The sequence below is a fragment of the Callithrix jacchus genome, chromosome 4 (genome assembly GCF_049354715.1).
Source record: "Callithrix jacchus isolate 240 chromosome 4, calJac240_pri, whole genome shotgun sequence".
Lineage (NCBI taxonomy): Eukaryota > Metazoa > Chordata > Mammalia > Primates > Cebidae > Callithrix > Callithrix jacchus.
In genome coordinates this window covers 20,014,370-20,085,542 of record NC_133505.1, presented here as the reverse complement: position 1 = coordinate 20,085,542, position 71,173 = coordinate 20,014,370, and the positions used below count along the sequence as shown (strand labels likewise).

Here is a 71,173-nt window from a genome sequence, read left to right as displayed (position 1 = left end):
TGAAGCGACTCAGGTCACCTCCATTCCATCTCTTTGGCCAGAATTGGCCACAGGGCCCCTCCAACTGCAAGGGAGCTGAGAAGTACAATCCTACTGTGTGCTCGAATAGTAGGAGAGCTGAAGTGTTTGATGCACAGACCTAAAATCACCAGTTGGCCCAAGACTGATCCTAAGCTTGTCCAGTCTGACCCAAGAGGATGTGTGGCCCTGGGCCCATACAGACTGGAAAGGATCCCTTCAATCACAATCAGAATCTGAGCAGTACCAGGTCAGGCTCTAGGCCAGAGGGAGTTGGGAACTGGAATATAAAGGAAATACCTAGGCTGGGTGTGGTGGCTCATGCCTGTAATACCAGCACTTTAGGAGGCCGAAGCAGGAGGATCACCTGAGGTCACGAGTTTGAGATCAGCCTGGACAATATGATGAAACCCCATCTCTACAAAAATACAAAAATTAGCTGGGTGTGGTGGCGCATGCCTATAGTCCCAGCTACTTGGGAGGCTGAGGCAAAAGAATCATTTGAACGAATCAGGAGATGAACTATCACCCAGGCTGGAGTGCAACGGCGTGATCTCAGCTCACTGTGCCATTCCTGGCCAATGGACAGATCTATGCCCCTCTGTCTCAAAAAAAAAAAAAAAAAAAAAGTAAATACCTACACCTTCTATCAAAAAAAAAGGATTTTCCACTCATCATCATTTTACTTACTAAACTTACTAGGCATTTGTGCTTTTAAAAGTTTTGAGGGCCAGGCGCAGTGGCTCACACCTATAATCCCTGCACTTTGGGAGGCCAAGGTGGGCAGATCATCTGAGGTCAGGAGTTCAAGACCAGCCTGGCCAACATAGTGAAACCCCATCTCTACTAAAATATACAAAAATTAGCCAGGCGTGGTGGCATGCACCTATAATCCCAGCTAATCAGGAGGCTGAGGCAGGAGGTAGAGGTTGCAGTAAGCCACGATCATGCCACAGCATTCCAGCCTGGATGACAGAGCAAGACTCCATTTCTAAATAAATAAATTTGAGAAAGAGAGCCTTGGCCTCCCATTTTTGCCAAGTTAGTCCCTGTTATATAAAACCATCCCCCCAAAACTGAAAACTGTGGTTTTACTACTTCCCTTTTCAAGTAACAACAGTCTCACTGATCTAGACTCAAGCAACCTTGAACAAATATCACCACTGTCAAAATCAACCAGTGACCCATTCCAGGACCATGCAAATTAGCCAGCGCATATGCAGGGGCATCACTGAACTGCTTCTCTAGCTGTCCTCTCTGACAACCAAATCACTATACTCTGCATGAACATACACCTGGGGCCTCCCGCTCCATTCACCCCAGGGGCATAGATGTCTCCAATGGCCAGGAATAGCACAGTGCTTGATATTATAGGCTGGACACTGGGCTTTTTCATTCAGCGAACTTCTGCCATACAGACCCTTCTGTGCACTTCAAGCATATGCACAAACATATGCAGCATGATGACCCACCAAAAGTACTGAATGGCTCAACACAGTACTTATTAGATAGGCACCTCTGCAAAGAAGTTCATTTTAACCAAGGGACAGCCAGTGGTGAGTAACCTTCATGTATTCTGAGTCTGATGCTGTTTAGGGCATTACTTCTCGCTTTCTGGGTTACACAGTGTGTGGATTCAAACAGAACCCCCAATGTGTCCCCTGAGCCGAGGGTCACTGCAGCAATCTATCTACAGCTGCTGCTTCCCGGTGACCAGGCCCTGTGTCCAGTCTGTGCTTCCCAGAATCACTTCCTCAGCCCACTTGGGGGTGACCCACTTTGCTGGTGAAGTGGCAGCTGCGGAACAATCTTGTGGCTGTTCATATGGCGAATAGAAAATGCCGGGTCAAAGGCACTTCCAAAAGCAAACATGACGCTCTGTCTCCCAGAAAAACTCAGGCTATCATGATGCACAATTTTGTATTATCTCCACACCTCAGATTAGCTAAAATAAGACCCAAAAAAAAGTTTAACCAAAAATAGAATGGGAACTAACATTTCTGAAGCCTTAACCCAGGCTAGGGAATTTGCTAAGTACTTAAAATGCATTAGCTCATTTGATCCTCTCAGCAACCCTGGAGGGGAATTACTATTATCTCATTTTACATGTGAAAAGATTGATATTTTGGCAAATGAAGTCACTTGTCTAAAGCGATACAGCTAGGATGTATGGAAATCAGGACTGAGATGCAGGATCCAAACACAATCCCCAACCCTGGTTCTCCAGAGAAACAAACAGAACCAATAGAAAATAGATATTAGATGTATTTTAAGAAATTGGCTCACACCATTGTAGAGGCTGACAAATCTGAAATTTGTAGGACAGTTCCCCAAGCTAGAAATTCAGGCAGAAGTTGATGCTATAGTCCCCTCCCTCCCTCCCTTCCTTCCTTCCAGTTAGAAATTCAGTCAGAAGTTGATGCTACAGTTCCCTTCCTCCCTCTCCCCCTCCCTCCCCTCCTTCCTTCCTTCCTTCCATCTTGCTGTGTCTCCCAGGCTGGAGTGCAGTGGTGCGATCACAACTCATAGTAGCCTCTAACTCCTGGGCTCAAGCAATCCTCCTGCCTCAGCCTCCTGTAGTCCCCTCCTGGGACTACAGGTGCATGCCACCATGCCAGGCTAATTTTTTTTTGTTTTTTTTTTGTAGAGACGAGGTCTTGCTATGTTGCCCAGGCTCAGAAGTTCTTCTTCCCCAGGAATCCTCAGTTTCTGCTCTTAAGGCCTTCAAATGAGTGGGTGAGGCCCACCCACAGGATGGAGGATAATCTGCTTTACTTAAAGTCAACAGATGCAGATGTTAAACATATCTATAAAAATATCTTCACAACAACATCTAAACTAGTGTTTACATAGCTGGGTACTATGATCTCACCAAGTCGACCCATAAAATTAACCATTGGCCGGGCGCGGTGGCTCACGCCTGTAATCCCAGCACTTTGGGAGGCCGAGGTGGGTGGATCACGAGGTCAAGAGATCGAGACCATCCTGGTCAACATGGTGAAACCCCGTCTCTACTAAAGATACAAAAGATTAGCTGGGCATGGTGGCATGTGCCTGTAATCCCAGCTACTCAGGAGGCTGAGGCAGGAGAATTGCCTGAACCGAGGTTGCGGTGAGCCGAGATCGCGCCATTGCACTCCAGCCTGGGTAACAAGAGCGAAACTCCGTCTCCAAAAAAAAAAAAAAAAAACTAACCATTACACCTGGTCACTGGATTAAGAAGCTGCATTCTTAACCCCTGTCCTACGCTGCCTAGCAATGGTACTAGTCTTCAAGATTTTAAGATTTACTCTGGTTTCTGCATCTGGAGGAAATGCAAAGGACTGGTTGCTTCACACACTGGATATTTTTGTCAGTCTTCTGTCACTAGCAACATATCTTGAAACTTTCAAAACTCAGTTCAGGTGTCATCTCCTTTTCCAGCCCCAGAAATAAGACGGGCTCAAAAAGAGAATCCAGAAATAAAGGAAGGATGTTCTCCCTTAAGCCATGGCAGTACTTTACTAATACTCCTAGTGAAGCATTGAAATTATCCGCCTTTCAAACAAGAAGGATCGTGCCTCAAGGAAAAGGACTCTAATGATTCTTGTCTTTCCATGATTCAGCAAAATGCTTGAAGTAGCAGGTGATCAGTAAATGTATGTTGGCCAGGTGTGGTGGCTCATGCCTGTAATCCAAACACTTTGGGAGGCAGAGATGGGAGGATCACTTGCACCCAGGAGTTCAAGACCAGCCTAGATAGCACAGGGAAATCTTGTCATCTCTACAAAATAAAAATAAATAAAAACATTAGCTTGGCCAGGAGTGGTGTCTCACGCCTGTAATCCTAGCACCTTGGGAGGCTTAGGCAGGCGGATCACGAAGTTAGGAGATCGAGACCATCCTGGCCAACATGGTGAAACGCCATCTCTACTCAAAATACAAAAATTAGCTGGGTGTGGTGGCACACCTGTAATCCCAGCTACTCATGAGGCTGAGGCAGGAGAATCGCTTGAACCTGGGAGGCGGAGGTTGCAGTGAGCTGACATCACGCTACTGCACTCCAGCCTGGTGACAAAGCGAGACTTTGCCTCAAAAAAAAAAAAATTAGCTTGAGAGCGTGAGGCAGGAGGATCACTTGAACCCAGCAAGTGAGCTACGACCACATCACTGTACTCCGGCCTGGGCGACAGAGTAAGACTGTGTCTCAATAAATGAATGAATGAATGTATGCTGAGTCATGGAAAGGATGAACAGAAGTTTTGGAGTGGTTTTGTTGTTGTTGCTGTTTCTTTTTTGAGACGGGTTCTTGTTTTGTCGCTCAGCTGCAGTGCGGAAGTGCTATCATGGCTCACTGCAGCCTCAGCCTCCAGGCTCAAGCAATCCTTCTTCCTCAGCCTCCTCAGTATCTGGGACTGCAGATACACACCACCACACGCAGCCATTTTTTTTTTTTTAATTTTTTGTAGAGACAAAGTCTTGCTTATGTTGCCTAGGCTAAAATGCTTACCAACAGCAAGATTTCTAGCACAAAGTAAATTACAGAATTTTCAAATCAGGGATTTTTAGGCTTTGGTTCTTCTCTCCAGGCCAACTGGATTCCTTCGTTGGTTTCAGGAGATCTCTATGAAACCTCAAAGGTTATATGCACAATTTCGTGAGCAAATGCATCTGTGAGTTGTTATTTAGAGAAGGTTCAGAGCTTTCAAATGTACTTCCTGGGATAGTCCCAGCTTTCTCCTATTGTAGGTCAATTAATTTTTTTAATTGTTTTTAGTATATCTTTTCACTCTCAAAAGGATTCTGGTTTGTACAAGATTAAAACCCACTGTATAAAACTTTATCCACAGCCAGGCACGGTGGCTCATGCCTATAATCCCAGCACTTTGGGAGGCTGAAGCAGGTGGATCATGAGGTCAAAAGATCAAGACCATCCTGGCCAACATGGTGAATCCCCTGTCTCTACTAAAAATACAAAAATTAGCTGGCCATGGTGGTATGTGCCTGTAATTCTAGCTACTCTGGAGGCTGAGGCAGGCGAATCTCTTGAACCCAGGAGGCGGAGGTTGCAGTAAGCTGAGATAGCACCACTGCACTCCAGCCTGGCAACAGGGTGAGACTCCATCTCAAAAACAAAACAAGGGCCGGGCGCAGTGGCTCACGCCTATAATCCCAGCACTTTGGGAGGCCAAGGCAGGTGGATCACGATCAAGACCCTGCTGGTCAACAAGGTGAAACCCTGTCTCTACTAAAAATACAAAAATTAGCTGGGTATGGTGGTGCATGCCTGTAGTCCCAGCTACTCGGGAGGCTGAGGCAGGAGAATTGCTTGAACCCAGGAGGCAGAGGTTGTGGTGAGCCGAGATTGTGCCATTGCACTCCAGTCTGGGTAACAACAGCGAAATTCTGTCTCAAAACAAAACAAAACTTTATCCACATGTCTACCTTCACAGCCAGGTGGATTCAAGACATTTGAACCAAGAAGAAATGCTTTCCTGGTCTATTCCTGCATTCTCTTGTGCAGTCAACAATAGCCTCTGCTTTATACAAAGGTCTGTGCAAATTAGATCAAAGTTTCAGTTGAGTAGTAGCAGCCTCATCCTAAGCTGGGGTCACCCAAAGTTCCAGACCCCAGACTCTGGCTGCATCCTTGCCATTCAAGAGTCATTGATCATAAGTTAAACCAGATCAGCAAAAAAAAAATCAACTGAATTTTTTTTTTTTGCTGATTCCTGGGAACAACTGAAAATGCGTGTCCTGCTGATGGACAGAAACCAACACAGTAGCACATTCTTTTAAGGGAGGTGACCTCAGGCTTTTCTCATTAGAAACTAATTATCATGGTACTCACCTTGTTAGATGATGATGATAATACAACTTGCTGAGGAGGAGGGCAAGGGTCAGTGTGGACCACAGTGTTTGCCTCTCCTGTAAGAGGGAAGCTATTGGCCATTAAAACTCAATGGAAATTGTTCAGCAATCAACCCTCTGATAAAAATCGATATATTGGAGAATTGTCATGATGAGGTACCATGATCATGTTTTCTGAATCAAAAATTGAGACTTGGCTGGACACAGTGACTCACGTCTGTAATCCCAGCACTTTGGGATGCCAAGAAGAAAGGATCACTTGAGACCAGGAGTTTGAGACCAGCCTGGCCAACATAGTGAAACCCTGTCTCCACTAAAAATACAAAAAAATTAGCCAGGTGTGATGGCACATGCCTGTAATCCCAGCTACTCAGGAGGCTGAGGCACAAGAATTGCTTAAACCCAGGAGGCGGAGGTTGCAGTGAGCGGAGATGGCACCACTGCACTCCAGCCTGGGTGATAGAGCAAGACTCTGTCTCAAAACAAAACAAAACTCGGACATGAGTTTTGTTTTAACAGAATCTCAAAGAAGCATTCAAGGGAAGAAGTTGCAACTGTCTGTCTCAGATCATCAAGAAACTCGAATTTCCAAGGGTGACATATAGAACAATTGAGCATGTATTAATTCTTTAACACACTTGTCCTATGAGAAAGGCCCTAAAAGGAAAACCTAACAAGCAAAAACTAAATTCAAATATAGTTACTACCAGTAGAAACTGCAAACTGGCTAGAAAAGATGGGGCACACAGATGATAAAACAGATAGCCATGGTGAAGGGTACCATGATAATTAGTTCTAGAAATCAAACTAGGGAAAGATCAGTAGATGCTGGAATATTCGTGGACAAGGTTATGGATTGAAAGGAATCTTTTAAAATGAGCACAGTTTGCACAAGCAAAGAGAAAAGGAAAAGGCACACCAAAGACGCTGTCAGGGTTTGCCATGCTTCCGCCACATGGAAGCCCCCGTGTAGAACAACAGCTAAAGGTGCTGTTATTTGACCCCATCACTGAGAAGCAGATGAGGAGGGGAGACTTTTCCTCATTGTCAGCACAAGTTGAAACAACCCCACTGCCCTCTGCCAGAGGTGGGGAAATTGGGCTCATCATCGTCTATCTATGTTTCCCAAGGCTCTGAGTAGTTCATCTGTCATGATCCCAAACTCCCCCAACAGGTCTTGGTGATGTGATTCATGTCATTTCTGATTCATCCAGGGATGATGTCTATTGTTTCTATTTCTCCCATGGTACTCTCCTATAACAATACACTTGGGAAGTTTTCTTCTTTGTGTTACCAAAACCCCTGTTGTTTGCTGCACAGAAAGCCAATAGCAGAAACAACAGTACTGCCCAGGAAAAAGGCTTTATTGGATGCTGCAGCCAAGGAGATGGGAGATCAGTCTCCAATCTCTTTCCTTGACCAACTAAAACTCGGGAAGAAATGTTACAATGTGTAAGGAAACAAGAACTAGGGAGGGAGAAGGAAGCAATCATGATAAATAAAGTCTGACATCTCATTGTGGTGATCTGATGAGTTTCAGTTCTTTGATACTTTTTATTTGAGAGGCCTGGGGAGCCATTCCTGAGAAAGGAAGTGAGATAAAACAAATTGTTTCAAGCTTTAGGACAAGAAGGATCAATTCCTGTGTTTATCAAAAAAAAAAGAAAGAAAAGAAAGAAAGAAGGAAGGAAGGAAGGAAGGAAGGAAGGAAGGAAGGAAGGAAGGAAGAAAGAAAGAAAGAAAGAAAGAAAGAAAGAAAGAAAGAAAGAAAGAAAAGAAAAGAAAAATCTATGGGACTATTGGGTGCCTACAAGAGTGTGACACGTTCCACCAGTCAAGGTTCAAGTGCAGAACGAAGCCTTCACTGATAGCTTGTCTTTCAAGGCAGGAAGCTACTTCAAGGACTAGTCTTCAGGGGTTCAGGCTTTTCGGTTACCTTCTGCAAAGACTTTACATCTTTTAGAACATGAAGAGACAAAGCCAGAAAATATCTGGTGTTTCAGTGAGACATTGAAAGTTCATATTCACACTGAAAGAATCTGGTCCATTTTACTGGTTCCTTGATCTCATTTTTCTAGTGATTTTTAGATCAAGGCTCTTGACCTTTAAGGTAATGATTTACTGGCAGATCCTAAGCCGCCCCCCCAATCTCGTGTTTTGTTGTTTTTTTCACAGCAAAGACAACTGAACATTATTTGTGTGCCTTTCTTCCTACATGTATTTCGAGTCTTTTCATAACAGGCCCCAGAAATCTCCAGATTCAATTATGTCCCTGCGTCTGGTCCATTGCTACCGGAGTCTTAAGGAGCCTTGTACAAATGCTTGAGTTACTCATTTACCAACATTAAACCCTAGGATAGAAGATGCAACAAAGCAGGACTTTTTCCTGCTTCGAATAACCTACTGTCTTTTCTTTGAACCCTCCTTCCCGTTTCTTTTTTGAGGGGGTGGTTGGAAGCTGGAAGTTGATTTTTAACGATAAAGTACAATGGAGGGAAGGCAGAGGGACTAAGCCAAGCTGTCCAGGGTGCTGTGATGGTGGTGGGCTGGCTACCCAAGGTGCTGCTGCTTCTTGGCGGCCGCCTTGCTGCTGAGGTCCTTGGCCTTCTTGGCTTCCTGGGCCGTCTCTACAAGTGTTGTGGAAGGGGCTTCGCCTTGCAGCTTCGCCAAGATCTGTTCAAAACCCTTCATGGTCTTGGTCACACTGCTTTTGGACAGGGCAAGACCAAATTCCTGGACAGCCTTGGAGACACCAAATAAGCTAGAGAAGACCCAGGCTTCCCGGCGGATTTCGGTCCAGCCCGTTGTCAAAGTTCACACAGTAAACACAGCGTTCCTCCACCACCATCAGCCAGGTGTGGGTGATGTTTCAGGTGAAGGTGGTCACGGTCTGATTCTGTGGGTCTACAGTAGAGTCCTCCAGGATGTACACGGGTGAACAACACTGCCGGGAAACAGTCGCTCGGCCCACCGGGGCCTCCGGTTGGTCTTGATCAGGAGTCGCTGGGACAGCAGTTTCCAGTCACGTGTCACCTCCCAGTGTACTGCGTCTTCCGGCCGGATATGTCTGCTATAGAAACTAGGCAGGCATGGTGGCATGCGCCTGTAATCCCAGCTACTGGGGAGGCTGAGGCAGAGAAATGCTTAAACCCGGGAGGTGGAGGTTGCAGTGAGCCAAGATCCTGCCGCTGCACTCCAGCCTGTGCAACAGAGTGAGACTCTGTCTCAAAAAAAAAAAAAAAAAAAGCCAAGGAATGTTTATCTGACAATTCCAAGGCATGAGGTTTCACTTCTAGTCAAGGTGAGATGCACCTTGTCACGTTTCTGCCCCCAGGAATCATGTAGGAATGATGGTTCCAGTGGCTTAAACCTGAGTGCTTTTCCTTTCCTCTGCTCTTTCTTTGCCAAAAAGTGCCTGATTTGCCTGAGTGGCTTTGAGGGCTTGATAAGCCTTCCTCTTTTTCAGGAGATTTTCTGGAACCAAAGGGATTTTTTTTCTCTTGCTCCACCATCTTTCTAGTGTATCTGGTGGTTTTTCAAAGAAGTTACTGCCGTCATACCCCAAAGAGTGACAGTTGTGGTCAAAAGTATTCTTTACGAGGAAAACACTGAGATCTGTTTTGTGGCTTAAAGAAGTCAGTTATAATGATGAAACAATAAGGCGGGCGGACGCAGTGGCTCACGCCTGTAATCCCAGCACTTTGGGAGGCCGAGGCAGGTGGATCACGAGGTCAAGAGATGGAGACCATCCTGGTCAACATGGTGAAACCCCGTCTCTACTAAAAATACAAAAAATTAGCTGGGCATGGTGGTGCGTGCCTGTAATCCCAGCTACTCAGAAGGCTGAGGCAGGAGAATTGCCTGAACCCAGGAGGCGGAGGTTGCGGTGAGCTGAGATCGCGTCATTGCACTCCAGCCTGGGTAACAAGAGCGAAACTCCGTCTCAAAAAAAAAAAAAAGAAAAAAGAAAGAAAGAAACAATAAGGCAACAAATTTCCATCAGAAGGTCAAGTGGTAACCTTTGAGGATTACTGCAAATTACGTGAGATTCTGGAAGCTCAAATCAAATACAGTTTGGGTTTTTACCAAAGTTGACATTCTGAACATTTTAGATCAGCCCATTTGACGTCATTTATTGGCAAAATAAATTTTTTTCTTTTTTTTTGGAGATGGAGTTTTGCTCTTGTTGCCCACGCTGGAGTACAAAGGTGCAATCTCAGCTCACCACAACTTCTGCCTCCTGGGTTCAAGTGATTCTCCTGTCTCGGCCTCCTGAGTAGCTGGGATTACAGCCATGCACCACCACGCATTTTGTATTCTTAGTAGAGATGGGGGTTTCTCCACGTTGGTCAGGCTGGTATCGAACTCCCAACCCCAGGTGATCCGCCCACCTTGGCCTCCCAAAGTGCTGGGATTACAGGTGTGATCCACCACTCCCGGCCATCATTGGCAAAATTTTAGAAGAGTCAACACAGGATGAAAAGAAACCCTGGGGACAGAGGGAAAAGAAAATGACATTGTAACTCAGTAAGGGCCCACAAAGAACACCTAAGAGAGGACTACATTCACTTCCTTTTTACAAAGGATTACCAGCCTAAAGAATGTTTTCATAGCAATATATTGACTTTTTAAAACCTTTTTAATAAAATCAGTTTTATTCCTATGGCATTGGTGAAGAATTACAAGCTGGATGATAATGTAGTTCTAGGTGAGTCAAACCTCAATGAAGAACTTCCCCAGGAATACTTACTTCCTATAGGTAGATTGTCCTTGGAAGTACACGAGAGCCCCTCAGCCTTCACCAGTTGGCTAAGGGTTGCTGCCAGCCTCAATTTCTTCTTGATTCAACATTATTGACCAAGAGGAGGCTCAACATTCGTATTCAGAAAGGCTCAACATTTATATAGGTTGTCTCTGCTATCCCATTCAGAGATGCTCTCATCTCATAAGATGAATTTGACATAAAAATGCCTCCATTTCTCCGCAACTTAGATCCTAGATAACTATGACCTTGAATGGGACAGAAGCATGCTACACTGACAACATGAAACAATGATCCGTATAAGTGTATGCTCATTTTAACAATATTTGATTTGATTTGATTTTTTTGAGGCAGAGTTTCGTTCTTGTTGCCCAGGCTGTGCATGCAATGGCTCGATCTTAACTCACAGCAACCTCCACCTCCCGGGTTCAAGCTATTCTCCTGCCTCAGCCTCCAGAGCAGCTGGGATTACAGGCATGCACCACCACACCCAGTTAATTTTGTACGCTTATAAGAGACGGAGGTTTCTCCATGTTGTTCAGGCTGGTCTTGAACTCCCGACCTCAGGTGATCCGCCCACCTCAGCCTCCCAAAGTGCTGGGATTACAGCCGTGAGCCACCATGCCTGGCCAACAATATATTATTTCAATACATTCTATTTATCAGAGATGCCAGTAGCTTTTTCTTCATATAGTTGTCATTGTTGAGAAGCCTGGCACATACTAGATACTCTGCAAACAGTTGTTGGAGGAACAGACAAATGGAACGTTCTAGAGTTCTTTGCTCAAGTTGATTTTTGCAAATATCTGAATTTAGAGGAGGGCTCTTGTCCTAACAGATCCAAGGAGAACTGTGGGTAAGAATTTTTGAGCGGTTCTACTCCAGTCACATTTAGCTTTAACAGGAATTGTGCACGGAAACCCTGGGAGATGCTTTGAAAATCTCTAAGAATACATATTACGAATTCAACAGCTCTCCAGTCATTTTGCTGATATATTAAAAGGCAACATTTTTATTAATTTATAAGTGCTGTCTTACCAGTTCTAGGCAATAAGGAAGTTTACAAGGGCAGTCAGGATCTGAACAAAGAATAAATAGAAAGATAGTCTGAAATTGGCAATGCTGTCAGGAAATTGGTGCGTACTAAATGAATTGGGGGTGATGGCCCAGTGTGGAGCATTGAGGATCAAGTGACCCAGCATAATGTAGATGCCAAGGCTGCAAAAATTGACACACGATCCTGACAGAAAATAATTGGTACTTATTTGCATATAATTTCTTATATGTTTTATAAGTTAATTGAGGTCAAAATGAACATAAATTCCCCTTGGCCCATGTATTTTCATCTTATGCAACCGCAGTTCCCACCAGCCTCTGCTGAAGGAGGTCAGGCTAACCCATTCAGAAAAACAAGAAAAAAAAAATCCCTGCTTAGCCCAACCTAAGGCAGTGGCTCTCTTAAGTTCATCCTGCAGCACTGCTAAAGGTCTCAATCCATCATCTCCGGCCTCACCTTCCTCTTCTCATCACCATCTTAACATTAAAGTGCCAGACAGGCTGTTCACACTCAAGCAAATGGTTTCCTTCACTCCTCATCACAATCCTCGTTCTGCGGATGATGAATCTGAAATACAGAGAGGTTTAGTACCAAGGGCAAGTCGCCCAGCTGCTAACAGGAATTCCAATCCAAACAACCAGCTTCAAAGCCAGTGCTTTTAATTAAACCCCATGCTCTCTTGAACCATTCCTCCATAAATCAGAAAACCTCTAGCCCACCAGAATTGCATGGCTATCAGACATCAGGATGCCCATCTCCCTCTGAGCACCCCACCGAACCATAAACACTCCTCGGTATCATGGAGACATGAAAGGCCAACCCGTTCCCACTCATCCTTCTCCATGCCACCAACCCCACGAGGCTACTTGGGTTTGAAAGCTTCCGTCTCAGGACACCCTGGTTTCCATGGATCTTCCCATACAAGAAACAGTGCTCTAGGCATTCGCAGCCTTGGCCGACATATTTCTTCTACAACTTATGAGTCCTGAAGTACAGACACCTAGAAAGTAAGCCTAATTCTGACACTGAGATGGAAGCTGATCTTGACAAAGGCCTCACTTTCCTTTCTCCTTAACCATGAAGGAGAAACTATATTCATGAGTTTCCATGCTAGAGGAATTTTTAACAGCAAATGATAGAAAAATACTTTCTCTAGCAGGAAAGAAAAAAAGACAAGGTGAAGAACAATGCATATAATAGATTTCTATTATGAGAAGAAGATAGAGAGCTACAACCTGTACAGTCATGTGACACAAAATGACGCTTGAACGACAGACTGCGTATACCATGGCAGTCCCATAAGATTATCATGGAGCTGAAAAATTCCTGTTGCCTAGTGACGTTGTCGTCATTGCAATGTCTTAGTGCAATGCATTACTCACCTGTTTGTGGTGATGCTGGTGTAAACAAACCCACTTCACTGCCAGTCATGTGAAAGTAGAGCACATGCAATTATAAGTATGACTCATAACACTGGATAGTGATAATAAATGACTACATTACTGGCTTACGTAGTTACTGTACCATACTTTTTATCGTCATTTTAGAATGTACCTTTCTACTTACATTTTTAAAAGGCAACTGTGGAACAGCCCAGGCAGTTCTTTCAGGAGGTATTCCAGAAGAAGGCATTGTTACCACAAGAAATGACAGCTCCATGTGTGACTGCCCCTGAAACCTTCCAGTGGGGCAAGACGCGGAGGCAGAAGATACTGATATTGATGATCCTGGCCCTGTGTAGACCTAGATGTGTGTGATTGCATCTTAAGGTTTTTAACAATGATTTTTTTTTAAAAAGTAAATAATTATAAAAATAGAAAAAAACTTAGAGAATAAGAATATACTGTACAGCTGTACAATATGTTTTTTAAGCTAAGTATTATTACAAAAAGAACAAAAGGTTAAAAAAGCTTTTTTAGTTTGTAGAGTAAAGAAATGACAGTAAGGCCAGGTGCAGTGACTGACACCTATAATCCCAGCACACTGGGAGGCCAAGGTGGGAGGATTGCTTGAGGTCAGGAGTACGAGACCAGCCTGGGCAACATGGTGAAACCTTGTATCTACAAAAATTAGCTGGGCATAATGGCACAAACCTGTGGTCCCAGATATTCCAGAGGCTGTGGTGGGAGGATCACTTGAACCTGAGAGTTAGCGGCTATAATGAGCTGTGTTTGCACCACTGCATTCCAGCCTGGGTGATAAAGTGAGACCCTGTCTCCATAAATAAATAAATAGGCAGATAAAGGATGGACTAAGAGAAACTTTTGACTGTATAATGTTTTATGTATTTTTATTTTTGATTCATGTGAATATATTATCTATTCAAAAATCTAACACATTGATTTTTAAATTAAAAAACATGTATATGTAACTATGAGAGGTACTAACATTGATTGCCTCTGAACAGAGAAATCCAAAGACAGAAAAATTATGTATTTGTTTCTTACAGCTGCCATAACCAAGTGCCACAAATCATGTCACTAAAAACAACAGAAATTTAGGCTGGAGGTGGTGTTGGCTCATATCTATAATCCCAGTTCTTTGGAAGGCCAAGACAAGAGGCTAACTTGAGGCCAGGAGTTCAAGACCAGCCCGGGCAACATGACAGGGCCCCATCTCTACAAAACTAAAAAATAGAAAAATTAGTCAGGCATAATGGCATGCACCTGTAGACCCAGCTACTTTGGAGGCTGAGGGGAGAGGATTGCTTCAGCTCTGGAGCTCAAAAGCGTAGTGAAGCTGGGCCTGGGGGCTCATGACTGTAATCCCAGCACTTTGGGAGGTCAAAGAGGGTGGATCACTTGAGGTTAGGAGTTCAAGACCAGCCTGGCCAACATGGTGAAACCCGGTCTCTACTAAAAATATAAAAATTAGCTGGGCGTGGTAGTAGGCACCTATAATCTCAGCTACTCGGGAGGCTGAGGCAGGAGAATCGCTTAAACCCAGGAGGTGGAGGTTATAGTGAGCCGAGATCATGCCATTACATTCCAGCCTGGGAGACAAAATCAAAACTCTGTCTTAAAAAAAAAAAAAGTGTGTTGAGCTATGATCCCACCCCTGCACTCCAGCCTGGGCAACAGAGCAAGACCCTGTCTTTAAACAAAAAAAAAAAAAAAAAGGAATTTATTATTTTATTATTTTACAGTTTTAGAGCCTAGAAGACCAAAACCAAGATGTCATGCTCCCTCTAAAACTCTGCGTGGAATCCCTCTGTGGCTCTTTCTAACTTCTGGTGGTGGTAGTGCTGGCAGTCCTTGGGGATCCTGGGCTTGCAGATACCCTACCCTCAATAAACTTGTCATCCCACTCAGTAAAGGAAACAGACGTAAACAACTAACCCAACACAAAACAGAATGAGACTATTCCCCATGCCTTATTAAACAGGGCCTCATTGTAGCTGAAGCATGAACATCATTTATTAACTTTATTATAAAGATAAAGGATATTGGATAAGTAATGATGATGATGCCAGGACCACAGCAGCAGGGGTCAAACAGAGTTAACGCAGGGTTCAATAAAGTTACAAGAAATATTTGATAAAAAGTCAGGAGGAGAGACAATTGCTTCTGACTGTGAAGATTAGAGATGCTTTATGAGATGAATTTGTAAGCTGGGATTTAGAGGATAAGAAAGTTTTTTTTCATTTTCTGAAGGAGAGAAATGGCATTCTAGGCTTAGCAAAGGTCAGGAGGAGTCCTGTAAGTTCCTGACATATTCAAGGCAAAGCAGGAAGACCGGCTCAGCCAAAACATAGGGTGTTTACAGGCATTTAATGGAACAAAAGTCTAGAAGGACAGTTTGGGGTGGGATCGGGAAAGAGCTTACCTGCCAGGCTAAGAAGAAGTTAATTTTTACAAACGAAGGACTGCTGCAGTTTTTCAAGGAGGCAATTGATATAAGTGGACCCATGTTTAGGAATCTAATTCTAGGCTAAAATGAAACACTCAGCATTAACCCAGTGTGGCCAGCGGACTGGAGTGAATAATACCTGGATATGGGGCTCTCAGTAGGAAGGTCTTGGTGTTAGTTCATTCCCAGCCTGATTATAAAACCACCTTTACAGTGTCAAAGCACTCTGCAGTTTTATGGTAGTCTTTATTTCACCTAATCTGCCCAAAATCCCTATGGTGTGTGTGTGTGTGTGCATTATATATATGTATATATTACAATGGTCATTTTACAGATGAGAAAATGGAAATACACCCATTGTAAGTGGCTCACCCACAGCCCAAAACCGCCAATTCCTCAGCATCCAAACCCACTCCTCTTTCCAATAACCCACAGACAACTCCAAGCATACCCATCTTTACTTTAGAGTGGGGTTCTTTCCTTGAAGAGATCTAATGTCATAGATAAAAAGATAGAAATATTTGGGAGCTTAAAAACGAGTTTCCTTTAAGATTAAGAGCGAAGCAAATGTTAGCAGTCAACTTAAACTTTTGGAAATGGTGTCATTAAAGGGATAACAGCCACAATAACAAGACGACAATAAAACAGTCAATACTCATATGGTGTGAATGAGAAGAATTGTTTGTTACATTCGCTCAGGAATGTGGGTCAACCTTCTCATGCTTCCCCTACAGCCTTGTCTGAAGCATTAACAAATGGCTTTTGTGTCCCTGTCTATGTGACTGTGGCATGTAACTGCACAAGCGGCCACTTCACACAAGAAGGGTTTATATATAAAGGTTTATATCTACCCATGGCCCCAGACAGAGCCTTCTGCACCAGATGGATTGAAATGCGATTCAAGAAGTACTGTGTGCTGGTTCCCACCCCCGCCCTCTTAGCCCTGTTTGGGGAAGTCACTAACTCCAGCTGACTGGGCTTTGCCCTTTGTTGCAATGAGTCCCAAGCCAGATTTTCTGCCAGCACACCCTCCTGTGTTCACTGACTCCTTAGGACTACCCAGGACATCTGTGTGGGAGACAGGGCTTTTTATTTTTTAAACTTTGGTGGAAGGGGGGGAAAAGGGGGCACTATTATTCTTTGTAAATGAGGCCATTTCAGGTAAAGCTATTTTTGTGACCATTTTCATCCCCTTTTCTCCCTCAGGCCACCTTTCCTCCCCCTCTTCACTCACTTGTTCAGTAATTACGATCATTTCTGCTTCCTCGATTGTTAGAGTCTATTAGTGCATTTTCCAACTTGTCTTATGTTCTGTTTAAATGTCTTTATATAGTGAAAAATTCCTTCCAAAGCTGTCTCCAAAATTTCAGATCTTGGGCTCAGCAATTTCTTAGGTTAAGCTTTAGGCAAAATTTAGAAGTGGTAATTACAGTTAGCCCAAAGGATAAAAGCTGCAAACCAAAAGAATAAATTACGGACAACCGTTTGTTTTATTGCTTTTTTTTTTTTAGACAGAGTTTCGCTCTTGTTACGCAGGCCAGAGTGCAGTGGGGCAATCTCGGTTCACTGCAACCTCTGCCTTCCAGGTTCAAGCAATTCTCCTGCCTCAGCCTCCTGAGTAGCTGGGATTACAGGTGTGTGCCACCACACCCAACTAATTTTTATATATTTTAGCAGAGACGGGTTTTCACCATGCTGGTCAGTCTGGCCTCGAACTCCTAAGCTCAGGTAATCCACCCGCCTCAGCCTTCATAAGTGCTGGGATTATAGGTGTGAGCCACCATGCCTGGCCTTGGATTTTATTGCTTTCTCTGTGTTTTAAAAGTTGATATCTTAACCTCTGCATAAATAAAACATCTGCAAATTCAACAATAATTCAATATATTATTAACTTGTAATTAATAATATGGGAAATTCATCTGTCCAAAACTCACCCTTCTGGGGATATCAGCGTTTTATCTAGCAGCTTTGTTTTGCAGCAGGGAAATTGAGGCCAAATGTTGCTTTTGGTGCTTCTTCAAGGCTAACTAATTTCTTTTCTTTTCTTTCTTTTTTTGAGATGGGAGTTTTGCTCTTATGGCCCAGGCTAAAGTGCAGTGGTGCAATCTTGGCTCACTGCAACTTGCACCTCCCAGATTCAAGCAATTCTCCTGCCTCAGCCTCCTGAGTAGCTGGGATTACAGCCATGCGCCACCATGTCCAGCTATTTTTGTATTTGTAATAGAGACGGGATTTCTCCATGTTGGTCAGGCTGGTCTCAAACTCCCAACTTCAGAAGATCCGCCCACCTCAACCTCTCAATGTTCTGGGATTACAGGCATGAACCACCACAGCTGACAGGTTAACTAATTTCTGAGGGAACTAAAGGAATATTTGAGAATTCATTCCCTATTTTATAAGGCATGGGGTGAGGTGTTTTTCTACATCAAGCCATGAATCAGGGGGATTTTTTAATCAGTAAAATGATAACATTTTTGGACAAAGCAGACAAAGTAGTTGCTGCTTTTTTAACCAAATGGATAAGTCAGCCATGATAGCTAAACTAGTTTTTTTTTTTTTTTTTTGAGATGGCATCTCACCATCGCCCAGGTGGAAGAGTGCAGTGGCAAGATCTCAGCTCACTGTAGCCTCTGCCTCCTGGTTCCAGCAATTCTTGTGCCTCAGCCTCACAGGTAGTTGGGATTACAGGGATGCACTACCACGCCCAGCTAAGTTTTGTATTTTTAGTAGAGACTAGGTTTGTATTTTTAGTGGAGACCACCATGTTAGCCAGGCTGGTCTCAAACCCCTGACCTCAGGTGATTCACCCGTCTCGGCCTCCCAAAGTGCTAGAATTACAGGTGTAAGCCACTGTGCCTGGCCTTAACTAGTAGTATTAAACAGTCTCAGCCTGAGTTACTGAGTCAAATTCCCCTATCTAGCCCAGCGGTTCTCAATTTCTCACTACTATCGCCCCCTCAATACAAAGTCTAACAAGAGAAGGAGTCACATTTTGTCAGGTAGGGTTAGTCTGAAGGACCGCAGACCATTGTAATATATGGGATTTGTTTTATCTCCCAGGAACCAATTTTTGCCCCTTTGAAGACAATATCACCCCAGTTAAGAATTCATGCTGTAGCCTAATTCCATATATCAAAATGAGTGACCAATCCAGTCCCATTCTGTGTATAAATCTTTATTGGAACTTACTTCACTGTTCTGTAATTATATTTATATTAATCGGCCTCCCACCAGGCAATAAAATTCTCAATGGGATTTTTTTTTTTTTACTTCCTAGAAAAGAGCTCAAAAGTGTTGAATAAATGAATGAACAGATGAATAAATGAAATATAAAGATTGATTGGCACAATTCAGAAGCCAGTACATTCTTAATAGCTCTGCCTCTTTATTCCTTGACTAACTGACCTGAGGTTCAAACATTAAAGGCATCTCCAGGTGTTGCCTCAGCCAAGTGACTACCGTGAAAAGACACTAGGTTTCCAAACACCCACAAAGTCTTGCCTACTTTTTGGAGGATGACAGGTGCAGGAGGCAGTGACAGAGACTTGATGTTTGTTTGATGTCTTTGTGACCATTTCTCTACCAGATACAATAGGGTGCAGGAAGTAGTAATTAAGTTGTCTCAAAGCAGCATTGCAAGTTTACTCACAAAAATGAACACTTAACCTTTCTCACTGTTGTGCCTGGACTGGTTGCCTAGAGTGATGGCCAACAGCAGGGCTAATGGCCCAGGCAAGGCAGAACAGAGCACCCTGCAATTAGGAGGAAGGATAACCCTAAAGAAGATTGGGAGGGGGATGCCAGAAACCCACTCCTGCCAGACCCTGAGATCCCACAGGATGCAGGGAGACTCAGTGGGAACAGCCATGTCTTCTCCAACAGTATTTCCTCCATTAAACCAGGAGACTCTCTATCTCATTCTTAACAGATCCATTACCACTCACATTCCAACAATCACTCAGCCAAAGTTCAATCAATTTCCATGGTTGCTGCTGCAGAGTAGGTTATTGTAGTTACTAACAATTACTGATAAGAAACAGCATATGATAACAAAAACAACAGTACATTCATGGAGCATTCTAACATTTACAAAGTGTTTTCACAAATAGATGAAATTTTATCTTCACCACACTGTGAATAACGAAGACTAGATGGGTATTAACTGCATTTATTTTTTCCCAGACAAAGTCTCGCTCTGTCGCCAGGCTAGAGTGCAGTGGTGCGTGGCATAATCTCAGCTCACTGCAACCTCCGCCTCTCGGGTTCAAGTGATTCTCCTGCCTCAGCCTCCTGAGTAGCTGGGACTACAGGTGCCCACCACCACACCCAGCTAATTTTTGTGTTTTAATAGAGACCACATTGGCCAGGATGATCTCGATCTCTTGACCTTGTGATCTACCCGCCTTGGCCTACCAAAGTGCTGGGATTACAGGTGTGAGCCACCCCGCCCAGCCTTTAACTACATTTTATAGACAAGAAAGCTGAGGGCAAATGACTGAAACTCCTAGGGTAGTAGACTCTTCATGCTACTGCAACAGATACCTGAGTTCCAGATGAGGCACTGCTGGTTTCTCACTGGTTGCCTAAGCCCCTTCACTTAACCTGCTCTCAGCCTTGTTTCCCTCATCTCTCTCAAAGGATTGCTGAGAGTTTAAATGAGGTAAAGCTACGTGGCACTGAGTGCAATAACTGGCAAAAGATAATGGCTAAAAAATAAATAAATAAAATAGTTATTAGTAGTGATACTTGTATTTTTTATTCCCTATTTGTTAAGAAAGTACTTGTCTTTAGATTACATAAAATATTAAGAAATATGTGCAAATCCAAAATACTGATTCCAGCAGCTCTCAAGGGAAACAGAAAAATATTCAAATTGTCCTGGCTATTTAAAAATAAATAAATATTTTTGACTCCTGGCGGGGCTCAGTGGCTCATGCCTGTAATCCCAGCACTTTGGGAGGCTGAGGTGGGTGGATCACCTGAGGTCAGGAGTTCCAGACTAGCTTGACCAACATGGAGCCTCTACTAACAATACAAAATTAGCTAGGTGTGGTGGCGCATGCCTATAATCCCAGCTACTCAGGAGGCTGAGGCAGGAGAATCGCTTGAACCCTGGAGGCAGAGGTTGCAGCGACCCGAGATCCCGCCATTGCATTACAGGCTGGGCAACAAGAGTGAAACTCCATCTCAAAAAAAAAAAAAAAATATATATATATATATATACACACACACACACATATTTCACTCATAACAAATAAAGCCATAGAAAAATGGTTCCATTAAGGAAATATAAAACATCTTCCTTACAACCGTATTCTTTATATGACTTTCATCAATAGACTTCACATCTCTCTCCTCAATTCCATTTCATAAAGAAGAATTTGGAGGGTGAAAATTATTTTCCCAAAGTTAGACAGGAGGCCATTTGCCCTGCCATGTAAAATAATAAATCAACCAAAACAGGTCAATTCAAAATATAACCTTCATAAGAAGATGGATTTCTATCTGTTTAGTTTGCTTAGTATATCTCCAGGACCTGGAACAGTTCCTGACACGTAGTATGTGTTCAGAAAATATTTGGTGAATATTGAAAATACTGAGTGCTTGAGCATCTTAGTTCATCTTCGGATGTTATCAAGGAGATTGTTCATTGAATTATTTAACTTTCTGCCGTTGGTCCATTCAATCACTTGTTCAACACACACCTATTAAGCTCCTACTATGGATGGGGAACGATCCAAGATGGTCGATCGCTAACATCTCGGGATTGCAGCTCTCAGTGAAAGCACAGAGAACCAGAGGACGCCACACTTTCAGACAAATTCTGGTCGCTCACGGAGCAGAAGATCCCCAGAGGAGGAGTCACACGGGTCGCCAGCGCGACTCTTGTGGCCGGCGCAGCGGTTTCGCCGGCACCTCCGCGCAGCAGCTCTCGGCCCAGAGTAAACAGGGCTGGCTCCGCTTCTGACTGAGGTTTGGAGCCCCGGGAAGGCAGAGTTGCCTATTAGGGACACAAGAAGGAAGCCAGACAGGAGAATCCTGGGCAGAAAAGCACCATCAGTCTTAACGCCGCTGTTCTGGCCCTGGGAACTAACAACTTGGACATCCACTCAAGAGACCTAATCTGAAAGTTGGTAATTTCAAAGACTACAGGAGGATAAATTTACAATGATGGGAAGAAACCAACGTAGAAAGGCTGAGAATACTCAAAATCAGAACGCCTCTCCCTCTAAAGATGATCACAGTTCCTCATCAACAATGGAACAAGGCTTGATGGAGAACGAGCGCATCCCAATAACAGAATCACGCTTCAGGGAATGGATAATAAGAAACTTCTGTGAGTTAAAAGAACATGCTGTAGCCCAACGTAAAGAAACTACGAACTTTGAAAAAAGGTTTGATGAAATCCTATTGAGAATAGACAACTTAGAGCGGAATATAAGTGAATTAATGGAACTGAAGAATACAATACAGGAACTCTGTGAAGTATGCACAGGTTTAAACACTCAAATTGTTTAAGCAGAAGAAAGGATATCAGAGGTCAAAGTCCAACTTAATGAAATAAAACAAGAAGACAAGATTAGAGAAAAAAGGATAAAAAGGAATGAGCAAAGTCTCCAAGAAATGTGGGACTATGTGAAAAGACCAAATTTACGTTTGATAGGTGTACCTGAATGTGATGGAGAGAATGAATCCAAGCTGGAAAATACCCTTCAGGATATTATTCAGGAAAATTTTCCTGAACTAGCAAAGCAGGTCAATATTCAACCCCAGGTAATACAGAGAACACCACAAAGATGTTCCTCAAGAAGAGCAACCCCAAGGCACATAATCGTTAGATTCACCAGGGTTGAAACAAAGAAGAAAATACTAAGGGCAGCCAGAGAGAAAGGTCAGGTTACCCACAAAGGCAAGCCTATCAGACTTACAGCAGATCTCTCAGCAGAAACTCTACAGGCCAGAAGAGAGTGGGGGCGAATATTCAACATCCTCAAAGAACAGAACCTTCAGCCCAGAATTTCATATCCAGCCAAACTAAGCTTCACAACTGAAGGAAAAATAAAATCTTTTAAGAACAAGCAAGAACTCAGAGATTTTATTACCACCAGGCCTGCTTTACAAGAGCTTCTGAAAGAGGCATTACACACAGAAAGAAACAACCAGTATTAGCCTTTCTAAAAATATACCAAAAAGTAAAGAGCACCAACATAAAGAAGAATTTACAACAACAAATGGATAAAAAAGCCAGTTAACATCAAATGGCAGTAACCCTAAATTTAAATCGACTAAATCCCCAAATCAAAAGACACAGCCAAAACCCAACAGCATGTTACATCCAGACCTGTTTCACATGCAAGGATACACAAAGACTCAAAACAAAGGGATGGAGAAAGATTTACCAACCAAATGGAGAGCAAAAATAAATAAATAAATAAAAAGCAGGAGTTGCAATTCTCATATCAGATAAAATAGATTTTAAAGCAACAAAGATATAGTGGTAAAAGGATCAATGCAACAACAAGAGCTAACAATCCTAACACCCAGATACATAGAGACTTAGATTCAATGAGACAGAAAATTAATAAGGATATCAAGGACTCGAACTCAGATCCAGAACAAGTAAACTTAATATTCATAGAGCTCTCTACTTCAAATACACAAAATATACATTCTTGTCAATACCGCATCACACCTACTCATAGGTTTAAATGAAACATTGATTGGCCATTATTAATACCCATTTTTTTCCAGAATAAAGCAATATTTCCGTTCACCCTCCCTCTTTCTCTTCCTCTTTCTTCCTCTCCTTTACTCATTTTTTTTTTCTTTCCTTCTCTCAAAAAGAAAAAGAAAAAGAAAAAAAAGCTCCTACTATGTAGCAAACTCTGGGCTGGGTGCTGGGCATAGAAATGCCAGAAGGCAGCCAGGCGTGGTGGCTAAGGCCAAGGCGGGTGGATCACTGAGGTCAGGAGTTCCAGAGCAGCCTGGCCAATGTGGTGAAACCCCATCTCCACTAAAAACACAAAAATTAGCTGGGCATGGTGGTGGGCACCTGTAATCCCAGCTACTCATGAGCCAGAGAATCGCTTAAACCTGGGAGGTGGAGGTTGTAGTGATCTAAAATCGTGCCCTTGCTTGCACTCCAGCCTGGGAAAGTCTCTCCAAAAAAAAAAAAAAAAGGCCAGGCACGGTGACTCACGCCTGTAATTCCAACACTTTGGGAGGCGGAGGTGGGCGGATCACGAGGCTAGGAGTCGGAGACCATCCTGGCCAACATGGTGAAACCCTGTTTCAACAAAAAAAAAAAAAAAAAAAAAAACTTAGCTGGGCGAGGTGTCGCGCGTCTGTAGTCCTACTTGGGAGGCTGAGGCAGGAAAATCACCTTAACCCGGGAAGCGGAGGTTCCAGTAAGATCGCACCACTGCACTCCAGCCTGGCAATAGCTTGCTATAGGAGCTTACCCTCTAAATAACCCCTCCTCTTCTGCGCATGGCCTTGGGCTCTTCTTTCTGCATAGATTTTGAAGAAGTTTGAGTCTGTAACAAGCTTTCTATTTTAAAAGCCAAGAAACAGGAGCGTTTTGTGATTTTATTTCCACCCTGACCCACCGGTTTCTGCGCTTCTACATTTGTGGTGGTGCCGTTGCTGCCACTGTTGTTCCTGTCCAGGGAAACACCCGTGGCCAACCCAGATCGGATACAACCGTGCGGCTCTGGACAGAGCCTCCAACCACATCAGCCATAGGCAGCGTTGTTGCTGCCGCCGCTGTTATTTTAATTATGATTGTACGTTAACCACCACCTTCCTTCCTCTGCCTCCCTTCAGCTGCAATGATGTATGTTACTTTTTGGTAACTGGATTTCATTAACATTTATGAACTCTCATAAAGTAGTAGAAAAAGCAATTTGTGTGGAAGAATTTTCCACCTCATTAAACAGTGTTCTTTTGGGGGTCAAGCTGATATTTTTGTTGTTGTTGTTAGATTTTTTTATAGGTCCTTTGTCCTTCCCTGAGCCCTGGGGGATGAAAGGAGAGCCGTCGACCCAGCGCGAGGCTCGTACGCCCTACAGAGGGCGCTGGGCCCCCCGCGCTTTCCTGGCTGTGCCCACCGGCTTTCCACCCTCCCCAAGGCCCAGGTGCCCACCCGCTTTCCACCCTCCCCAAGGCCCAGGTGACCACCCAGGGTCGCTGCGGCCTTTCCCCCTTCTTGGCCAAATCCGACTCTCTCGCCGCCTGCGGAGGGCCTCGCCTGGCTAAGGGCAACCTGCGGCATGTCCCGGGGCCTCAACACTCCTGATCTCTGGGGCCTAAGACGACGCTCTGGGCTTTTTCCCGGGCTCAGGGTGCGTGGCATGCTCGCGCCTTTCGAGGCACGGTCCCTAGATAGGCTCTTGTCCTTCGACGCCCCCTTGGCACAAGCACACTGACGCCCTCAGCCCAACCCCCCTTGCCTTTGGGGCTGGCTTCAACCCTGGGAAGACAGGCCTGCGGGAAGCGAGAGGAGAGGGCCGAATAGAAGCCCCGGCTCGGTCTTTCCCAGACTGAGGCCCGGTGTTTCCAGCTCAGTTGCATCTTCCAGCCGCGGGCTCCTGGCCCAGACAGAACGTGTTTGCTTTCACACCGGGACTGCAAGCTGAGTCCGCCTCGGTGAGCCCCGGGCTGCCGGCAGTCCCGACGGGTGTTGCCCCCAGACACTCCCCAGCCGTCCCCATCTCGAATCTACTGTCCAGCCCTGGGCCCCGGGAAGACCCAGAGGACGCGCTGGATCCCCTGAAAAGGGTTGGGAGGGGAACAATGCCCGAAAAAAGACCCTCCCCGACCGCTGGTCCTGAGGAACTGGGGATGTGGTCGCAATTGCTAGGGGCCTTGGTTAGAAACACGCTCCTCTCACTTGGTCCCAAGTCCAGGCCAATCACCAGCCTCTAACCTCCTCACCTCCCGCCCGCCCCACCTCCCCGCGCACACACCCAGGAAGTTAAAAAAAAAAAAAACACACCCCTGAGCCTTGACTCTTGGGGTAGGAAAGCGGAAACACGAGGACTCTAGCCTGAGGGCTCCGTAAAGTAACCAGGAACAGAGTGACAGGTGCTGGGAGAAATTAACATGCAAAGACCAGCTTTTTCTATCCTACATGTGAAACTATAAAACAAGAGTTCAAACTCAAGAATCTGTGTGTCCATCTTGATTAAAAACAAAACATCTCTCCAAGAAACCGGTTCTATACTTGTGACACACTTTTCTGCCAGACAGCTCCCAAATCAGATCTTATTAAGGGAAACCTCTATGGCCTGTTAGTAGGTGACTGGGGTGGGGGCAGGGGCGCGTCTGCTGTCCAGCTTGGGCCGGCGTGGACGCGGACTGGGGGCTTTTCCGATTTGCTGAGTCAGCCGCGGGCGCCGTGGGCTTTGCCGTTTCCAACCCAGGCGACTGTGCTTCGCTGACTGGTGTGTCAAGTTGGTGGTGTAATTATTGTTTTGTTTTCTAATATGTAATTACTCTTTGTCGTTGCTATTATGAATCCACTGAGCTTGACTCGAGCAGAAAGATGGATTCAAGTTTGAAGTTAGGATTTCATGCGTGGAAAATACTGGTTTATCCCCACGCTTAGGACAATATAGGGGCCCACGCGTGTCTTCCCCGCAGCCCAGCCAGAAAAGCGGCGTCTGTTCCCTCGCAAACAACAGGCGGTCACGCCAGATCCCCGCAAAACAGATCCACTCTCCGTGTGGCTAAGAGCACGAATTGCCGAGGTTGTTTTTCTGTTTGGCATATTTATAAAGCTGAGAGAGGGGAGGGAAAGGAAGGGAGAGAAAAAAAAAATAGAGAAAGATGGGCTGGGGAGTTGAGAACAGACAGAAATTGAGGAGAAACAGAATTAGAGAAACAAGGAAGAGCTCAGAGAAAAAGAGATGAAGAGAGAGGAGAACAGATTCATGTTTATTTTCAAATGTTTGCTTTTAGATTTAAAGTGAGATACTGCAAAGTTCCCTCCACTTCCACCTGCGTTACCACACTCTGCTTCAGTAAATCCCAGGAGCTGCCAGGTTCTGCACTTGCTCCCCGAGCTGTGCCTCGGGTTCAGAGCGCGCCCCCACCGTTCAGTCCTCACCCCCACGAAGGGGCGTCCCCTCGCACCTCCCCAGAGTTGCCTAACTCCTAGGCCCTAAAAGTGCCAGAACAAAGGCAGACTCCCCGAGCGCCACCCTCGGGGGCCGAGTACCCTGGGCCCTGCTGACGGAAGCAGACCGCAGACTCAGCTCAGCTCCCAAGGCTCCCAGCCAAGTCGTGGGTGGATGCACCCGCCTAGGCTGGGTACCGCGGAATCCGCACCCGCTGCTGCGCAGGCCCCGCCCAGAGGCTGCACCTCCTGGGCCCTGCCCACCGTCCTCTTCAGCCTGGGCGGGGTGTGTGTCGTCGCGGTCAGCTTTGCCGAGGGACCTGCTGCCCCTGGCCGGGACGGGGTGGGTCGGTGGGGAATCCTGGGCCGAGGAAAGCGATCCATTTTCTCTAACCATTTGCCCCAGAGCTGTCAGGTTAGCGTTGCTTCCTTGGCCGCCCAGAGAAGAATGTGTTAAAATTCTTTGCACGGGAGCCTTTCTCAGCCCAAAAATATACCACGCTGTGACGTTCCTCGCGCCGACCACGGGTCCCTAACCTCGGCCACCTTCTCCCGTTGAAATACGCACATCGCTCTTCAATAATTTAGACACCTGGGAGACTGGACAAGTATAATTTTTTTTTCCAAACACACGAGCATCCGGGTTGCCATCAATCATGCTTTTGTTTTATGTGAGATGGGCTTTGTGTGTTTAGCTGCCCGGCTCCATCCTATTTGCATGTTGCTATTTAATGGGTATTTATTTTAGCTTTGAAGATCTGCTTAAAAATCTAAATCCAAAGAAGGGGGAAGGGCGCGCCTCTTGTGGTTCGGGTGGATTTGCCTTTGGGACCCTTTCCTTTGAGGAGACTGGCCCTGCGGGTCTCGATTACAGATGAATTTTGATTCCGAGGTGGGGCACGTAATGGAACGGAAAAGATATGTTCTGTCTCCCAAATCTCAGGGTGGCTTTCCAGCAAACAATGCTCCAGTCACTATTTGTGTATGAGACAAGTAATTGTGCTCCAAATGCTTAAATAAATCATTGATGGGTGAAATTACACATTCTCACTTAAAGTGTAATGTGATTAAGAGATTATGAGATTGAAGCTAATATCTTGTCTCCCAGCTCCTGGCCCCAAGTCTTGACACTATAAATTTATCAACTACAACTGTCCTGAAATTTACAAATACAATAGGTTTCTGTTGACAGCGAATCAAAGACAGCCTCTAAAAAATAAAAATAGGTATGTGTGCGTCTGCATATGGTGTCGGTCGTGGTTTTGTTCTAAAAAGACCTAAGAAGGCAAGAGAAAGACTGAGATGATAGGGAGAGGGTATTTGCTTGTTTCATCTTTTATTTTTAAAAGTAAATAGGGAAGGGAGAGGAGGGGGAGCCGTGTTGGGCGCTACGTTTGCGAGCTGATTACTCCTGGTCTGAAAGCGGCTCCATTTCCCGCACGGTGGGTAAGTCCTTTATCGGGGGAAGCCCCGGCCTCGCCCGCAGCCATTCCTCGCCTCGAGGCGCGCGCTGGGCCGGGGCGCGGGAGCCGCTCCGCGACTCCGTAATGACCTGGGTTCGCCGCAGCTGCGCCCTGACCCTTTGTGATGGCGCCGATAGCGTTCGGATGAAATTATGTCCTTCTCCGGGTGTGAAATTACCATGTTTATTAATTGAGCCAGACATTAGCTTTACCTTTTCTTTTTAAGCCGTGAAAATTTGTGATTCAGGGCAAATGATTCTCCGACAGACGCTCGGCTCCACATCCCACCCCTTCCAGCCCGCGCCCCCTCCTGTCCTCGCGCTCCCCTGCCCCCACGTCCCGGGCAGTTCAGGAAAGCTTTCTAGGTTTCCACGCCTGAGAGCCTAAGGAGAAGCAGCCAGCAGGCCTCTGAGCGTGTGAGCGTGTGAGCGCGTGTGCGTGTTAGCGCGCACACGGGGATGTTTTCCTCTTCAGGAAGTGTTACCAAACAATAGCAACCCGCGACTCTGAATTACAGCATTTCCCCCAGAATTCCTGATCAGTAAAACCCAAATCGTTTTCAAGACAAAGGAGCATCAATCAGCGACAAAGACAGATTTAACGTATTAGCTCTTTATTAAAATGAAGTCATTCTTATTGAAATGATGTATTGGGTATGCAGAAAGGTTTTTTTTCTTTCTTTCTTTCTTTTTTGACAAGGAGTAAAATAAAGATGGTGGCAGAGAGCTTGCTCCACGTCTTGTTCTGGGCTGGGATTGGATTACTGGGACTCTGCCCAGGATCCCGCGGCAGGACACACCACCTTGGACTGCAGGGAAGAGACTGATCTCCCTCCTCCTGCCGCCCTCCCCATCCCCGGTTGATTTCCCAAGAAACAAGCGTTTCCCTGGTCCTCTCAAAAACTTCCCGCCTTAGTCTCTGTATTAGGGAAACTGAGATACTGCTGGCATGGCTGTCCATACGTTTGCTAAACCAACTACTCCAGAGGCCTAGAGAAGGCAGAGAACCCCTAAGCGTCCCCTGGTTTTCCAGAACAAGACGCAGCTCTCTCCCTAGCCTGAAGAAAGTCCTGGCCCCAGATCTGAACGCGAAGGGGAGCCTGTGTTTGCTCCCAGCGGGCTCGCCAGCCGTCTCCACAACCCTTCCTTCCTTTGGGCAGGATTGAATGCAGGAGCTGGCTGTCTTCCCGACCGGGGTGGGCTCTTTATTCAGTTGGACCTCGGGTCCTGTCATGGAAGGGAAACCAGGAGGAGGGAGTTCGGAGAGGAGTCCTCTCCCCCAGGGGATGGGCTGCCCAGAGTTTGCTGCTTTGCGTCTCAAATGGCTCAAATTCTTATCTCCCCAGGAGAGAAGGTATCTAAAATTGTAGGCTGCTTTTCAGAATGGCAGCCTCAACTCTAACAAAATGTGTTTGTGTCTCCACCTTCAGACACGCAGACATCCACACCAACTGAAAATGAACTGTTGGAATCAATTTCCTTGGAATACTCAACTTTTTTTTTCTATCATATTTCAGCAATGGACTGAACAGTTATAGCCAGTTGATTCAATTTCGTATTTGCATAACCACGAGAAGAAGGTGACTTTACAGACTCAATGAATAGGTCTCTTGTTTGTTGTGTGTGTTGTGGGGTTGGATTTTTAAATACGTGTGGGGAGGAGAAGGGTATCTCTAGGGCTGAGCTGCTGCCCCAGGAGTCAGAAACTGAGAAAGCTGCTTCTGGGCTGATGACATACTATTGTTCCCTTACTCCTCCATGTTCTCTCTCCCTTACCTCATATCTACCCCTGGAATCATCTACATTTGAAAATTCACTAATTGGATCTTTCTTTTGTTTGTTCTGGGCAGCTCTGCTTTTAAAGACAAACTGCTGTTGTAAACTGTTTGAAATAATTACGTGGCAAGGAGAGATGGCAACACTGTTTTACACTTTGCCTGAAAGGAACAAGCAGATTTTCAGGGCAGCCTTCAGAAATAGAGCCAATTTTAATAGGATCCCAACCCGTGCACTAATTAAATATTTCACAGCTCCCAAAGTTAATGTGTTAACATTGGGACTTTTTTTCCACCAAATCATACAAATTGGCCCTCTGTAACATCATCCTCTCGCCCCAACTACTCCCTCCTGTACTCACCCACACACATACGCACTCCCTGCTACAGACTCCTACCCACCGACCTGTTTTCTGAATGGCATTACAAAGAATTTTGTTGAAGAAAAGTCAGACTAATTGCTGCCAGAAGACCCGTCTCTTAGAGAAGTCTGGTTTTCATAAGCCAGATTCAGTAAAGGTTGTGGTTAAATCTAAGCCTAGTGGAAGGTTCTTAAAGTTTTCTCAGCAAAGAGGGAAAAACAAAGAAACAGTAAGTTCAGCCAAAACGCTCAGTGAGGGGAGCAGGGGAGATGATGGGTAGGAGGGAGATTCAAGAGAGATCTCTGAACTCTTGTTTCTAGATTGCTCTCCTTAGAAGAGCTTTCTTCAAACTTAGTAACATCAATTGAGATGATTTTCCTAAGTGACCCAACATTTTAATCACAAACCAATGACTTGATTCTCTTGATATGGCACTAATTTTCAAGGGCTAGGAGTTATACTAGAGGGTATAGCAAGGGATTTTCCAGTTCCAGGATTCCCTGGGGTACCTCCCTGTTCAATTAGCACCAGCCTTCCTTTCAAATCTCCTGATTGAGGTAGTAGCAAAAGGCCCCTGCAGGAACAGGCAGGTGGATTCTCCCCACTTCTAAGCTATGCCACTAAGGGACACAGGCTTTCCCAGAGCGTGTAAGGGAGTGCCACTCCAGCCTTCCCTCCCAGCCCTATCCCTGGCTTTCATGAGCTAAACCAGCAAGATGCTGCAGAACCTTATAAAGCTCAGAGATGGGAAGCAGTGGTGGAGATGGGGTTTGGAGAGACCTTGATCTCTTTGAGTGTTTGAAAAGAAAAAGCCTTCCAAGAATGGTCTCATTTAATAATGAGGCTGGTTTAATTTTAGAAGTTTCTCATCAGAACTTTATCCTATGGTTTAATAGATGCGGTCCCATGGCTGGTTGGAGGTACCCAATAACTCACTGTCTCCTAATAATGGGTCTCCCCCAAGCCCACCTTGTTCTAATAGATCCAAGAAGCTGGAATCACCTGATCATGTCTCATGTTGCAAGAAGAGAAACCTACTCAGTCTCCCAGTCTCTGAACTTCATGGGACTCTCCAAGACCACTCTGACTTGAAGCAACATCGTCAAGGTTAAGACTCAACACTCCCATGCTCCCTATAGTCCGTTGAAATAGCCTTTTTGGAACCATTATCTTAGATACTTCCATTCAACTGGCTATGGAGGGCGGTGGTAGGAAATAGAATATGCAAATCTATGTTTATTGAGGATAGTCTCTCGCTTAAGGAGTTCTCTTGCCCTTGCCATTCTGGTGGTTAGTATTTAACTTCTTTTTTCCTTTCAAGGTCACTGACCCCTTCCGAATCCATTGCCCACTCCCACCCTCACCCCCAAGTAACCCTAAGGATGTGGAAATGGGGGTTGGAGGATGTCTTGGTGTTAATGAGTCTTTCTTTTGTTTTGTAATTACAAAAAGATCATAATATAAGCAAATGAATAAAAATTTAAGAATCACTCTTTCTCTTGGCAGTTCTTGTGGTTGGGGTTTTAAAGGATGTTATCCATCCTTTTACTGTTTGATAACCATAACAAAGTGGTTTCTCATTCTTAAGACATGAAGCCACTACGCTATGAAATGTACCTCATTTTCTAGTTTTCAGGATGAGTCAGGACAGCCTTTGCCCCAAAGTGCTATCACTTCTCATCCCACAGCCTGAACACTGTAGAGGACTTAAGGCAGCATGTTGCCAACCTTATCGTAAAACTGTGATGGTGGAGGTTTGACTTAAACACCTGGATGTCAACGTTAACAGTGAATTTGGCTCATCCATAGTTAATCCAGGAGATTGCAATGATTTCATATGAATCTGAAAGTGGACCAAGGCCGGTAGGGTTGGCACTGAAGTGTCCTTTTGAGCAGGAATCAACTGCTCACTTTCAAGCCCTTCACAGTCTTCCTTAGCTGGACATAAGAGCCCGGACATATGGGAGACTCACCGAGAAGCTACTTCATGCCACCAAGGCCCACTGTGCTCTAAGACTGCAGAACAAGGAACCATGCCCATTTACATTGCCTTCCTCCCCTTGATCATCATGGGGGAAAAAATGCTGCAGAAGTAACTAAGTCACTTAAATCAGTCTCAATATGGAGTGTTTGGGGATTTGAAGAAAACTGTATGTTACCCTGAGGTTCTCATTTTATAAACAAGCAGCAAGGCTGTGTTCTCATAATGGAACTACAATCTCTTCTGTTTGTGCGTTATTTGCATAATAATTGCTACACAAAATCAAACCTCACGTCCAGTCTTTTCCATTTGACTTTTTTTTCCAGCGTCAAAAATATTTCCTATCTGCTTCTAAGATCTTTTTGAGAATTCATCTGTTCACTGTCATTCCTCCTTTCTTTTTCTCCTAATCAATGAAAAGCTTTTTCTCTTGAAGCTAGGAATTCAACCAAAATATAAAATCAGGAGTGTGTGATACTTCCACATTAACCGAGGCAGAAATCTTCAGATTCAACTTTTATTCACGCCTGTCACCGGCAGGAAAAGAGAGATTGGATATGTACGTGGAAATCAGCGCTGGAGATATTTTGTCAAAGCGTTTCGGGTTGGAGACCACCAATAATGCCCTTTAGACAGGACCCTTCTAGGTGCTAGGCCCATTTCACAGAGCTGTTTCTGCCTTTGTATCCCACTGGACTGCCCAAACACTCCACAGAAGCTGTCGATTTCTGTGGTTTCAAAGAGGAAAAAAAAAAAGATGAAACGTGTTTTCTCTTTGAGGGTGACCTTTGACCTTTCTCTCCAATACACCTGACACCAAGGGCTTAGAAAAGACCCATTTGAGGTATGGGGTGCTGATGCTGCATTTTGGTCATTCGTTTGCACTCGCTCTCGTACTCTCTCTCTGTATCCTCTTCACCCCCTTTCTCGGAGACTGAACTCAGTGAAAAGTTGATGCAATAATCGCAGCTCTCTGCTCCGCCAGGGCCGAGGGAGGCGGGCAGAACACGGAGGGTGTTTTGTTAAATGCTCCCGTCGTTCGCAGGGGCTGGGACTTGATAAAAGGAGACAGTTTTCTGAAAAGATTTGATTGAAATGGCGTGTGCCAGGGCTGATGGGAGCCAGCGAGGGACAAAGCGCCGAGAATCCATGGACACTCGAGCAATTATGCCTCCACGCTGAAGGTGGATTAGCGCGCTGGAAAGAAGCATATGTTTGGCCCGGGGCGACACTTCCCCCCGGCTGAGCTTAGAGAATGGGAGCGCGGAGAGCGGCTGGACCCGGAATATCAACTATCTGCAAAGCCCCCCCTTTCAGCCCAACCCCGCCTGCCTCCCCGCCCCCGCCCGGAAAAGTCGGAGTGCATTTTTTACAAAGAAGAGTGGCGGAGAAGACAGGGCTGGGGGAGGAGCGGGCAGGGAGGGGAGTAGATGCCCAGAGGTGCAAATGGCCCTGGGATCCCCGAGGAGCGGCCCTCCAGGCTCTCCTCTCAGAGATCCCGAGGGGGCGTCCGGGCTTGGGTGTGAAGACCCAGAGGGGGTCAAATAAATGCTCCCCTATGGAATTTCCCACTACTAAGGTATCCGGGATGTCCGCTTGAACGCGTATTGGAAGGTCAACCGATTTGTGGCAATGAAACAAGGTTTTAATGACTGTAAAGATGCAAATGCCTAATGGTCATGACTGCGTTGGGCAGGAGGCGCTGGGAGGGCGGCGCGGGTTCCCCGCCGCGCCTTGGGCCTAGGTGGAGGAAGGCCCCGGGAGACGAGTCCCACAGTCAGATATTTGACGAAATGGGTCGATGCTGGAAGCTCCGACAGGCCGCGTGGGAGAGAAAGGGTGCGGGTGCCGCAGTCCAGTCCCCACGCAGCTCTATCTGCTTAGACACCCGGCCGAGGGATGCTGAAACTTCGTGCTGCTTTGGGAGTTGGGAGCCAGAAAGTTTCCCAGATCCTGCCTTCAGTCATTAATTAAAGCGCCCTTCCCGTGGAAAAAAAAAAAAAAAGGCCCTTAAAACTCTGACCTGGAGCCTCCCGGCTCTCGCTCACTGTTCCCGCAAGCGCGCTAAGGGAGACGAGAGGCGCAAGCGAGTCCCAAACCTCTTTCTTGGGGTTTTACTGCGGTTTAATTGGGTCTAACCTGGACGCGAGTGCCGGTGGCCGCCGCCCAGGACGTCCACATTTCCCGTCCTTCCAGCCCCTGCCAGTCCTTCTACCCGCCGCCCAACCCCAGGCCAGACTCGAACCTCCCGCCCCTCACAACTTCTACTACCCGCCCCCTCAACGCCAGACCGTCAAAATCAAGTTGTGAATTGCTCCTAACACAAAGGGGCGCGCGGCAGGATTTTTTCGGGGAATTCAGCTAGCGCAGCGCCCTGCCAGCAGGAGGGGTCCTGTACGGATCAGGTGGGACCCAGTGAGGGGGTGTGCACTGCGCCCCCTCCTCCTAGGCAGGGGTCCAGGAGCCTGGAGCTGAGCTCTGGCGCTGGGGACTGACTCCAAGCTGTGGACAAAGGCGCAGCCCAGACTTGGGGACTCCAAAAAGACGGGGGAATCCTGAAACAGGATTTAGTAGCTGACAAAGCAAAAGGAAATTTGATCCTAGCGTTAACTCAGTGCTGCTCCAGGGAGAAAAATTATTTTAAGGTACATTAGCTAAATTTAGTTTGATCAAATACACACACACTCATTCATATACGCACATGTGTGTGTATATCCTTATCCCGAGTATAGGTTGGATTTTAAAACGGTGATGAGACCAACTCTAGAGAGAGTTTGAAGAGATTTGCTCTCAGGCCAAAAACAAAAACAAAAACACCCGGAGGGTCTGGGCTTTTTGACTTGTAAAACTTAAGAGTCGTGATAGACACGCCAGGATCGCTTCTGCAGAGGCTGTGGACCACCTTCAGTTGAGGGCATGTGTTTAGGTTTGTTATTGGAATTCAAAGGAAGTGATCTTTATTGCCATAGAAAAATCACGTGCAGCAAAAGAATAGCTTAGGTTGGGTCACTTTTTAAAGCTCCCTCCGTGCTGTTGAAAATATTCCCACTCCTTTAAGAGGACGTTAAAAGAAAGTCAAAGTAAGACCTGGAAGTTTCCTCAAAGTCCTATAGACCTTTTTTTTTTTTTTTTTTTTTTTTTTTTTGTGAGAGAGAAAAAAGGCGATCCCTGTTGGAAGTGTGCACTGTGGAAAGGTCATCTCCCTGGGCCACTGCTTCTTTCCAGATTTCTCCAGCAATATACGAAGTATTGCTCTTTTGTTAAGAAATAAACCTCTCTGTGAACACTAAGATGGTTCTGAGCCATCCTTTTCGGGCATCAAAGATGAAAAAGAAATAAAATTGTACACATAAACAACACTTAAAGTTTAGTTTTAGGCCTCCCAGAATCAGCCTGAAATCACTTTTCTTTCCACCTTTCCTTATTATTTTTTAAACAGGGGAACTTCCCATAGACATGAATTATAGTTTTGCAACCCAACATTCTCTCTTCCTGCTCTGATGCTTTCCATGCAAAACATCAGTTACTTCTTTGAGGGTAAGACTCAGTGCATCATGTGATTATGACTATTTCTCATCTGTGTCCACACAGGCAAAGATGAGTCTGGGCTACTGGTTTTGTAGAAAGAAATCAATGTCTTGTTCAATCATAGAAGGGCTCATGTGAATAAATACTTCACCTCAGACTTGTTCTCCCCTGCCTTCAGAAAAACAGTTAACCAAATCCTGATCGTTAGTGGGATCATCAGTTTGAACTCATGGCTAACCTGGCAAACAATGTTTTTAAAGACATTGAAAAAAGGAACCCTTATATAACAGGGTCAAATTTTTTCAGTTTCCCACTTGAGGTGGGTCACAGGGAGGAGACTATTATTAAGAGTGGTAATAGGCTGGTGCCGTGGCTCACGCCTATAATCCAGTACTTTGGGAGGCTGAGGTGGGTGGATAATGAGGTCAGGAGTTCGAGACCAGCCTGCCCAACGTGGTGAAACCCCATCTCTACTAAAAATACAAAAATTAGCTGGGTGTGGTGGTAGGTGCCTATAATCCCAGCTACTTAGGAAGCTGAGGCAGGTGAATTGCTTGAACCCAGGAGACAGATGTTGCAGTGAGCCGAGATCGCACTACAGCATTCCAGCCTGGACGACAGAACAAGACTCTGTCTCAAACAAACAAAGGGTAGTAATAATAATGGGAAGCTGAGATGGCATACCTGTGCAACTCATGTAGTAAACCAAGCTTCATACAGAAAGGAATTGTTCACTGAAATTCACAAGGAAAAATATCCTGGAATATCCTAAGAAGGGTTGCAAAGGTGTGAGAACTGATATTACCTGTTGTGCTCCCTGGTTTCATTCTTCTGGAATGGAGTGGTTCTGTGCTTTTAGGAGTTGAATTGGGCTTTTCTGTGGTATGCGTGGGTTTCATTTTTTTTCTTCTCTGCTTGACTTTTAGATTTATTTCCCCCCATAGCACTAAGCAACAGGGAAACGTGGATGTGTTTCTTCAAATGCACAACTTGGATAATCAAGTAAATTAAAGAACAAATTTCAGCACTCTTGCCTCAGAACTGCTACCATCTCTGCACCTGTAACACAGACCTTGAAAACACTGGTTATTTATTTTGAACTTTCTGCTTCTCAGATCTCTAGTGAGTTGACCCGATTTTTACAGCCCTTTTACCCAAGCAATGAGGAATCTTCCCCACTGTACCTCCCCCTTCCCCTCAACCGCATAACTGAGTGGCTTAGGAGATCTGTAACTGGGATGATGCAGCTGTTGGCTTCATGCCGTCCTCTAACTTGATTATTCTTTGGACACGTTAGGCAAGCATTAGTGATTGATAATGACGCTAATTAACCCCTTTCCTTTCCAAACAGTAAACTGCTGCCAGCAGGATGCTGCAAACAATAAATATAAAACACTGCATACATCAATATCTGTTTAAAGCACAACTTCATTTGGGCACTTTTAACTGTACTGCTTTCAGTTAACAATTGGGTATTTATTCAAGTACTTCTCCAAAAGCCAAGGGGTAAGGCAGAGAAAGAGAGAGGGTTAAGAAAAGGAGCCTGTGGCTTTAAGACCGCAAAATGCTGTCATACCTGTCAGCTGCTGCAAAGTTAAGCTCTAATGGAAACCATGCGTATTTTTTTTTTATTTCAAGTCTATACTTTTAAAAAACTTAATTAATCCAGCTTTGTTCTTAACCTATTTAAACTTAACGCAAGGCTGATGACCGCAGATGATTTTTTTCTTCAGGGGGGAAAGTAGCTCTCCTGCCTGACATGGAATTATTGTGAATTTACTTTTGGCTGACAAAAGGAATGGGGAGACACTGTCTCTTTCAGAGAGTGGTAAAATGTAGATGTTAAGAAGGATTTGGGGAAACCAGGGCAAATCTGATCTGATTGTGCAGTCTAACATAACCTGAGTTGTAAAGAAATGTATATTAAATTTGGAATTTTGATAAATGAATATTCCTAGCAAGTGAATAAAATGTATTCAATTAACTAAAACCCTGTGCACTTCTGAACTGAAGTGGAATCGACTGTAATTGATTTATTTGAAACCAGAGGTTAAGGACTGAATTAGCTAAGTACAACTGGGTATTTCAAGCCACTGACTTCTCAAATGTCAAATCCCTTCTATTTTAAATATTATTTCAGCTGCGGGGCATTGCAGTCCTGATGGTAGTTCCATCAAGAACGCAAATTATATTAATATTCGATTTTGGGGAGGAATGGATGGGATTGTAATTTTTAAAGGGTGTTAGAGAATAGAGGAGGTAATGACTACCAAACTCCAAGGGGCATTGTGTTTCCATAAAAATTGGGTGTGGTAATTAGCATAGCCTGGCAAGCATCCTTATAATTCAATTTAGTTTAGTCCAAAAAGAATCACTGCTGTTAGTTTACAAACACCTGTCCTGTCAAGCAGTCACCATGTGTTTTAGAAAGTATACATTGGTCACCACAGAGAAAGCCAAAATCTACATAGCCTTTGGTTAATCCAACAAAAGTTATTTTTAATATAATCTCTCTAATTGTCCCATTTCTTAAAAATATACATACCTTCTATTTTTTTTTTTTTGTTTAAAAACAAAAAAGAAAAAGAGAAGGAGTCAATATCACATCCTCAAAATGTCCAACTACCGAATAAAAATAACTAATGCTCTGCATTTGGCAACCATTGTTTATTATGACCTTGTAATGTTCTAACCCACTATTTCCTTTCTGTCTTTCTCAGGATGCAAGGATTATATTGGGTTCAGGTTTTCCAACATAACAAGCATCTGTAAATCCAGATATGAATGAATGGTATTTAATAAGATTGTTTTCGTTTTAAAATGAGTATTTATGTGTCGTTGGAGACAGAGCAGCAATGTATGGCTGTTTATGAATGCTATTGTGCCTGAGGTTAGGATCCCCCCCACAATCTGAGATGCAGCCAAGAAAAACAGCCCTGATAGACAATGCTTCACTTCACCTGCTACAATGCTGTGTGCATTTCATTTCTGTCAAGAGTATGTACAGTTAGGGTTCATTCGCCTCATTATTTTGTTACATCTACGTTACAGTTAACCAGTCTCTCTAGGAAATAATAAATAACCGCTTTAAAAAACAATTGCCGCGTTGCGTTCTGAGAATACACTTTCCATTTGAATTCTTTTTTAAACCCACCATTGTTATGAATTCTCTGGCTTCGGAAAATAGAATTTAGACTCCACCAACTCTCGTTCGTTTGTTGAGATTGATTTTACACTGCCTTCCATAAGGAGATTAGGAAGCAAACGGCTACAAAATGGACACTCTCTAATGCTTTGCTTCCTTGGTCCTTCGGAATGTCGGACCACAGGAACAAATGTTAAATCTCCACCAGTCTGTCTACCTAGACACTTGTTCTGTGACCTTTCCTCTAACCCTTCCAGTTAACCACCTCCTTTTGCTTGTTAAAAAGTCCTTTTCCCTTCCAAAGCAAAGAATTTCCAAATGAGTTTACAAAGGTCTGGATTCGCCATCTTTATGCACAGGAAGTCCTTCCTTCTCTCGAGGCTCAGCACACAGTCCTCTTATTGTAGAAGACAGATAGGAGAGGTCTGGAGAGGCCGGCTTCACAGCCCTCCCCCGTCCTCCCACCCCACCTCAGAGAAGGTTTTGTATTTCTAAAAGGTCCAGAGATGAGCTCTCTGGTGATAGAAAAGGGTGGACTGGCATTTAGGGGCCATGCAGGAAAGATTCAAGGGATCAACATCATTCCCCACGCCTGTCTCTACCTCGAGAGCTACTGGAGAACATCTCTAAATAAAATATGAAAATAAATGGGAGACAATTTGCCCTCTCTTGTATATTTCTGCCACTATTCCTTTTCTCCTGCCAGAAAACTGGAGCTGGTCTTAGCTCATGTGCTTGTCTTAGCCACCGAATAGCTTGGGCAAGCAAGTGAATGTTGAAGTGGTTTGTGTTAATGAACAAACAATTTAAATCTCAGTTATCCTCTGAGACAAATTCCAAAGCAGTTATAAGGGGGGGGGGGGCTGCTGGTGGGAAGGTTCTTCTGTTCTTCTCTTCTCCATCTTCCTGGTCATCCTTAACATTTGGTCCTGGAGATTTTACATTTTGCTTTCCAAAACACAAATGAAAACCTAAAGGATCAACATAAATAAAATAAAACTTTATTTTTAATAATAAAATTAATGTTTCTAGTAAGGAAAAGACAGTATGTCATTCCTTTAGCAGTACAAACAATCTTTTATCCAAAAGAATACATTGGGTTTTATTGTGTCATTTGTCTGAATACAGACTCAGTGGAATATCTAAATGATACCCTGCTCTGAACTCCAAGTTGAAAGTAAGTTTTTATTATACTTGAGGGAAACAATGGGTTCAGCTGCTTATTGCAAGGAGCAATTGCCAAGGGAGAGTTAAACTCAATTACTGTAACCATACTGAATAAAAAATACTGCCAAGAACAAAAATACGCCTGGGTAAAGACAGCCACTGAATAAAAAAAAATCGACATAAAGCGTATCAAATATTTATTTATCTGGGCAACAAAGGACTATGATACATTGACAGGCATGGAGACTACTGCCAGCACAACTCAATACAATGCAACTAGAGCTGCTTCCAAAATGGCCAGTGAAAATACAGAATACCAGGTGGTCCCAAATGTTTGAAGTTCTTTGAACAAAAAGGAGAGAAAGAAAGAGAGAGAGAGAGGAAAATTCCCTAACCCTTGGTTTAAAGACAATATTCATTTATTGCTCAAATGATGCTTTTAAGGGAGGACAGTGGAATAAAATAAACTTTTTTTTTTCTCCCTACAATACATAGAAGAGTTATCAAACCACTCAAGTTTAAAAATCTTTCCAGGGTCCAATGTCAGTTTTTTTTCTTTCAGGTCAATGAAAATCTAAATGTAATAATACTAATTATAAATTTTATTTTACTTTTTAAAAATTTGTCCAGCTGTTTCATTGTCACCTTTAACATGCTACAACAGGGCTAAACTCATGAATCCCAGAGGAAAAAAAAAATCCCCCAAACATTGGATTTCTAAATCAGTACCATGAACCACATGAAAAACTAATAGGAAGATTCAAAACCCACTAAACAAGAGGTAAATGAAATCCGATAAATTAAAAAAAAAAAAAGGCTTAAAACAGACTCACCATATTTACAATTCCCATTAAATTACACATAAATAAATATATACAGAGACGTGAACACTGATTCCCTTATATAACTGCGAATCGTGTTGCCAGAGAAAGTTCAAGTTGGTAGCTTTACCTTAAAGAGGAAAAACTTCTACAACTGAAGACATGACATGGAACTTCGTGTATTTGTGTTCAAGTTTATTCACAATACTGATAAAAATGCTGTCATCATCCTTTTGGCTTTTTTTTTTTTTAAGTATGGCTACGATCTGAACTGAAGTATGTAAGGGAAGGTGGTGATTCAGTCCCATGAAGCGCATATAATTTTTTTATTTTTACTTTGTTTTTTAGAAAAAAAGTTTTTAATTTTTTTCTGTTGCTGTTGTTGATTTGCTGTTTCGTTTAAAAAAAAAAAGGGGGGGGGTCAAAAACTCGGCAGAACTTCTCTCTGCTGGCTTCACGGCCTGTTCTGTTCTCTTAGGCTCCACAGGAGGGCACAGGGGTGTAGGAGTAGGAGTGGGTGGGGAGGTCGAGGCGGGAGTCGGAGCGGCTGCCCCACTGACAGTCGAGAGAGCAGTCCCGGAGACTGGGGGGAACCCAAGGGCAGCGGTGGCGGCGGCGGCAGCAGCAGCAGCAGTAGCAGCAGCAGGAAGGGTTGCTGATCCCAGAGCTGTCACCCGCCGGTGGGTGGGCGCGTGGGGGCTGGTGAGGCGCAGGGCGTGAGGAGAGCCTCACTTTCTGTGCTTCTCCTCTTTGTCACTGCTTTTGGCGTTGTTGTCCGTGTGGCTGTTGGGGTTGTTGCTGAGGTACATTTTGTCCATGGCCTTGAGGGCCTCAGTGAGATAGTTCTGCAGGGCTGTGACCGCGGCGCACACCGCGGGGCTGCCGAAGCCGTGGGAGATGAGGTTGAAGTGGGTCAAGCAGCTCTGGATGCCGGGCTCCAGGATGGGGTTGGGCCGCGAGTTCCCCAGAGGAGATCGGTCCTGAGCCAGCAGGTCGGTGAACTCCTTGCAAATCTGTCTGCAGCACAAGTGGAGCAGAGAGAGAGATGTAAGGCTCCACCTTGGGCAGCACCAGCAGCAAAGAGAAAACCTCTCTCCCTGCAGCTACCTCTGCTGGGATCCCACTGGCACCTGACATCACCTAAGGCCCCAGGGACAGACCGTGCAGCCACGTTGGGAGACCGAGCCACCTCTCAGTGGCCACTAAACCATCTCTCTACTAATATGCAAGCCCTTCCCACCTTCACAAATGACTCTCTCTTTCTCCTCTCAGATATGTTAAACTTCCATTCCCATGTTTCTCCCTCACACCAAAAGTCCTAGACGTCCTAGTCCTAAACGTAGGAAACCATTTCACACATTAGAAGAGAAAGAAAGAAGTCAGACAGACCGGAAGTCAGAAACACTAGCATCTTGCCAATATTCTACTGCAGCCGTCAGCCTTCCTATTCAAAATGTCCTAAAGATCCTCTTCCTACTCCTCTAAAGAGATCTCAGCAGCAGTTTGTAGAATGAAGTCCCCACTCCTTCACCTTCCAATCAAATTCAGTTGAATTTGGACAGAAAGGCCAAACTTCGCTTGGGATTATTTTGCCTTAAAAAAATAACAGTAACAAAAACCAACAGGCGTGTGTGTGTGCGCGCGCGCACACACACACACACATCCACACCCTGTTACTTGGAGATAATTCAAAGTAGTGTTTGGGATGAAGAAACAGACATTTCAATTTCCCATTCCTCCTCTTTCCCCATGTAGGTCAAAATAAAAATACTGCAGGGAAATTGTCAAGATGGGTGTGCTCCGGAACCCTGGGGGAAAGGAAAAGTTGAAATCTTGCAGAAGTTGATGAGGCCTGTACTCAGGAAGCTCTGTCTCTGATTTCTGGGAGGCAAAGGCTAGCTGGGGCCTTCCCAGGGCCGCAGCATGCTGGCCTAGGGGGCTGGGGAAGGGGATAAACGAGGAACCCGGGTTGGCTCGGTTCTCCAAGGCCAGCTGATGTCCCCAGGCCAGAAACAGGGTCTCACCCAAGGCCTCAGCTTCTGCCCTCTGCTTCCATGCCCTCCTGTGACATCAACTTTGATAATTAGGGGCTTCCCAACAAGTCTTTTAATTTCCAGAAAACATATCAAAACAGTCATTTTCTTTTTACACACCACCTGGAGAAGCCTATTCAGCCCAGGCACTAATGGGAATATAACTTGGGCCACTTTGAAACCTATTTGACTTCTCGCCTGTGGGCTAAAACTTCTGTGGGGTGTGTGTGTATCTGTGTATCTCTCTCTCTCTCTCTCTCTCTCTCTCTCTCTCTCTCTCTCTCTCTCTGGTACTTTCGAGAAGGGGTTGTGAAAGGAAGGTAAGAAATGGAATAAGGGATTTGGGTTGAAACTAGGACAGCTTCTGGCTTGCACATTTTGCAGGCCACGGTTTAATCTTTGCCCTTGGAGAACATACTGACAGGAAACAAAAAGTGATACAGGCAAGCCTGTTACCCCTTTGAGGATTTTATTCCGGTCTTTCTGAAAGAACATAGTCACAAATCCACCCTCAACTTCCAGCACACCTCTCCTATATCCCAACCCTGTACATAATCATTTAAAAAAAATAAAAATGAGAAGGTGGGAGAGATGAGAGAGAAAAGTTGGGAGCAACCTAACAATCCCACCTGTATTTCTCCCTTAACATAGACTAGGATTTATAAGATGGTGTTGTAACTTCAATATCTGCAACAAAGCTGATTAACACAAAAGGAAAACAAGAGAGAAGGAACAGCAAAACAATTTCTGTTTCTCTTGACAATGAGACCCAGAGACCCTGCAGAGGTAAATGCCTTACTTTGTAGCCAGGAGCATGTTTTTTCTTGTCACTTGCTCATTGGGATCGGAATGTTGTCGGTTGAGAAATTCAGCTACTGCTTTGGCAGGAAATTCGGTTTCGCACACGTACCCAAAGTCCCTGGCTAGGTGGACAGCTTCTCCTGTCAAGAGGGGAGAGGAGGGAGCCAGTGCAACCGAATGAAGAGTAGGGATCCCAACTTCTTGCCCACTATCAACTCCCTTATTCCCTTCACCCAAAATGCTACAGGAAACACAAACTACTTGTTTTCTCATTTCAGACATTTTATTTCCTTCCTTCTCTGTAGGATCTGGTGGATACGTTTATCAGGAAAAATGACCACTTGCTCTAGAGGGCCAGAAAGACTTGAAAATGTAAATCCCATCCACCAACTTCCAGTCCCATCCCCCATGCCAAATGGCATTTCTCCAAATTCTCTTTTAAAATGCTTCTTACATTCCAGCTTCACACCTATCAACACATTCATAAATGATACTCATAATTATTCTTTGAGCTTTTCTGCAAGGGAACAACTGAGGGGTTACATTTTAACTTGATCACATAAATTATCTGTTCATCCAAACCGATTAACCAAGAGGATTTGAGGGTCACTCCACTGAGTCTGTCTGTGTTGTTGATTTTCGAATCTTTGGTTTTAATTTCCTGAACCAGTTGGTTTTTACTGCAGGGCTTCCTGCCATTAGCTCCAGCTCCGGAAGAACGCATGCGCCAATTAGAGCATCAAAGCCCTCTCCGCAGAGCTTGTTTCCATAAAATGGAGCGGATCACAAACAATAACAGTTCTCCAGAAACTGACTCCCTGCTACAGAACTCAGTCCCCAAACCCAGACAAACTCTCACGCTATACCCCAAGCCACCACTACCATTTTCTTGGCATATAATTCTTTTGGGGGTATGAAGAGTGGGTTCTCTATGAACTGGTATGATTTTTAATGTAAGGCTACTGTAGTAGTTCAGTTTCTGGCACTGAACAACTGCTGATTTTCTAAACAGTTATATTACTATCAATCTCTGACATCAACAAATGGAATTCATAGGATTCCTCCTCAAATATATGGTTTTAAACATTTAAAGCATAATTCACAAACTACAACTTCAATTGTAATGCATCTCCTCAAATACAAGATGTGAATAAAATACAACGATTTCTTTAAATATACATGCTAGTTTCAAAATCTGTCTGGTAATTAAAGTAACTTTTATTCCCTGTTAGCATGAGACATTTACAAAAGGACACAAAGAAAAACAGGAGAGCTGTAGATTCAATCCAGTACACCCAAACCTAGGCCAATCTTGTATCAGAAAACTTAATCTAGAGGCAGCAGGAATGTGAGTGGCTTCTGGTGACACTTATCTAGAGCAGGGAGTGAGGATGAGGGTTGGCTTTTTGTTTTGAGGCTGTTTGGAAGGGTGTATGTGTGTTTACAGCTGCAAGGAGGAACTTTTTGCAATGCTTATGTTTCTTTTATCTTTCCACATCCACACAATCTAGAATCAAAAATTGCTCCCTTTTCTTCTTCTCCAAGAGAAAAGCACAATTAAACAAGAGATAAGGGAGCATATGTTTGGAAAACAAAAACCTGAAAGGGCACATAACCCTCAGCTTTCAGGACGGTCTTAAATCAGGACACAGGTCAAAGATTCCCAAATTAATTCAGGAAGTAATGGTCACGCATTTCTCAAACGCAGATGTCAGAATAACGTAAGTGCTTTACTGCTGAGCCCTTTAAAGGAGACAGAAACTTGGAGAATGTGCAGTTTTAAAACTTGTGCATTGTTTAGATCAAAATTAGGCTGGAGAGGTGTAACTTTATGGTAGAGAAGAAGGAAGGATGAAGGTATAGGAGTATATGCAAATGTTTCTTTTTGCCTGCAAGACTTCTCTTCACATCTAGCTATATTCTCTGCAAAGATGAAACTGCCCAACTGACACAAAATACAACCAAACATCTGGCCACTAAATATTATTCATTTTCCCAGAAGGCAGGTCCTTCTAGTTAGCAAGTGGGTTCGCTTACCCTCTACTAGTGATGTGAGCAGGGTAACGTTGGCAGCTTTACGTCTCCCTGCTGGCAGATTTAATCCTATTTTGTCCAGTTTTTCTCTTAAAGATCTTCCTCCGTTTTTAGACTTCGCCCTGTTTTCACAAATATATGCGAGAAAGGGATTTAGAAAACATTGGGTTGCTCTGTAAGACATTAAAATCATTGTGAAAGCTTCCTAAAATGTGCTTTCAAAAAATGAGAAGCTTGGCCCCAAGACATTTAAAGGAGGGAAACCTAGGAATAGTACAGAAAGTTCATAGGAAATAAATGCCTGTTAAACTGTAAAGCACTCCCTGTGTTTAGTTATTATTGCAACACTTGTGGCAGGTTGAAAGGTTTTGATTTCCCAACTCTCTAAAGAAGAGACCACAAACAAACAAACACAGCCCAATCTCTAGGATTTGAGGTATTCTTGAGTTCAACTGATTACGGTACATTTTTCCTGATGTTACAATCACACAAATCCCAACAGGGTCTTTAAAATGGTCTGTGCAAGATATGCTGTTAGGTTGTTCTGAGTAACCAAAGTTATCATCACTCTCATGTTTCTTGCTCTGGCTCTAGCCCCAGTGGGACATTCATTTCACCAGTTGTTTACATGCCATGTCACCAGCCTAACTGGAAACGTCAAAGGCTGATATCAGCCCTTAAAAGTTTCACTGATTTCAGAGACAATGGAGGCAGTTCTAAACAGATGTCTAAATAGAATCCCATAATCAGAAAGTGGTTAAGATAAATTGTTTAAATAAAACAGCAAATTAATTAATTTCAGATTTTATTCCCTACTCAAGTGCTCTTTAATTGTGTGGATTAGATTATACTCCCCTAGGTAAACAGTCTCCAATATTGGGGATGGGGGAAGGGAAGGAAAAAGCAGAGGGCAGGGAAAAGATCTGTGTCAGTGAAAGATTACAAAGGGAAAGCAAAATGACTGTGCAGGAGGAAGAAAAGACTAGAATGGTTGATGTTAAAACCTTCCAAAAAATGATCTTCGCGCGCTTTGTATGGGATATAGCCACTAGAACGGAACTGTGGGTCCATAAAGATAGGTAAATGAATAAAACTCAAAACAATGAAGGTCTCAGTGTGATTAAAGAAGGAGAAAGAGAAGAAACATATTACCCAGACAAGTTCAACACAAGCTCCACAACTCACAACGTGGAGTGGAATCCTAGGGGGAGGAAGCCCAGAGCAGGGAGAAATCTGTCCTGAGAAAAGGTGCTTCACCTTGCTGACCCTTATAAAATCTTATCTACTAAATGAATCATTCAAACCTCGCTGGGGTGAGGTAAGAATCCCTGGCCATGTATGTAACAGATGCATTCCTTGGTAGTGACTACACACAATACACGTAAACATGCTCGCACGTAGCCTGGCACACATCAGGGTCCCAGTAAATCGGAATAGTCATATGCAAATGTCTATAGCACAGGGGTCCGTGGGTGACAGCAACCGAGGGGCACGGCGTGTGGACTCAAGAGGACACCATTCTCTTCCTTTAGTTAAAAGCCATTCTATTAAAACCCTATACCAGACACGACCGGTTACCCTCGGAGACCCTACTCAGAGGTAAGGCAAAGCGAGGTGCCTGAGAGGAACTTCTCCTGGGCTTGCAAGGTGTGAGCAGAGTGAAAAGCTGGCTGCACGGCGCCCCGCGGCTGCGGCGGCCGGGACTGAGCCCGCGGCGGAGCGAACTGCGCTTGCGCAAAGAACGCCGAGGACTAGGACCCAGCGAGCGCGCGGCAGTGGACTAGGCGCGCACCAAATACCGGGCGGCAGCGGAGAGCGCAGGCGCGCGCCGCCTAGCTCGCCGCACATTCCCCCCCGCCAAATCCCGCCCACTTGGCTCTACGCTCTTCTCCCCGCCCCCTTTCCTTTCCCTCGTAGGGAGGGGCACGGCGCGAGGGCGGTTTGCGTCGTCGTCGCCGCCGCCGCCGCCCCAGCGCAAGCGCAGTGATTCCCCCGGCCGCCGGGCAGGACGGGCGGGGCCGTGCCGGGCCTCACCTCCGGAGCACTCCGCCCAGCAGCGACGCGTTGAGACACTCGGGTGGTGAGAGCCGCCGCTGCACTTCCGCCACCGTGACCTTGTACTTCGAGGTGGAGCTGAGGAGTGAGAGGCGACCCGGAACTGAACAGAAGACTTCGTTGGGGTTCACCACGCCGCCGAAGAGGTTGTCCTTATTAATAGGGATGGCGGAGACCGCATTGCTGTTGGACTTGGACAGGGACACGGGGCCTGCGGAGACAGAGGGGAGGCCGCGTGTGGGCGTCGTGAATCCCCCCCCCAATCCTGTCCGACCCGGATCCTCATCCCAGCCAGGGCCAGCTCCCAGGCTTGGGCCACAATCCCGGCTTTTCTTCCCGTCCGGCTCAGAAATTCTGTGGCTCTGTTCTCATCTTGCTACTTCCTTTTCCATTCCCTTCCTCGGCCTCGAGCCACTCCTGGCCTCAGCGGGCGCCGAGAGGCGGTCCAGCCCTCCCCCAACCAGCCTAGCCTGCGTTTCTGCCTTGACTCTTTCCCCTTCGCCGTCAAGGGTGCTCTCTAGAGATGGGTGGTGAAATTGGTGACGCCTGAGACTCTGAGCATCCGAGCGGAGTGGGCCCCAGATGAGGTCCAGCAGCACGGGTTCAGGATGCAGGGGAGTTACATTTGCAAACCGGAGCAAGTTATTTGTACTTTTAGGTGTTTTGATGGGTGACGGGTTTTGTGGGGGGGGGGGAGGGAACTGCTTCAAAGACCCATTTTTAAAATCAGCCGACAATTTAGATGGCCAAAGCACCCTGTAAACGAGAGTTTTAATTGAAGCACCACGCTGGGAAGTGTTGGATTTTGTTGTCCACACCACAAGTCCCATCTCTTTGATAAATAGGCCCCTTCCTATGTTCAATTTTGAAAACGTCTCAGTTTTGGAGATCTATTCCAAGGCCAGTTTTGAACTGGGGGGTAGGGAGGGACACACAGGCCTACAGTGGAATACTAGCAATGTGCCCTTTTGTTTAGTAAATACTTAGTAGTCCCTCTCTGCTAAAGCGCCTTCATTGGGAAAGTGGGTATATATACTGTCTAGTTAAAATCATAAGCTTATTATTGTTGGACCCATTGTTAGAAGAAAAAAAAAAAAAAACAGAAGACCGGCAGAAAATATACGAATGCAAAACGTTTCTCAGCACCAATATAATTCAGATGCATTCACAACCATTTGAATACAGTATGCATTATAATTTAAAATTCCATTTGGAGACATAATATGCACACAATCTCATCACAGTGTTCCTTGTGCGTTCTTTAATGGGGATATGCTAGATGTATAGGGAGGTGGGGGGCTCTAGGTTTTGGATAGATCACTTGTGACATTAATAGCTCTGGGGAGGCTAATAGAGACAATAGGAGTTAAACGAACTCTTGAGAGATTACTAATAAAAGAGCCAATTATCATGTCGACTTGGAAAGAGCATCTCTTAAGATTTATCCCTTGCACATCTAATTTGACGTGACAAAGACTTCACAGATGCAAAAAATGAAACTTTAAAGTAGCTAACAATATACTGATTGGGGTTAGAAATGAGAACAGTTTTATATAGCATCGTCCTCTGGTGGTGCCTAGAATCCTGAAATGTAACATTGCCACCATAACCAAAAAAAAGCTGCTACCAAGAGTGAATGGCATTTAATCCAGTAAACTTTATTTCTACTCACTAAACACAATACAAATTACAAGTCCATTCAAATCACTTGACACTTTTCTAACAATTTCTGCACTGAACAAATATGCTAATAATCCTCACATCTTCTTTTAACCAAAAGCTAAAATTTTGTTAACCTAATTCACAAAGTTCTAAGACCCTTAAACAGCTAACAAGAAACTGAATTGAAGAACATGAGTGGTTTCTTAACTCTGCTAAAGAGTGCTTTTCACCATTTGTCCTTACGATAATATTAAATTATTTGTACTATTTTAGCATTATACACTTCTTAACACTCATCCACGAAATGGATTAAACTATTAAACTCTTCCAGAATTGAAATGCCACTTCCAAGTCAGTTCAACTACTGTACATTTTGTATGTTTGTCCAAATATCATTAAACTAAATTAAATGGTCAAATCATGAATCAGAACAAAGCTAGCCTGTTGGCATTACCAACATACTGAAAGCTGATTATTTAAGCACTGCTGTTCTGTGCCTATTTGCTAATTCTGAGCCTTTAGGAAATCCTATTTGGAAAAAATAAACACAGCTCTGCAAGTTCTTTTAAATAGCACTCTGCCTGTAAGGACATGCTTGGAATGCAGAAGGAAATGGCTTACCTTTCTTAATTACAGTTTGATCTGGGATGTTAATACCCGGGTCTTCTACATGCTGCAACAAAAGGATACACATGGATGTAAGTGTATAATCAAAACAAAAGGAAATGAATATTCCCTGCAAGATGGGAGGAGGGGAAGGTGTAGAACTAAAATTTCTCCTCCCATATAATGACATTTATATATAAACATTTCATCTTGGCTTATTGGAATTTGGGGCTTTGCAAACTCAAGAGGTTTCACTGCACACCCATGGCCAATTTCTCCTCCTCCAGCAAATAATCCGTGTTTAAAGGGGGTGGAGATGGGGAATAAAACTTTCTTTGGAAATTAAATCAAGTGTTGGAGCACCTAATCATTCTCAGTCAGTTCAACATTTAGAAATGTACCTAGCTTTAGATTGGCGCCTCAGCGGCTTCTGACTTTAGCAATTCCAGTGTTCAGGCAGCGAAAGCCAGGAAACACAATAGAAATGACGGGTGGAGTAACAGGAGAGTGTTGGAAAAGGTTGATAGTATAATAAGAAGCAAACACACATACACACCTTTACTTATGGAAAACTCCAAATAAATTTTTAAAAAGACTACTGCCTAAGCTTGGATGTTACAGGAATATGAAAATGATCAAAAACAAAAAACCTTCGAGCTTGCTTTCCTGTTGTCCAGCAGCAGGTTTGTCGTTGATGTGGGGTGCTTTTCTCTCTCTCTCCTTTTTTTTTTTTTTACAGATGGATGGCTATATGTGTGTGCGCTAGAGTCAAAACGTGATTAGAAAGTAAAATGAAATCATGTTTTCTAATGCAGAAACTGACAGGCAATATAATGTCTGGCTGTGTTTACAAATTAGCACCAGGGCTGCTGAGATAGAAGATTTTGCAATCGTTACCAAACACAGGCATTACCATTTAAAAAACTATTACTTCCTTCTCTAGTCTTTGTCCAACAATAATACTGATTCGAACATTTTCCATTCTGTCTTGGATTTATGCTCCTGTTAATTGTGCCTGATCGCAATGATTCCGGGTGGATGGTACTAAGTTGCTTTATTACAGGTTTTATTATACTCAATGCTCTCATTTGTAACTTGCCTAAAGTGCTTCTGGATTTAAGTATAATTAAATTGAGAAATGTTCAGAAATGACTACTGCTGCAGTTCTTGTGTTTTAACTATATGGGGAAATATGATCCCTTTATGCATGCACCCTAAACCCATAAAGTAAATGTAGTGTGGCATAATACTTTTATTTGTGTTATTTCTAGACCTTGTCTGTACAGGGAAGACTGTTAAGTTTAAAATCCCACTGAGATATTAATGATTAAATAATTTTCATCATCGATTTGATTTTCTTAAATATTTAGCAGTTATACTTATTAAGGGTTAACTGTTGCAACAATGAGAAAAAAAATTGAAAACAACCTTTTTCTTGACCCAAATTCCTTTGAAAGAATTTTTTTTTCTTAAAAGATGGGGGAGGGAGAGGGAAGAACACCAACTGGGTTTGTTTTTATTTAATCTTTTAACTTCTCCTACTGACCAATTTTGCCACAAAGAATGAGTACACAGGTGTTAAGAATTCACCTTGATTTTTTGCAAAGTAGAGCAATTCTAATTCACAGTAGTTTCAAAAGCTTGCAACATTATTTTGCAATTCAAATATTTTCGAACAAGCAAGGAAAAGATTCAGAGTGCTTTGGAAAGGGAACTAAAATGATCATAACTCCCAGTTCATTTTTAAATTGCTCTTTTATAAGTTATTGCTCCTCTCGTTTCACTTCCAAAAAAAGCACTGCTAAGTATCAGTTCCTAAAAACATGTATGAACACACACATACAGACACACAATGCTTGCTAAATCTTATACTGGATCAAGTGCCTACTTTCCTGCTTCCCATGCAAGGCTGCTAAACATAACCAACAAATTTCAGTGACTAACTGGGCCAAATGAGAGATGTAATAAATTTTCTATTTTCCTACGGAACTTAAATAATGTTTTAAATTCACCAAGCAAGCAGGTAAGTTCATCTGACCATTTTCCTTACAATCTAATGTAGTAATCATTAAACTGTCAACGGACATACTGCTGCAATATTTGATGCAGTAATTTGAAATAGCATTTTAGCAAAAATCACATCCAGATACATTTCCTCTCCAAAGAAAAGCAGCTTTAACAGAAGCCTTTACAGCTTTAATAAAATTACTGGTTTGCTCTAATTCCATTTCAGGAAGGTTGTGAGGAAACCATAAATATGTAGAATTGAAGCAGAGGTACTGGTTGAAGTTTAATTTCAGAAAGTATTTTCAAATTATCAGTAGCCTGGTTTGCAATGTAAATAGTAAATGTGCTAATGCCATGCTTATTTAGGAATCATTTTAAACTGCATTTATTGATAACTGAATTAGAACTCTAATAATGTATTACCCAATAGTCTCAAAACATTTAATTTAATATGGGGTGTAGCAGGTTCTGATAGGCGTTGGGAACCCAGCTAATGATTTATGAGGTCACCACTTAGCACCCCTAGGAAGAGAAGGCGGCTGCATTTTAAAGTCTCTTAGCTTGGATTTGCTACTGAGTTTTTCTTTAACCAGAATAGGGTGTATACGTAACTTTTAGGTTTCACTAGTGCTTATAAAATCCAGTTAAAACTGATCTTCTTAGTATGTCTTTTACACTTCCTTTTACATTTTGAGAACATTAAATGAGCTCTTTTGGTTGCATTTAACATCATTCCCAGGATAGGGAGATATCTCCAGGCCAGACTCAGCGGTGGAAGTAGGTCTTTTAGCAATTGAGACAGTTTACTGTAGTCGAGAGGAAGATATTGTTAATGGTGACATTCGTCTGATTTATTTGTGTTGGTGGAAATGGTAATGCAGGCATTGTTTGAGGGAGCTCCGGGAACCATTGTTCTGGGACAGAACTCGCAACTACTTTGTGTGGTTCCTCAAAACGTCCCCCCATCCCGCCCCTAAATAAAATGTTTTTAAAAGGAAATACTGGGGAGAACCCGGGCCCACCGACTGTATGTTTCCGGTATCCTTTCCTGGGGTGAGGAGAGAGCTCTGTTCCCTCCCGCTCGGGTCTCGCGGCCTCTTACCGGGACCTCCTCGATGGCGTGAGGTAAGGAGTGGATCGAGAGGTCTCCGAGTCCTGAGCTTAGCGCGTGTGGGCCGTGCAGGAGGTCCTCGTGCCGCCTGTAGTCCCTGCGAGGGTCCAGGCCCGACAGCTGGTGAGGCAGCCCGCGGTGCGTGTGCAGGAGCCCAGACTCCTGGCTCTGCCTCTGGCCGGGCCAGCCTGGGTGCTGCGGCTGCGGCTGGGCGTGCAGGGGGTTCAGGCTGTAGGGGTCGTTGACGTGGGAGTAAGGGTCTTGCGACTGGGGGTAGATAGGCTGGTAGGGTGGGGGAAAGTAGGGGGGCTGGAAGTCGGCATTGGGGGTGTGGGACAGCGGCGGGGCGCTCGTGTAGGGAGATTGACCTACAGTGCCCAGCTGGGGCAACCGTGCCGTCCCGTTGCTGGTGCCGTCGTGACGGTCCTAGAAGACAGCGAGAGGAAAGGTAAAGAACAGGGGATTAGGCGTCGAGCTACAACTATCCACACAAAATCCACTTGACAAGCCTGCGTGGGAAATCACCCGTTCCTGTTGGCTGGCCGCCGGGAAAAAAAACAGCTCTAAGTTCTTTTCAGGAAATACCCCCGAAGTGAAACAGACCCTTCCAAAAACGCAGAGGAATCAGACTGCATATGTAGGGGGCACAAGAGACTCTCTCCAGGCGTTTCTTTCAAAGGGGGGAAAAGATAGAAGAGGGTCTCCTGAAACATAGCCTGTTACACTGCAGCGTGAAACCGCTCTTCAGCAATATTAAAATTTTTCCTAAATACTAAACAGCAGAAGCGGCCCTTTCCCCCCTCCCCCGATTTGAACCTGTCTGCCACCGCGTTATTGTTTATTATCTTACATTTATTTGGAGAGAAAAAAATCATAAACGTTCAAACACTATTACCCTTTCATGACTATTTAAATAGAAACATATTTCGCAGAGGGGCTGTAACGAAAACACGTTTAAATTACCAGCTTAAAGAAGGTTTTAACTGCAGGATCGGGGTCTGTCTTTTCCGCTTCCTCAGTTAGGAGTCTTTTTCTCGACAGAGTCGATTTTGGTTTGGATAGGGGAAAGGGGGACGTCAAGGTTTAAAATAGAAAGATTCAGCCTTGTTGAGTTTAAAAGAGAGAGGTGCACCCCGGGGCGGAGGCCCCCGCCCCTTCCACCCCAGCCCCAAAGGGCAGAAGAAACGCCTGACTTTTATGTTTCTCTATTACAATTCGCTTGCAAAACAAGCGAACAGAGTTGATTCCAGGGACTGCGAACCCTCGGCGGTTCAGCCGCAGGCCCCAAGGATGGGGGCACACCGGGCTGCATGCACTTTTCCTGCAGACAGATTAACCATCGAATGTTGAGAACATCTCGGGAACAAGTGAAGACGCAAGAAAATCAAGATGAACGTGGGGAGAAACACGCCTTGGGAAGCCGCGGCGAGGTAGGTCTGCGTGCGCGGAGAGGTCGAGCGGGTGCTGGGGTCGGGGTAATGCATTGGATTTAGGGATGAAAAAGAGCGAGAGAAAGGTGGAAGGTAGGGTGGGAGATGCAAATGGAGGGGGTGTCCTGAAGGAAAGCTGGGCGTGAAACCCGAGGTTTCGGGCAGCTCCACAGCACCAGGCTTCCAGAATCCAATTCCTAAAGAAACAGGCACGGGGGTGGGGGTGGGACTCACCATAGCTGAAAAACTGTGAACTAACATCTGCGCAGAGTCTGGGGTAACGAGTCAGGGTGGAAAGAAACAAGCCTGGAGCGCCTGGCTAACCGCCGCCCGAGCGCGCGCCACACAAAAGGCGCCGAGAGCCCCGCGCCACCCAGGACTCCAGTCACGGCGCCGACGCTCCCCCGAGCGCGGGAGCCCCGCTCGGATCCATCCGAACTTGAATCACCGATTCGCGCGGCGCCTTCAGCTGGTCGAACCCACGGTCTCTATCCTGCCGCGACTGGTTATAATTCAAAGTTCTTTAAAAATGAAAAACCCCAAAAAAGGAAAAAGGAAAAAGTATGTGTGAGTGTGTGGGTGCGTGCGTGTTCCTTAATCCGTGTCTCCCCCTCTTTTCTTAGCGGCGGCTTCGCTTGAGCTTCTAATAACCGCGCTGGGCAGCGTTCCTGGAGCCTCCTAATAGCAGATATTCATGACTATTAATATTACAAGAATACTTAATAAGGGAAGAATGCCTGGAAATCGAGCGTGAAGCGGAGAGGCAACTCGCGCCGGAGCCGGCTCTCAATGCAGTCCATTGACGGGAGTCTCAGTGTAGCAAATCGGAGTGGGGAGAGGGAGCGCGAGAGACAAAAAGCGGGCGAGAGAGGGAGCGGGCGAGCGCGCGGGGGGCCGCGGCGCGGCGTCTGGCGAATCACAGGGAAGGGGCAACATTTTAAAAGGTTGCAGGGCATGCAAAAGTGAAAGAGAAAGAGGCAGAGAGGGAGACCGAAGGAGAGAGCGCAGAGAGGGAGAATGTGTCTGCGTGCATGTGTGAGAAAGAAAGTGTGGGCGAGGGAGAGGAGCCCGGAGTGGGGAGAGGGGAGGGAGGGAAGGAGGGAGAGCCCGAGAGGAGGAAGGGAGGGAAAGAGGGAGGGAGGAAGGGAGGGAGGGAGGGAGGAAGGGAGGGAGGGAGGGAGGGGGCCCAGCCCGTGCGCAAGGAGGGGGAGGCCGCGGGGGAGGGGGAAGGGGAGAGGAAGCGAGCGAGGACAATCAGACCTAAAAGGCTGGGGCAGACCTCGGGATGTAGCGGGGGTCGTGCAGAGCGGGCAGGAGCTGCTGGGGACCGCGTCCGGGCGCTCGTGGGGCTCTCGGCGCGGCAGGCGTTTCCCGGCCCTCCCTGGCCGCGGGCTCCTCCGCTCCGCAGCCGAGCGTGAGACTCAGGACTCGGCTGCCGGCTGCCGCGCGGCTCCTCCATGACCCGGCGCCCCTCCCGGGACCGGCCCGCTCGCGGCGCTGGCCCTCTCCTCCTGAGCTTCCCTCGGACAGGGGCGCCGCGCGCTCCCTGGCCACCGTCGCTCTGCCCTCGGCTCTCAGGGGCCGGGGATTCTGGACCGGGAGCCGGGATGCGGGCCCGGGCGCACACAGACGCGAGGCGGCCCAGCCCGGGCGCCGCTGGCACGGGCTCGCAGCTCCCGGCAAAAACCCGTCTGACTGGCTGGGCCACTCCCGCCCGACGCCCCCCCAGATGACAAGGCTAGCTCTCCCGGCGTGCTGCCTCTGCCAGTCTACCCGCCAGGTTGTCAGAACAAGCGGCACCTCGCCTTCTGCGTGTCCCTACAGCGCCCCGGCACAATCAGACTGCCCCAAGCCAACTCCGAAACCCGAAATCCCCGCTCCGGCGCTTGCCCGCCGCCACCAAAGTTGTGGAAACAGCTTTGACTTTATCCTTCTCTCCTTTCTCTCTCTCTTTTTTTTTTTTTTTTGCCTCACACACGCATTCACACTTGCCCCCACAGGATCCCTCTAGGGGTGCAAGTTCATCCCCCACCTAGCCACCCACCCCATCCAGTTGGCACCTAGAGCTGCGCGGAGGTTCGGACCCTGCCCGCCGAGGGCGCCCACACCTGGAGCTGGGTTTCGGCCTCTGCGAAAGTGAAATGCCCCAGCCTCGGGCCAAAGACCAGACCAGGACTGTATGACTTGTCCTGTGAGACTGAGGGACTCAGTTTCATTCCGACCGGCCTACAAAGCTCGCTCCCAGCCTCGAAAACAAAGCCACTGGTCTGACATGGGATCCCTGCACCCCTCCCCAGCGCGACAGGACCCCCCCAGAGAAGGGCCAGTACCCATGGGATGTCACCCCGTGCCCCATCTACTGGGGTAGGGGGCCTGAAAGGAGAAAGATTTTAAATAGTCTTCAGAAAGAAAAGGGAGGAGGGAGCGGGTGACACATCGTTCACATAAACCCAATTTCTGGTTTCGAGCGAAGTCAAGACCTCCGCCTTTGCGCCTGCACACAGACCTCCTGCTTAACATTCTCAGCCTCGAATGCCAAAAAAGAAAAAAAAAAAAAAAAGTAAAACCAGCAAAAGTTGGGACTGCCACCTATTTTTTAAAGTAATCTTCAGCCCTGCACTCTCTAACCCCTCTCTCGGACTCCTTGCTCATTTCACTGAAGGTTGTAACCGTTCCCAGCGCCTCCTGCGGGTGGACCGGTCGCGCTAGAGCCTCCTTGCTCACTCAAGAAGGCGAGCTCGGGGGACTCTGGGTTTTAAAATGGGTTCCAAATCGGCGCGCTCTGTCGGCCCAGCGGGCTCGCGGCACCAGAGGTGTCCACAGCCGCTCAAGGATTCCCACGGTCGTTCTCGGCTGCTGCTGAAGCTGGCGCTCCGGCACCCAGCGCCAGCAGATTCCGGGTAGCACCTTTCCCACCACACGCCCCCCGTGGGGTGCGTCGATGATGTAGCTCAGAAGGAGAAGTTACTTAGAACTTCTTGAAGCACCGAGGCTCTGCAGCGAGCCTCGCAGCTGGGATGAGTGTTCTCAAGTTGAACCCACTTATAGGAAGATGCAGCCCTTCTTACAGCGAAGTGTGGGGGCCCTTCTCCAAAGCCCAGACCAGGGTACTCTAAAGAGTACCGCTTTAGAACAGGGGGTGGGGGGTGAGGGAAAGAGAGGAAGAAAGGAAAGAATGAATGAATGAATGGAAGGAATATTAAACATCGGATGGGAAGTTGAAGAGAGAAAAGAGTTTTCTCTTTCTGTTCCTCGTGACTTGGGCCCTCAGAATCTCGATGAAGAAACACGAGGAGTGCACTGGCGCGTGCCCATTTGCCAGCAACCGCTTCAAAAGCCCATGTTCTTCTCTTCACCCCACTCTTACGCACAGCCAAAATCGGTCAGAAAGGGAAGGAAAGTGGGACACGGGCTCCAAAGTAGGGAAACCAAAGAAGGGAGCATCAACGACCTCCCTCTCCAGCTTCTCCCCCGCGTTCTTCGGACGAATCTGAGGGGCGGTCGCTGCTCTGGGGAAAGTTTGTCCCACCCGCGTTTCGCAGCTGGTTGCAAAGAGGAGGAGGAGGAGAGGGAGGGTCGAGCTCTGAGCCTGGGGCCGCATGGATGATCAAGCCGGCCTCGCGCTTACCTCGCAGTCCTCGTACTTGATATTATCCGTCAATTTCCAAAGCATTTTCATGGATCGGCTTGAATGGATTTGCTCCTCTCCGTCTCGCACCCAAGTGGAGCTACTCTCTGGGTAAGCGCAAAGTGCTGGCTGCCGGCGGTGAGCACAGGAGGAGGAGGAGGAGGGCGAGGAGGAGGGAGAAGAGGTGGTGGAGGAGGAGGAGGGCGAGGAGGAAGAGGAGGAGGAGGAGGAGGGCGAGGAGAAGGGCGAGGAGGAGGAGAGAAGGGAAAGAGCTCCCGTGTGCGCTCGGAGATCTCCCTCTAATGGTAGAAACTTTTCCCTTTTCCAGCTCTATACCAACAGCCTAATCGCCTCATTAGCATATCAACAATAGTCCAATTGCTCGCCAGTACCACAGTCTGCCGCCGGCCGCTCCGACCCAGGTATAAAGGCCTCTCTACACCGCAAACTTGCTTCAAGAGCTCACTCCTGCCTGCGAACTGATGAAACCATCTTGAGCTCCGCCGCGCGCCCCTGCCACAACACCCCCTCTCTTACCCCAGTTCCGCCCCATTCCCTTTCCTTTCTTTCTCCGCTTCCTTTTCTCTAGAGATGCCCTGTGCAAAGCCCGGCACAGCTCCAGGTCCGAGCCGCCACGCCTGGGGCCCGGCTTTTTGCACTTCTCCTTTAACCCTGCTACCACGATCCGAGCTGCCCTTTTGGCCCCGTGCAATTTTATTAGAAATCATTATCCCTTTCGCAATTAAACGTAACCACCAAACCAAGACCGGCGAAGTCACTCCAGGATTTTTGCCCAACTAGGGATCGCCTCCGCTCGCAGCAGCCATCCCCTCGGGCCGCAGCGCCCTGGGAGTTTTATTGGCTTTGAGCTTTCCCCCAGGTTGGAGATTCTGCCAAGCGGCCCCGGTGGCTCTGCTGGGGTTTTCGATCCCTTAATTGCGGCATGTAAAATAAAAGTTGTACCCTGAAGAGGTAGCTTGACAGCTCCAGGGGTTAAATAATTTTCTTCCCGTTTGTGTGAAGCTAGGGTCAACTGACAGTCCAACTTGGTGTTCAGGCTAATGTTTCTTAGGTGCGACTTGGACACGAATACAGAACTCCTATGGAGCTGCACACCCGCTTCTGAAGTTGAGCCGAAATAGACATGTGTGCGCCTGCAGGTCTAGATACCGTCTCATGCATGCATCAAAATAAATCACCAGGAACCGACTCTTCGCTGTGTTAATCTGCTCCAGTTTTCCCAAGATTCCCCTTTTTAATTAAAGCAAGGAGAGTTCCTTCATGATTTGGTGATGCTACTAACGCGAGCGTGCTCGCCAGGCAGAGCCCGGCTGACGCGGAACCTGGAGGCCTGGGAAGCCACCTCCTTGGCCAGATTGGTCAGTCCGGGCTTTTGGACTTTTCACTGGGGCCTACTGGCTTCGCTGGGGCTTTTATCAGTTTCTTTTTCGGGATTTTTTTTAAAAGTAAGAAAAAGAAATAATAAAGGACCTAATGCGACACTATGAAATACAGAGTAATTAATTTTCCTGGCTGAGCTTCCTCGTTTGTCCTCCAAAAGAAAGTTACCTCAGTCTTTTCTCTCTGCGATATGCGCAAACTCCTTAAATACACTAAGTCTCGCCTCAGAGTTACTCTAGTAGCGACCTTTGATTCATCTAGGATTGTTTCTCGAAAATCTCCAAGCCGCCCAGAGTTCCACCTGGCGTACCTAAAAAAGGATGGGAGCTGTGGCAGATCGGAGCATTCCTTCATAGGTGTAAGGAAGGCAGGAGCAGGGAGAACTCCCCACTCCACCCAAAGCTGCAGAAGGGGCAGTCTACCTCCAAAGTCAGCAAACTCCCCAAATCTAGCAGAGTAGGCGGAAGGCCCCAAAAAGCTAGGGAGAAGCCGGAGCTGACAGGGGACCTCAGAGCCCCCGGGAGCCCTCCCCATGCTCTGGGCCCTCCCTTGCCCCACCTGAACTGAGCACAACCCCTGGGCTGAACCGGGCTCGAGGCTTGGCGCCGCCCTCCGTCCAGAAAATGGTCGACTTTCCAGGGCTAGACCCTGCGGGGCTGTCCCGGCCTGTAGCCAGTGCAGTGGCTTGAAGTCAGGATCTGGGCTGCCAGGAGCAACAACACCCTCCCAGCAGCGGCCACAGCCTGAGTAGGCCAAATGCTAGGCCTGGGAGCATGGGTTTTTACACTCCGCAGACGTCGCCACAGTGTGCTTAAGGGAACTCCAAGTTTCGCTTTCTTTCCTTGTTTGCCGGCTTGGGAAGACGCCCCTCCATCCTCTGCAACCCCGTTTGAATCCCCCTTCCCACCTCCCCACTGCCCTGCGCCCCACAGATCTCCGGCTCCGTACCCGCAGGGGCTGCTAAACTGTTTTTGTATTCCCGCCGAGGGCGCCATTGAGGTGCAGATTGGGACCTGCGGGCTCTGGGCTGCCGCCCCAGGTGTCGCTGATGAAAGGCCGGGAGGAGCGCGGGTACGACCCCGAGCTGCATTTGTGCCAGCGTCATTACCACGCTAAGTCGCTTCATTGCATGTCAATGCCCCGGCAGGGCCAGAACCCCGGGACAGCAGCGCCAGGCCTGGGGTTGGGGGTCGGAGATCCAGGCCTGACTTGGTGGGCATTAAAAGGGCCTGGGGGTGGGGGCGAAGGGGGAATATTTGTGTGAGAGACAGAGTCACAGAGAAAGAGACAGTGAGGGGCCAGACTCTATTTCCCCTGATTGTCGATGCCCAGCGGGAGCCGGGAACCCAACAGGCCCAGCCCAGCAGATTCGGCCCCTCGGGGCCCCAAATGCGCTGGCTCCACCCGAGATCCAGGCCTCCAGCCACTTGCCTAACTATGAGCCGGCAGGAGTCAGGCCGGCGGCTCCCCCTTCCTCCTCCTGCGGCAGTCTCGCGGCTTTCAAACCTCAGTGAACCCACAGGAGGCCCAGTCCCGGCCCAAACCTACTCAACAGGCACCTTCTCAGGCCTAGGAATTCTGCAGCGAAGTTCACTGGGATTTGAGGACAAAACCCAAAGCCTGCTATCAAAGGACTCCCACAGTCTTCAGCCTCCAAAGAAGAGGGGTAGGAAGGGCCTGTAGCCCACAAGGGCAGGGAGGGCAAGGTGTGGGTTCCTGAGGATTTGTGTCTGGTATGGGATTTGCATCCTTAAACCTCAAGATTCATCTAACCTTGGGGATGAAATAGCATTTAGTGAGGCTTAGCTAGGGGGAAGAATATAAAACAGCTCACTCTTGATTAATAAGTACAAGGGGAAAAAGTACAGAATGCAGAAGGCCTTTCTTTCTCCAACTCCAGGTAGCTCAGTGAGAACTGCACTTCTCAGAACTTTACTTTTAATGGCCTAAATCTGAAACAAGAGAAAGAACTCGCCCAGGAGTAGCAAGGCTTCGATTTGGTTGAGGGGGGTGGGGAGTTCAGAGCATTAGATTCGAATTGTCCCCCGGGGTTTTGGGCACCCAGAATCTCGCCCTAACCAGGCCTCGCTTGGTTGGAGCGAAAACAGGGCCTCGCGGTTTTGATGATGAAATCGGCTAGAGGCAGAGCCTTTTACCGCCAACAACCTGGCCAGAGTCGCACTGTTTCCCAAAGAGAAAATGTCTGGAAGTTGGAAGGAGTGCACTGGACAAATGCCTCCTTGGCCGGGGTCGGAATCTGGGACTCAGGAAGGACGAGAGCAAGGCTTGGACTCCTTGTGCCGCCCGCGGCCTAGCAGGGCCAAGTTCCGCAGGCGTTGTTTTTGGCAAATTCGAGACCTCCTGCCTCATCACCCCCCATTCACACACTCCTTCATCCGTACCCCAGGCAGCAAAAACCCATTTCAGGAAGCGGAGTGAGTTGGTAGCTAAACTTTGGGCAAACTCTTTTAAGTGTCTCCCAAAGAAACACCCTGCCGCCGTGACCCGGCAATCCGGACCCTTTTCTATTCTCCACACATCCTAGATCCCCCGAAACCTGGGGGTACCAGGAAAGACAGGTGCACCAGGATCTGTCCCATACTCAACCCCGGGGTCTACCGCGAGCCGGAAGGCGCGGCAGGCTGGGAACCTACACCGCCGCGCACAGCAACCCCAGGCCTGAGCCCTCCCCCCTTCCGAATTAGTCATCCTCCCAAGTTTCTGCTTGAGGAGGGAGGCGGGTGGGGGAAATGGCCACGGCACAAACCACAAGTGACCCACCGGGCCACCTGTGGAGCGTGCGCCGGACTTTCCCCGGCACTGGGCCCCGCGGGCGGCGCGCCTTGCCCCCAGCGCCGCGGTCGCCGCCTGCGCTCGCTTTTCCTGTCTTTGCTGTCTCCTGGGAGCTCTCTTGGGCGCTGCCAGGCGCGCCTCACCTACGACTCCCCTGCCCTGGGCCACGGCGCTTCCTCTCCTCCTCCCCGCTCTGGCCCCCTCCCCTACTCCACCCCCGCCCACCTCAACCCCAGCCAAGGCAAAGCCCCCCTACCTGCCAGTCCCCCATTTTGGCAAGTATGGACATCGCGGCTTGGCGCTCCTGGAGACTGGTCCCCGCCGGGCATGGGCTGGAGGGCTCGGCCGTGCCCGCTCCCTGGAATCGCTTAGGCAAATCCTCCTTTTTTACCTGCTCGCCAACATCTCACCTGGTCATAAAGAGCTGGGTTGCTACCTGCCGACGCATGCGCGCTGGCCCAGGAATTCACTCCGCCAGCTGCAGTCCCAGCGCCTCGCGGAGCTGACCTGGGAAGTGATGGATTTATAGCCGCGGCAATCTTGCCATCAGCTCCAGCTTTTCCCAACAGCCCCAACCCGCTTTCCCGGTCAGTCCCTGGCCCAGGAACCGAAGTGGACTGGCTGCTGGAGTGTGCTGGGTGCGATGCGGGTCTGAGTGTGTGTTCTCGCACTCCAGTCGTGGGTGCTTCGACAGCCTCGACCCATGGCTCCCCTCCCCTCGGAACTTTTGAGCTGGAGGAGTCTCCACTCCCGGGTAGGGGTCAGGGGTTGGGAAACGGCAAGACCAGGAGGAAGAGACCTGATGATCTCCGCGCACCTGGAATCAGTGGGGATGGGTCGCCGTCCCCGCCTCCCTATCCGCCTACGAGGTGCAGGGCACGACTGGCCTTAGCGGATCCGACTCTGTCACCCCCCCCCCCCCAGGGCCACTTCAGCGTTAGATTCCACATGAAAGTGTTGCTCAATAGGTGAAGACGTTCCTGATTCTGTGTCACTTCTGGCTTCTAGGTTTGGTCTCCTCCCACCCCAGATAGGAGAAACTGTACACACACATACACACTCTCTGCCTCTTACACACTCACACTTAGCACTTCTGTACAGAGGTCCACCCCTTCTTCCCACGTTCACAGTTCTCCGCCCCTCCCCCACTCCTCTATGGTTTCCAGAGCTTTATCTTTTCCATTTAGAACTTTTTAAAGGAAAAATGGGGGCGTTGGTGGCTCTGGGATGGGCAACTGAGGTTTGGTTTAGGGTTTGCTTTCCCATGACAGATAAAATCACTCAAGTGATTTCACCGCTGCTTCTAATTAGAGGGGAGCTTTAAAAGAAGCCACAGGATTTGGGGCTCCCGGAGCTCACCTCCGTCAGGAGCCACACCTGGCCGGGAGGGAGGTGAGGGTGAGGAGACTGGCCTCGGGCCACTCTCTCGCAGAGAGGGTGCCAGTCCCATTCCCGCGGCAAGGATATCGAATTGTCCTGGGTTTGGGCCTGGGGCGCCTGGGGCGCCTGGGGCAGGCCCAGTTACCCTCCCGGCCTGCTGTCGCAGAGACTTGGAGACGAACAAAGAACCAATTTTAAATCGTCTTCTCTGACACGTCAGGCAAATATGTGTAAAAGGTCAGATCCACGCTGTGGAGCAGAGACCTGTCCCCCAGGCACCAAAACCTCCCTCATTCTAACCGTGCTCTCGACCCCGGGCCCTGTCCAGGAGGCTTTGCACCCTCTCGGCCAGGGATGGGGTAGTGGTGCCTCTCCCTGGAGTCGCCTCAAAGCTTCCGAATTTTATTGGACTAAGGGACTCTCAGCCCAGTGCCCATCCTAGTTGATTTAAAACTTTATTGAACCTGCCTTAGAATCTTGCTCAAGTCTGGGAGTTTCTGTGGGTAGTTTTTTTGTTTTGTTTTGGTGAAAATGTAAATAAATTAGATGATGTTTTTAACTCATCAGTGCACTTTCCCCTGGAAATAGGGTGGTGACTAACTTTTCAGAGTGGAAGACGCGCGAAGGGAGCACCTGCTGCTCTCCGGGATGGAGACGGGGGTCGCTGTGCTCTCTTAAGAGTGAGCGGAGGTTTCAGCTCGCGACCGCTTCCTCTCGCCTGCACCGGGGAATCTCTGGCTGGAGGCGACCTCAGGCCTCGCAGGACAGGCCCGGTCAAGCCTAGGAAGAGCGGGCAGGCGCATTCTAGGGCCAGGGTGGGGTGTGGGGAGCTCCGTCTCCACCCTAGGTACTTTTGGGGTGGGGGACCCGAGCGTGCGGAAAGCGGAAGGCAGAGCAAGAGCTGGGTTAAGTGCGAAGCTAAGGCACCACATAGGGTTGGGTGGCAGTGGACGGGGTGAACTGGAAGTGAAGCAGCCCAGGACTTAGGAAACAGGACCCTTGGCATCTGTGCACAACCCAGGGGGAGGACGACGTGGGAGTGGAGGGAGGTGGAATGCCGGAGCTAGAATTCAGCTTTGCAGTGAGATCACTTGGGGCCCACATTCAACTCTGATATCTACATGTACTGGCTGTGTGATCCCGAGGAAGTTACTGACCTTGTCTGACCCGTTTCCTGATTTGTAAAGTGGATAATTGGTGGGAATTCAATAGGAGAATGTGAGCAAAAGTCTTAGCACAGCGCCGGGCCAACAATAAGCGATCAAGTAGGACTGCGGAGCCTTGTCCAGGACGGTCTACACTGCCTCCGTCCAAGAAGAGTTCACAGCGCCCAAGACCTGTTCTATTCAAGATGATGTAAACCCCACTGCCCCTTTTTAGACACGCTGCTGCCGGGAACTGGTCATCTGCACCTTCTGCGATTTCCTCCTCAGAACCCCAGTCCTGCCAGATCTTCGTCCTCCCTTCGTTCCTCAAACACCTGCTGCACAGCTCAGAGCCTTTCCCCACCCGGACCTCCTCCGCAGCTCCGCAGCAGCGAGACGGCGCCACCTTCGGGGGTGCCACGATTGGCGGGGAGGGGGAATGCCTCCCAGCTTCCTCAGCTCTCCAGGTTCCTGGCAGCCATTCTGGATAGCCAGCTGCGCCCAGTGCGGGCAGACCCGAGGCCACTAACTGCACTTGGCCACCCACCTCGACACTCAAAAGGCCTCGGGAAGTGCGGGCTCGGGGATCCTTTGAATCAGAGATCCGCGGCTCCCCCCTCCACCCCCTGGGGTGGGAGAGGGAGAACCGCAGGGGTTCCCCAGCCACTTCTGGCGCTGCTACCACGAAGCAGGTTCCGTAGCTAACAGGCCTGGGACACTGGGCCTTATCGCAAACTTTTCTGTGCGCCACTGAGTGCGGGAAGTCTGAGCTTCGGGGAGGGGCGGGATGACCTAGTAATGAGTTTAGCGGAGCTCCCAGCTTCAGGTAATGCTGAGCGCAGGCTCTCTGAGGCCTGTGGTGTGAGAAATGCCGGTGGAACCCATCCTCCTCCCAGCGCCATCAACCCCAAATTGCTGAGGGAATAATCACTGCCTTAGGGTTAAGCCCTGCTTGAGCTACGTTTTCACTCCACCCCTTCACTTACCATCAAGCACTATACCCCTGGCGATTTTGCCCACCTTTCCTTAAAGGAACTTGGATATCTGGACCCAAATCTGAGCAATGAGTTCACTGGGGTGACGACCTCAGCTTTGCTCTCCCCCTGGGGAGCTGAAGATCCCTGGGCAGGTTGACTGGCCTCTTGCCGCCGGTCTCTCCTCTTCCCCCATCTCCTACAGTGGCTGGTCTTCCCTGCCCTTGGCAGAGCAAACCTAACTCAAACTGTAGTTCCTTCTTGGTCCCCCTTGGAGTAGTAAACTGGCCCTCAGGGTCAGGGCCAGGAAGAAGGAAAGTTGGGCTACTCAAACGACAAGGTGAGGGAAGTTGAGTGGCATCTTACCACCCTGGGATTTCGGGTCTTCAATTAGACCGATTCCTCGATGGCACAGAAGCCCTCTTGAATCTCCAATTGGATTAGACCAAAGGAATTACCAGTAGAATTACCAGCAACTACGGGAAAAGAAATGAGCCAAATCTCTTAGCAAAGGTGTCCAGGGAGAGGGTGAAGAAGGAAGGGTGTGCATTAGGGGTCCCACTGTGGCTCTCCAGAATGCACGCTTCAATTGACAGCGATGGGTACAGGCCGGAAGTGTGTAGCGAGCGGGAAACCCAGAGGCCCAGAACCTAAGAACGCCCTGGAGGCTGGAGGAGCGCGTCATTGGTCAGTGGGTCCACTCCAGGAGTGACCTCCCGGCCCTTTCGGCCCTAGGTGACAGGTGCAGCAGCCGTCTCGGCTGCCCGCTGTGCCAGGGCCGCTGCCGAGCACTGGTGCGGAACCACTATCGGAACGGGTTTGCGCTTCTGTTTACAAAGCAATCCTGCCATCAAAAGAGGAACAAAATCACCACTTATCACACCCTGTCATAAAGTAATCTGCCCCGAGGGAAACCCTAGCAGAGAACCGCGCAGAGTGTGTGTGTGTGGGGCGGGGGCGGGGGAGCGGGGAGGGATGGAGGAAAGGGGGGCTCTCCCAACTCTTATGCAGAATAAATCGCTGGGAGGCATCTCGTCCGGACCGGCCCGGAAAGACAGAGGGAACCTTGAGCTGTGGAGCCGGGTGTGACCGGGATCCCCGTCCAGGGCTGGGCCTGGGGCTGGAAGAGTGTAGAGTGACTTTCTTGTACCTATGGAATGGGCACATCTGCAGCCCCCTCTCCAATGTTTGCTTTCCCAGCGTCTTTGAAGATGCTCCCAAAGACCCCCAAATAGATCAGCAGAAAGTGTTGGGGGTGAGGGGAGTAAAAAAGCGAATTCTTGAAGACTGTAAGGTCCCTTTTCTCGTCCTCAGCAACTGGAGTATGCAGGGAATTCTTGACCAGTGGAGGAGGGTTTTGCTCCGTCCAATCCCTGGTCTCCCCTTCCCATGTTATGCACTTGTTCCTGGAGAGATGGAGGTTCCTGGAGAGACGGAGGTTAGGGAAGCATCAGGCAGTTCTCACTGCAAATAAATGGTGCAGAAATAAGAAAGAGAGGATGAAATCCTAGGAAGTTATAAGTAATCACTGACCCAACGCAACCACCGAGGGTTGTCTTTCAGGTTCTGCCTTGTCTAGAGTGAGGTGATAAACGCTTTAGGCATCCAAACCCAAGCACAGCTGGGTGCCTGGTGGTGGGGGTGGCGGTGGGGGTGGAGGTGGGGGTGGAGGGGTGGGGGTGTTCTATGTGGTGCCTCTGCCTCTGGAGTTGCCTTTAGGAAAGGTCAAGAGAATTATCCTCCCCTCCATGTCCGCTGAAAAGGGGCTATTTTGCTAGTCTTGGTATCCGTAATTCACCGCTTAATATAACCAGGTTTTCAGTTTGTACATGAGCGATCCTGGACATCCAATACTGCCCCTGACCCCCGACCCCCGTTCCCCAGCGCCACTCCTGGACATTCTAGACACCAGCGAGGCTTCTTCTGTAGCCAGTCTTGACTTAGCAAATCCATTTTGGGGGAATCTGGATGCTTGGGGGAATCTGGATGCAAGTCCGTGTGATCCAGCTTGAATAAGACTCTGTTTCCTTAACACGAGCTTGAAAAGTCTGCGATCACTAGCCCTGAGAGATTACTTTGGTTCCTAATGGAATATCCTGAGTCAGGGTGGCTGAAAGAGCTTGTACATGGCAGGCAGAATTCTCAATGCTAAGTTATCATTTGCACTAATTGAAGGCCTGGGGGAGCTGGTTTCATCTTTTATAATTCCTGTATGGCTGATGCCACTGGAGAGTCAATGTTTTGCTGTGTCACTTTGAAAAACAAAACAAAACACCTGTAAGGTGAAGGATTCTACTTTTCAATGACTAGGGAGCTAGATCCAAAGCTGGCACAATTGCCAAGAGCTAAATGGGAGCAGGTCCCTGCTCCTTCTCCAAAAAAAAAAACCTTTCCTGGGGGTAATGGATGTCTTAGGGCAGTGGCTTTCAAACTTGCCTGCATATTAGAATCAGCTGGAGGGTTGTGAAGTCCCGATGCCTGAGTGGGTCAACACGACAAAGAAATCAGAGTATCTGGGAGTAAAACCAAATTTGGGAGCTATGTAGGAAAAGTGTGCGTCCATCTGTAGCAGAGTTTTGGGATTCACTTTCTAAACTGCAGCCACTCCTCATCTTTGGCCTTATGAAAAGCTTGAGACCCCGGCTTTGTCGGTCCCTCCTATGAAAAACAGGGCGTGTCTCAGTCCTAAGTATGGCAAAACTAAACCTCTCAAACTGCTCTGCGTTCGAATTAGCCAACTTAAGAACAAGTCGAACAGCACTGCGAAGCAAGAGCCTACAAACTCGGCGTTTCCGGATATCTCTCGGCGGCGTTCCCGGTTTTCGCCGGACACCGGTTTTCGCGGGACACTGCGGGACACCGCACAGCATAGGGTGTCTTTACGTCTAAGAAATCGCGACAGACTCTAGGTTAGAATAAAGTTTACTTGGAACCGGGCATAACTTTACGCCACCTTTAGACTTCTTTTTCTCCAGTTTCCCCTCTTCTGCCTTTTCTTTCCCGTCTTCCCAACTCCTCGCGCGCTACCTTGAGTCTCAGTCTGGCTCGCTAAGCCTATGAGCCTGGGACTTGTCCGGAAAGCCAGGAATCCTCGATCATGGACTTCTCGCTAAATTAGAGGAAGTGAAATTTCGCTCTCCTCTCCATCCTACTTCTCCAACCCTAAACTAGCTGAGTTCGCTGACCAGGTGCGCACCCAATGGCAGCGCCCTCTACAACATCCTCGCCACCAGAGATGCAAGCGACCTACATTTGTACCTAAAGGTCCCTGAGTCGCTGGGTGGAGAGGCTCGGATGCCCTTTTCTCGGGAACCTGTAGCAACCCCAGCTTAGGCACCACCGCCAGGCGAGCACGCCTTGTGTTCGGAGATCCGCGCGCAGCTGGCGGCCTGGGCCGCTGACCCTCGGGCCAATAAGTCTACGGGAGGATGCGTGCCCCGGGGCTCGGCCTTGCCTCAGGTGAGGAGGCTGGTCACCATTCAGGGTCCAAGTGTCACGGCCTGCAAATATTTGAGCAAACAGGTGGGCGTCGCTTCCCGGCGGTGCGCTGGCCGCTGGCTAGCAGCGCGCTTCAGCTTCCGGCCCCGCCGCCGCCACTCTGCTCTGCGGACCGGGCCAGCTCCCAAGTGGCACAGCCGGGTGGCTTGGAGGCCGGCCCCTCGGGCTGCGGCGGGAGGCGGGGACGGCGGTGCCGAGGGTAGGGCGCCCCCGCCGGGCTAGTAGTTCCCGCTGCGCTCGGGCCTCTGCCTGGAGGGCGCTCTGGCGCCAAAACCTGGCGGACGGGGGGCTGGGGAGCCGATTGGGCTTATTCCCATTCAGAATTTAGAGGCTGGTGGAGACAGAGAGTCTCCTAAGTGGATGCCAGTCTCCTGAAAGTCTGGGACGGAAGCCTGAAAACCTTCTGCCACGCAAAGCCCCGGCAGACGCCGGGACTCTGTCCCGGTTCCCTTGGTGCCGGCCCTGAGGGGTCCTCCCGGTGTTCCCGCTGCCTGGAGGGGCCCAGGGTCGCGGATAGACTTGGACAAGGCTCCGTTTACTTTCAGTTTGTCTAAGTTGACTAAGGGCGGGACTGTTTGTGATGCGTGCTCTGAGATTTTCTCTAGGATTTGTCACTTTAATTTTGCCAGGCGAGGTAAGGCTGTGTTTTTTAAAGTGAAGACACTCTCTTAAGCCTCTCCTGCCTTCCTAAAGGAAGCACATCCTCTCCACGTGTGCTCGACCTGTAGACTCCAGACTCCACTGCTTTTTCTCCAAGCCACACACTTCGATTGCTGTTAAAACTTGTCAGATTTCCATGTTTTAATCTCTGGTAATGTCTTAATACTGGAGCCTTACTACTTTTACAAGTATTGCTGAAAGGATATCCAGCAAAAGAGCTGTGCCCATCAGTCTTTTGAGGCTCTGCAAGGTTGCTTGTGAAGGATCTCAAAATGACAATCAAGCTACCTCTGGATTTCCAATCACATGCTCAAAACTCACAGATTCTCCGTCTGGAGAGGTTTGGTTTTGTTTTGGTTTGGGTTTGTTTTGTTTTAAAAGCTCATTCCTCCCCCCTCTCAGTAAAACAGTACTTAATTGTTTTATTAAATTGTTCCAGGCTCTGGAACCCTGGGGAGGCCCTGTTGAAATGACAGTTTTTTTTGGATTTATGTCAACATAGTAAGTTGCATTAGAAATTTATGTTGACAATTTAACAAGGCCTGATCAAGTATATGAGGTTTTGTTTGTTTTTTTTTTTAGTAGTGGACATAGCACATATCACTTCATTTATTTTCAAAGTCAAAATGCGCTCTTTCTGAATCTTATGATGTAAATCGTAGAGTCTTAATGATTAGATAATTTTAGCTGTGGTATTGTGACTACCAGAATTCTGTGATTTTCCTTGGAAATGTGGTGCTGAGAAGAATAAAAATGAAAATTTCTCTCTGGACGTAGTTGGAGACAAATGCCGAAAGCTGACAATTCACACACACAGATCCCTTTCTGACTTGACTCACCGCTTTGAGAATTATTTTTAAGATACCAAAGTTATAGGACACTAAGTTAATTGTGAAAAACTGGTTTTCATTTGCCTCAAGAACTTTTAAAGGCAAGGTTGTCTATGATATTTCCTTGAACAGAGACTCAGACAAAAGCATTTGACTGCTTTTAATTTCTTAGCAGTTTTACATTTTAAAATATAGCTCAAATGAAATTTAAGTGTACTGAATAAAGAAT

The 71,173-nt window shown here is 47.0% G+C and overlaps 1 protein-coding gene and 1 pseudogene across 3 annotated transcripts; both read right to left on the bottom strand.

Moving 5' to 3' along the window:
• Window positions 1–7,551: 7,551 nt before the first annotated feature.
• Window positions 7,552–8,977, bottom strand: LOC100405089 (PRELI domain-containing protein 1, mitochondrial pseudogene; annotated as a pseudogene).
• A 31,278-nt stretch (window positions 8,978–40,255) lies between these two features.
• On the bottom strand, window positions 40,256–62,895 carry TFAP2A (transcription factor AP-2 alpha). 3 transcript variants are annotated; one of them, XM_035294958.3, is made up of 7 exons: window positions 62,714–62,895; window positions 53,197–53,631; window positions 50,103–50,154; window positions 47,799–48,030; window positions 45,768–45,886; window positions 43,729–43,870; window positions 40,256–41,913 (listed from the first exon to the last, which is right to left on the bottom strand). In XM_035294958.3, exons 1-7 carry the CDS (start codon window positions 62,744–62,746, stop codon window positions 41,625–41,627), a joined length of 1,302 nt encoding a protein of 433 aa, XP_035150849.1. In that variant the 5' UTR covers window positions 62,747–62,895; the 3' UTR covers window positions 40,256–41,624. The 3 variants fall into 3 exon arrangements, with proteins under 3 accessions (XP_035150849.1, XP_008992234.1, XP_002746282.1); XM_008993986.5 differs by lacking the exon at window positions 62,714–62,895 and adding an exon at window positions 58,264–58,394; XM_002746236.7 differs by lacking the exon at window positions 62,714–62,895 and adding an exon at window positions 54,870–55,686.
• Window positions 62,896–71,173: the final 8,278 nt, after the last annotated feature.

Coding starts and splice junctions, on each gene's coding strand:
- TFAP2A (XM_008993986.5), bottom strand. CDS start 58,314: ATGAAAATGCTTTGGAAATTGACGGATAATATCAAGTACGAGGACTGC. Junction 53,632..58,263: donor TCAAGTACGAGGACTGCGAG/GTAAGCGCGAGG, acceptor GCTGTCTTCTAG/GACCGTCACGACGGCACCAG. Junction 43,871..45,767: donor GCTCACATCACTAGTAGAGG/GTAAGCGAACCC, acceptor CCCTCTTGACAG/GAGAAGCTGTCCACCTAGCC.